The 72089-nt window shown below is 35.8% G+C and overlaps 2 protein-coding genes and 1 long non-coding RNA gene across 3 annotated transcripts; 1 reads left to right on the top strand and 2 right to left on the bottom strand.

The window, feature by feature from the left end:
- Window positions 1–34482: 34482 nt before the first annotated feature.
- Window positions 34483–35917, bottom strand: LOC132031533 (uncharacterized). Its single transcript, XM_059421529.1, has 3 exons — window positions 35635–35917; window positions 35444–35553; window positions 34483–35190 (listed from the first exon to the last, which is right to left on the bottom strand). The coding sequence occupies exons 1-3, from the start codon at window positions 35915–35917 to the stop codon at window positions 34483–34485; spliced, it is 1101 nt and encodes a 366-aa protein (XP_059277512.1).
- A 13666-nt stretch (window positions 35918–49583) lies between these two features.
- Window positions 49584–51716, top strand: LOC132069194 (EG45-like domain containing protein). Its single transcript, XM_059462624.1, has 3 exons — window positions 49584–49712; window positions 50497–50779; window positions 51018–51716. Exons 1-3 carry the CDS (start codon window positions 49595–49597, stop codon window positions 51022–51024), a joined length of 408 nt encoding a protein of 135 aa, XP_059318607.1. The 5' UTR covers window positions 49584–49594; the 3' UTR covers window positions 51025–51716.
- LOC132069195 (uncharacterized) lies at window positions 50786–55011 on the bottom strand. The gene is made up of 4 exons (XR_009417693.1): window positions 54032–55011; window positions 53868–53942; window positions 52797–52939; window positions 50786–51055 (listed from the first exon to the last, which is right to left on the bottom strand). It is a non-coding gene; the product is annotated as an uncharacterized LOC132069195 (long non-coding RNA).
- Between the last annotated feature and the right edge of the window lie 17078 nt (window positions 55012–72089).

The raw sequence follows: 72089 nt of genomic DNA, 5'->3' as shown, positions 1-72089 counted from the left end.
CCTTCCCCGAGCCCTATAAGTATGATTTTGACTCACGAGGAAGTTTGCACGATTCCCGAGATAATCGAGCGAGATTTATGATGACTTACGAGTAATAGAGCCTTAAAGTGAAAAATGGTTGATCGATAGTTAACTTTTGGGTAACCAGACTTTTTTTAGAAATCACCGATTATGAGAGGTCTGGATGGTTGAATATGACTGTTACGGTTCGCTTTTACCCGGGTTAAGGCATAAAATTTACTACGAGGTTGTTGGTGCTCTAATTGGATTTTAGCATTTTTAGAGTCGCCACCTAATTTATTTATGGAAAACGAAGAAAATCGGGTTTAAAGATTTTTTCAAATAAAAAAAAATCTTTTGGAGCAAAGTTCGAGGTAAGGGTTCTGGTGATCCCCTAGGGAAGTTTGTACGCACCCTAGTATTAAAGATCCATAGAATACGGTTGACTTACGAGCTTCAATGTGTGATTAATGTATTTATTTGCTTAAAAAGTGTTTAGTTTTCCACAAAAATGCATTTCATTCATATCATAATTTCAAGAAAAAAATTTGGCAAAAAGTCCCCTTAAAAAAGGGGTTTTGGTTTAGAAAATCAGCGTAAGTGTTCAACTCACTTTGTTGCCGGACTAGGACACACTCGGGATTTCTCACGAGTAGAGTCACTACAATTCTAGTCCTAGGTAATGAACACAGTTTTCTCAAAGCCCAAAAAAAAAAAACAGACACAAGCAGGCCCAAATAAATCTAAGACTGGAAAGAATAAATAAAAAGGAAACAAGCTGAATAATACTAGCCCATGGAAACAAATTTCAAAGAAAAGTACAAATTTGGCCCAAATCATGAATGCTCAATCTCTTAGCTTTTATTCAAAGAGTATACAAAGTATACTTCCTTGTATACACCACACCAGGGTGTATACAAGTCATGTATATTATGTATACACTTAGCATGAGATCAATCACAGTATAGAGGAAGACATAAATGAAGTCTATCCAGTAAAAAAAAAAAAGGGGTTAAGATAACTCAGATATTAAGTAAAAATCAGTGTTGTATATTAAGCCATTAGGACTCAACTATTTATCCAATTTCATGAGTGTAAACCAAATCCTAAAGATGGCAAATATGAATTAAACACTACTCAAATTAGACTTTAAAAGAAACCAACAGCAAAACCACACAGATCACAATGTAACATAAGATCAACCTACAAAATAACTTGGCTAAGTAGGTTTTGATTACATCACTTAGACATTATACTTTCTGATTCTCTTTAAACCAAACTAAAGTAGAGTTTATGGAAATGAAGTCTAAAATGAGGCATAGTTCAAACAAACTCAAGTTAGGCCAAGCTTTATGTAACCAAAATAATTTAGACTAAACCAACCACTTTACACAAAGAAAGAGTCCTTTAGGAAAAAAAAAAAAAAAAAAAAAAGCAAACACCTTGCCATTTTTTAGAACTTTCAAGCTGTTTTATCATGAACCCTACACGTGGATCTACTTGTTTTAACATTTTTTAGGGTCCCATAGAATATGAACTCCTATGAGGGAACCCCAGCAACCTAGAATAGAGGGGTTGGGCTAAGTTAGCTAGAAACTCCAAGCCCTATCCCCTTTTCTTTGTTCCTAGGTAAATCACACTCATAGTTATTCACATACTAAATCCCAGCCTCCCTTTAACTTAACCTTTCAGTACCTATGTTCATATACTAAACTTAAACTACACTTGGGTCCAGGTTTTATAATCAGCTCCTTTTTACCAAACATAATTGAGGCAAGCAAACATATAGGGTCACAGATGATGAAGCAAGCCTACAGAGTCACATATAGGGCCACACAACACATAATCACAGATTTTGCCAACAAGGAAACTCAAAACACCATTCATAAGACTCAACTAAACATCAATAGAGTTTCACAGGTGCTAACTTAAGTTAAAAATGCCTTGAGCTTTTAGAACGCAATCTGAGACTTGTAATATCAAAAACCAAACACACCAAGTAGTGCCAGCTTCATAGTTTGAAAAACAGAGTTATTAAAAGCAGCATATAGAAGGTCTGATTCCTCCCTTAAGTCTAATATTATTTCCAGCTTCAACAATTATAGTTTCAGGTCCAATAAGCACAAAGGTTTCATTTGTCTTCAATAACACATCTTTAGACCAACACTTGACTCTAGCACATGCCATATAGAAATCATTTTAAGGCATCAAACCCACATAGGTCACAAGGGACTCTATACTTAACTAAAACATGTTCAGACATATCTTAGGCAATTAAAACCAACTCTCAAATTAGTTAAACCCAGACAGAGAGTTGGGTACACTAATCCTGGTGTTAGACAAGAAACCTTAAATGTATGTAACCATATTGATCAAGTTCAACCCCATTTGGTCTAGATTTTCCATGGATAATCAATAGGACAAACAATCATAACCAAATTTTCAACTATATTAGCATGACTAGCAGACTCCTAGGTCATGACTGGATATAATACTCAGCATGTGTCATAGCAGTCAACCACCATAACCAAGTTTTAAAGAACCAACACAGATTGATATCATTCTTCCAAACAAACATGGAGACAAAATGAGCATGATAATGGTCCTTATTAGATCCTGCTCTAATGATATTCAAATTGTATTTAAATACCTTTGAACATGACTAGCCTAACAGGATAGATAACATAAAACCAAAAGGGCTTGAACACTTAACTTAACATGTTTAGTCTCTTCTTAAAAAAAAGAATGTCATTATCTCTTTCAATCAAGTGTAGAAATTTTATTACACAACAACTGAATTAACAGGTTCACATCATGTACTTAAGAAAGTAATAAGTAGGAGTTAAACTAGCTACACACTTAGCAAACAAGTTTTAAAAGCTAATGACCCCTAGATTATATTTACATAATAACTAATCTAATCAATCTACTTAACTTCAACAGCATATGAAATAGATTTAGTCAAAAACTTCTCTAAACCACACATGACTAACACATAATTTACCCATAAACGTAAAAAAGGCAAGAAAATAACAAGGGCAAGAGAATTACCTGTCTTATGTGCAGCCTTTGATCGAGATTTGGACTTGGAGAGCTTGTTTGCTCCTCAAAACCCCAAATGCACAAACCACAGAACCCACACACAAAAAAAAAGCTTTTAAATTTTAAAACTAACTCGAACTTTTAAAGTTTTGAAGCAAATTGCTCAGAAAACTTAAGTATTCGAGTGTAATAGACTATCTGTTCATTTTCAGTGTCCAAGTCTGTCCAATAAACGTAACTTAGGGTCCTTTATATAGAAAACTCCCAAAATCCCCAAAGCCTAATGTCACGACCCATTTAGCCTAGGCCGTGCGAGCACTTACCTTCCCATCTCGGTATGCGAACCCTCACCCCAACAATGAACCAATACACGAAAGAATGAATTTAAACAGCGGAATAAAACAAATACATAAGTCTCACGATATATATATATATATATATATATATATATATATATATATATATATATATATATATATATATATAAGTGCGAAAGGCAATAAACACCCTCAAGATCTAGTCTGAATAATACAAGAGCATCTAAGAAGAATAGTACAATCTGGAATACTAATACATAAATGTCTATGTCTCTAAAATAAAAGTAAGACATATGATAGGAAAGTCTTCAAGGTCAGCGGATGCCATGTTCAACCTGAAAACTCAAGAGAAAGCTGAAGCGTCGATCAGCCACGGGTCACGGAAGTGGATCCGACCTGGTACTCTATCCACGGGTCATGTTCACCCTGGAAAGTCTTGTGGTAAAAATTTATGCTTGTGTTCAAGGTCGCTCCTTTTTCTTACTAAGTCTTCGTGCTTAGTCATTCTCGTTAGTTCATCACCTCCATCGTCTACACTCCTATATGCTCTTTTCCCCGGTACATACTTTTATCCAATTTCTAATCCCATTTTAATTTTATTCAGGAATTTTTGTTCTCTCTGATCCCTACGTATCCTTCCTACACTTCACAAATATATCCGGCCTTTGTGTTGCTGGGGTTGACGCGCTTTCCCCTTGAGATAATTTCAAAACTTGTCATATTATAGCCTTCTTTGCTTTCTTACAGCAGTCAAATCAATTCTTGCGGTATTTTATCGCCCAGCTAGAGCAATACTAAAATCTCTTGTTTAATCCTTTCTTCCTTTGATTTGACTTATTGCGTTCGAGCTGGATATTTGTATCAAGGATACCTTGAATCTTTCCTTTAATGGTTTTTTTCTTTCGATCACTCATAACGTTTTCTAATACTTAGCTCGGCTAATAAATTTGGGGGTGAATTTGGAAGTTTGTTGGAGATTAAACAAGGCCCCTGTCATGCAGTGAATTCAAATCGCTTCATTCTTTCCTCTGTCTGTAGCCTTCATTCATCTCTTTCCAATAAGAGTCATTATTCTTACTTGTTCCACAAGGTTCCATTGTCACCAACTTATCCTAATCAAACGCGACATCCTCTGATCATTTCCTTCGGGGTTCTCCTCTTACCTTTGACCTGCTCTTAACTTTCACTTAACAAGTCTTTCCCATAATTTTGATTCACCTATCTGTCGTTTTGATTTATCAATCAAATGGACCACTTAATTCCTTAAATGCCCATATTCTCTGTCTATATCCTTAAACACTTTTCTTGCGATCTTATCTCCAACTACTTTCATAATTTCTCCTTCTGTTGGCTTGGCCCAACCTGTTTCGTCTCTTTATTTCTTTACTAATGGACAACTTCTCTTGTTCGGTTGTGATACTTTTCCTTACTGGCTTCTCTGGTGCTATCTTAGATTGTCTCTCTTAGTACTGGTCGACTTTATATATAGCATATCATGCCCTTTTAGCGTCTTGACCAGACCCCTTAATTCCTAACAGTCTCATCATAGTCCCATCTGCAGTATCACCCTGGTGATTGGTATTAACTTTTCCCTACTAACGTCTTATTATTCTCGGTGGTGAGTTATCCTCAAATTATTTACCCAATGTATATCGAGTAGCCGAGAGGTTTATATTCAAATTGGACTCAATCAACCAGACTTCTTTTCACAATCCGTCCATGACAACAATCGTAACACAATACCTTATACATTTGTATCTGACCCTTCCTCATTATTATTATTATCCCTCATAGCAAAGTTACATTCATAACACATTAACAATCGCAACGTAAGTTGGCTTACGACTCAAGATGTCTTTAAATCCATATTTTAAACTTTTCTCCAATTTCCTCTCCTCCAATCTCAACATAATTAACACAATCTCGCTTACTCACAACCTTCTATAGATATTCCCCTTTGCTAAAATCTTCATTTCCTCTTATTCTAAAATCTCTTTTTTTTTCTTCATTATCTTAGTTCTACCTTTGTCTTATAGGCATGTGTCCTTATATTCGTACCTCCATACACGTCCTTGCCAATATATTTTATGTGATAAAAGGCCCTTGTCGACATCTGGCTCTTTTAGTAACGAACATCGTTCTCTTACCTCGGTTACCCCTTTGTACTCTTAAATCATTAGCATATTTATAATCAAGGGTTATATTTCAACATATATGTATCCCTTCCACTTCTTACCTTGAGAAGAAGTTACAACTCCTATCTAACCATCCTGACGCCTCATTAATGAAACACTTTGAAAGGTTTAATCGACTCAAGTTTTGACCCGATGTGACCAGCAACATAAGGAGTAACAAATAGCAGTGTAGGACTCGGACCAGTCAATACATATACATCGTAAGGAAATACTGACAATTTACCTGCAACAATGTCGGGTGAAGACACAAGACCCTGTCGCCTAGCAAAGTGAGGAAGAAAACGGAGCGACCTTGAACACGAACATAAATTTTTACCACAAAAGAAAAAGGATAAGTGGTGCAATTCAGATAAGTTCAGTCTTAATGAGCAAGTCAAACTGCACGTAAGTAAGGTAAATACTAGCAAATGCAGGTAAGAACATTGAAATCGACCTCAGGGCGAACTCTACTTCAACATTCAAGGACGAATATTTTTAAAGGGGGGGAATGTTACACCCCGTGGTTCTGTACGTTGAGATTTATGAGTGTTGGCTGTTTCAAGTATGGATATTGGAGTTACCTCCAAGGATACATGAGATTTGATGCGCTTATCTTATGTTATGAGGGTTTAAGTTCATATAATAAGCGGCAGAAGGATTTGGAGGGCAAGTGAATCAAGAAAATTAAGTTTGTTGGATTTTGGAGAGAACATGAGGGGTAAATTTGGCCCTAATTTATAAAGTAATATATTTTAGTATATGAGGAGTTTCGACGCAAAACAAGAGCCTAAAGTGGAGTTCATGAAGTCTACTTTCTTACGCAACAAACAGCTCATCAATACGGTATCGGAGCGAGCAGATATGGACGTTACAAGTTAGGCTGGCAGGTCAAGAAAATGCTCTGTGCGAACACGGCAGGAGGTGGCGCGAACTCGCAGAAGGGATGACAGACAACCCCGTACGAACGCGCCACTACCCAGCGCGAACGCGCTGAGTACTTTTTAATTCGATGCAACTCGAGCCTAAAACGTTATATAAAGGGGTTTACCCCTTATTTCTTCAAAAACCACCCCTGAAATCATCCCAAATATTCTGGAAGTTTCTTCCAACTTCCACCCATCAAATTTTCACGCAAACCAACAATAATTACCAGATTCTGATCCGGACAGCGTATAGTTGCAATAATAAAATTGTATTGCGGCGAGTCTTGGCCTGAACTTAAGGTGAGAAGTGAAGATATTGCAGTTCTAGCAGAAGTAAGGCATGAATCTTCCCTTATTGATATTAAATTAGGTTTATATACAAAGATAAAGTTATTAAATAGTCGTATAGCAAGTGGGTTGGTTAAGAAACTTGAAAAACATCGTGTGGGATGTTTTATGGAGCTTATTGGTGTTGATAATGTTATTGTGATGTTGGTATTGTTGTTGTTGTTGTTGGTTGTTGGATTGCAATTTCTGGCTAGGCATATAAACAGGGGATATGCTGCCCGAATTTCGACAGATTCTAAATAGAATTGAATGGAGGATTTAAGATGGGCATATGATATTGAGCCTAACAATAGTATGAATGGTTTATATATAGATTTACGAGCTTGAAAATATAAACGTCGAATCGCTAAGGAGACCGAAAGGTATGTTAAGGCTAGTTCCTTTCTTTCAAAAGGCATGATTCCTATGTTACGATTCCATATATATCTTCCATAACATCTTTTTTCCCAAAAATCTAGAAGTTCATGATTCTCAAGGTTTTTATGATATTAAAGACAAGATGCTTTCTATGAGGACCATGATGGTAATGATGATTTCTTTCTTGTGAATCCATACATGTCTTCCATAATGCCCTTATTTCCAAAAGCTAAAGATTCATGATTCTTAAAGCTTCTTATGATACTAAAGAAGAGATGTTTTCTATGATGAACATGATGATGATGATTTTAATTCTAGAAATTCCAAAGCTTATGATTTTAATGCTATGATGAGATTGTTGAGCTTATTTCATGACTTCCTTGATTTTACTCATTGTTGTTGATCTCACCCTATAACCATTGTCCCTTCAAGGTGAGATATAGCGATGATGATTGTTTTATAATATAAATCGGATGTTACCGACCTTATGTCACTCCGATAGAGTCGTAGCTTTTATTTGGGCTCTCATGCATGCCACTTATATTATATATGTTTATATGTATCTATATGTATATATATGGGATATGGAAAAAAGGGCGAGACATTATATACGCATAGCCACCTGATCAACTGTATATTATGACATCGTCCCGGACGCGGGATATATGGGTATGGATCGGGCCGTTCGTCCCTCAGCACTATTATATGATATATGGATTAGGCCGCTCATTCCACGGAAATATAATATATTTATGGATCATGCCGTTCATTCCGCGGCAATATAATCTATTTGCAGATCGGGCTGCACGGTCCGCAGCATTACTATTTTATGCTTATATGTATGAGAAATATTTTTCTAAGAAAAGCCAAGCATTCATGATATTCGCCTCTCGAGGCAATCAGACGTACAGGTTATTTCTTTATCTCATTTTATGCTTCACGACTCTTGTTATTCTAGTATTCATGTCTTACATGCTCAGTACATTATTCGTACTGACGTCCCTTCTTGTGGACGCTGCGTTCATGCCCGTAGGTATAGACAGACGAGACGAGGACCCTCCACAGTAGGCTGCCTTTAGGTACTAGTTTCGCTTGGCGGCTCCACTTCTTCCTGGAGCATTGCTGAGTCTGGGTTTGTATATACATTTTGTATCAAAGGTATGTCGGGGGTCCTATCCCGACTTCTGTACTTCAGTCAAGTTCATAGAGGCTTTACAGACAGATTCCTATATACAACTTAGTTATGTTAAGTGGAGATGTTGACGTCATAAGCTTATGGTACTTATACGTATACATGATACCATATTCATAGTTGACCTTCTTGGCCCTATTTTGCCGTTTGAGACATGGAGAATGCAAGTAATAAGTTGGTTCGCCCGGTTTCCGTAAGATGTCGGGTGCCAGTCACGCCTCACCAAGGTTGGGGTGTGACAAAGTATATAACGCCTCGCCCTTTTTCCCATATCCCATATATATAAATATAGATACATATAAACATATATAATATAAGTAGCATGCATGAGAGCCCAAATAAAAGCTACGACTCTATCGGAGTGACGTAAGGTTGGTAACCTCCTATTTATATTATGGAACAATCATCATCGCTATATCTCACCTTGAAGGGACAATAATTATAAGGTGAGATCAACAACAATGAGTAAGATCAAGGAAGTCATGAAATAAGCTCAACAATCTCGTCATAGCATTAAAATCATAAGCTTTGGAATTTCTAGAATTTAAAATCATCATCATCGTGTTCTTCATAGAAAATCCCTCATCCTTAGTGTCATAAGAAAATTTATAAGAATCATGAATCTTTAGCATTTGGAAATAAGGGCATTATGAAAGACATGTATGGATTCACAAGAAAGAAGTCATCATTACCATCATGGTCCTCATAGAAAACTTCCTGTCTTTAATATCATAAAAACCTAGAGAATAATGAACTTCTAGCTTTTCGGGAACAAAGATGTTATAGAAGACATTTATGGAATCGTAACGTATAAGTCATGCCTTTAGAAATAAAGGGACTAGCCTTACATAACTTTCGGTCTCCTTAGCAATTCAACGTTTATCTTCACAAGCTCGTAAATCTACATATAAAACACTCATACTATTGTTAGGCTCAATATCATATGCCCATCTTAAATCCTCCATTCAATTCTATTTAGAATCTACCGAAATTCGGGCAGCATCTCCCCTGTTTATATGCCTAGATCGAAATTGCAATCTAACAACCAACAACAACAACAACAATACCAACATCACAACAGCATTATCAACGCCAATAGGCTCCATAAAACATCCCACACGATATTTTCCAAGTTTCTTAACTAACCCACTTGTTATACGACTATTTAATAACTTTATCTTCGTAAATAAACCTAATTCAATATCAATAAGGGAAGATTCATACCTTACTTCCGCTAGGACTGCAATATCTTCACTTCTCACCTTGAATTCAGGCCAAGACTTGCCACAATACGATTTTATTACCGCAACTATACGCTGTCTGGACCAGAATCCGGGAATTATACTTGGTTTGCGTGAAAATTTGATGGGTGGAAGTTGAAAGAAACTTCAGAATATTTGGGATGATTTCAGGGGTGGTTTTTGAAGAAATAAGGGGGTAAATAAGAATAATGGATCTTATTGGAAAGAGATGAATGAAGGCTACAGACAGAGGAAAGAATGAAGTGATTTGAATTTACTGTATGACAGGGAACCTTGGTTAATCTCCAACAAATTTCCAAATTCACCCCCAAATTTATTATTTGACCTAAAGATTAAAAAACGTTATGAGTGATTGAAAAAAGGAAACCATTAAAGAAAAGATTTAAGGTATCCTTGATACGAATAGCCAGCCCAAACGCAATAAGTCAACCAAAGGAAGAAAGGATTAAACAAGGGATTTTAGTATTGCTCTAACTAGGTGATAAAATACTGCAGGAATCGATTCGACTGTTTTAAGAAAGCAAATAAGGCTATAATATGACCAGTTTTGAAATTATTTCAAGGGGAAAGCGCGTCAACCCTAGCAACACAAAGGCCGGAGATATTTGTGAAGTGTAAGAAGGATACGTAGGGATCGGAGAGAACAAAAAAAATTCCTGAATAAAATGAAGATGGGATCAGAAATTGGATAAAAGCATGTACCGGGCATATAAGAGTGTAGACTAGGGAGGTGATGAACTAACGAGGATGACTAAGCACGAAGAGTTAGTAAGAAAAAGGAGCGACCTTGAACACGAGCATAAATTTTTACCACAAAAGAAAAAGGATAAGTGGCGCAATTCAGATAAATTCAGTCTTAATTAGCAAGTCAAACTACACGTAAGTGAGGTAAATACTAGAAAATACAGGTAAGAACATTGACATCTACCTCAGATTGAACTGTACTTCAACATTCGAGGACGAATATTTTTAAAGGGGGGAGAATGTCACACCCCGTGGTTCTTACGCTGAGATTTATAAGTGTTGGCTGTTTCAAGTATGGACATTGGAGTTACCTCCAAGGATACATGAGATTTGATGCACTTATCTTCTGTTATGAGGGTTTAAGTCCATATAATAAGCGGCGGAAGGATTTGGAGGGAAAGTGAATCAAGGAATTTAAGTTGTTAGATTTTGGAGAGAGTATGAGGGGTAATTTTGGCCCTACTTGAGGAAAAAGTATCTTTTATTATATGAGGAGTTTCGAGGCAAAACAAGAGCCTAAAGTGGAGTTCATGTAGTCTAGTTTCTAACGCAACAAACTGCTCATCGATACGGTATCGGAGCAAGGAGATATGGACGTTACAAGTTGGGCTGGCAGACCAGGGAAATGCGAACGCGCGAACGCGCCAGGAGGTGGCGCGAACGCGCAGAAGGGGTGACAGACAACCCAGCGCGAACGAGCCACTACCCAGCGCGAACGCGCTGAGTACTTTTTAAGTCAGTGCAACCCGAGCCTAAAACGTTATATAAAGGGGTTTGCCCCTTATTTTTTCAAAAACCACCCCTGAAATCATCCCAAATATTCTGGAAGTTTCTTCCAACTCCCACCCATCAAATTTTCACGCAAACCAAGTATAATTTTCGGATTCTGGTCAGGACAGCGTATAGTTGCATTAATAAAATCGTATTACGGCGAGTCTTGGCCTGAATTCAAGGTGAGAAGTGAAGATATTGCAACCCTAGCGGAAGTAAGGTATGAATCTTCCTTTATTGACATTAAATTAGGTTTATTTATGAAGATAAAGTTATTAAATAGTCGTATAACAAGCGGCTTAGTTAAGAAACTTGGAAAACATCGTGTGAGATATTTTATGGAGCCTATTGGCGGTGATAATGTTGCTGTGATGTTGGTATTGTTGTTGTTAAACCTTGGTGAGGCGTGATTGACACCCAAAGATCTTACGGAAACCAAGTGAACCAACTTATTACTCGCATTCTCCATGTCTCAAACGGAAAAATAAGGCAAAGAAGGCCAACTATGAATATGGTATCATGCACACGTATAAGTACCATAAGCTTACGACGTCAACATCTCTACTTAACAAAACATAACTAAGTTGTATACAGAAATCTATCTGCAAAGCCTCTATGAACATGAATGAAGTACAGAAGTCGAGACAGGGCCCCTGACACACCTTTGATACAAAATGTATATACAAACCCAGATTTAGTAGTGCTCCGAGAAGAAGTGGAGCCCGTCAAGCAAAACTAGTACCTACAGGTAGCCTACTGTGGAGGTTCCTCGTCTCGTCTATCTATACCTGCGGGCATGAACGCAGCATCCATAAGAAGGGACGTCAGTACGAACAGTGTATTGAGTACGTAAGGCATGAATAACAACATAATAAGAAGTATGGAACATAACATGAGATAAAGAGATAACTTGTACATCTGATTGCCTCATAAGGCGAATATCATGCATGCTTAGCTTTTTTTTTAAAAAAACTTTTCTCATATACATATATAACATAATAGTGCTGCGGAACGTGCAGCCCGATCCGTAAATAGATTATATTGCCGCGGAACGAACGGCCCGATCCATAAATATATTATATTGCCGCGGAATGAACGGCCCGATCTATATATCATATAATAGTGCCGAGGAATGAACGGCCCGGTCCATACCCATATATCCCGCATCCGGGCATCCCGCGTTCGGGACGATCTCATAATATACCAGCTGATCAAGTGGCTATGCGTATATAACGCCTCCTCCTTTTTCCCATATCCCATATATACATATAGATACATATAAACATATATAATATAAGTAGTATGCATGAGAGCCCAAATAAAGGTCGTCACTTTATCGGAGTGACGTAAGGTCGGTAACCTCCGATAATGTTATGGAACGATCATCATCGCTTTACCTCACCTTGAAGGAACAATGATTATAAGGTGAGATCAACAACAATGAAAAACGTCAAGGAACTCATGAAATAAACTCAACAATCTCATCATAGCATTTAAAATCATAAACTTTGAAACTTCTAGAAACGGAATCATCATCTTCATCATCACTTTCATCTTGAAAACATAATCATCTTTAGCGTCATAAGAAACTTTAAGAATTATGAATCTTTAGCTTTTGGGGAATAGGGACATTATAGAAGACATGTATGGATTCACAAGAAAGAAATCATCATTGTCAACATGGTCTTCACAGAAAACATCTTGTCTTTAATATCATAAAAACCTTGAGAATCATGAACTTCTAGCTTTTTGGGAATAAGGATGTCATGGAAGACATATATGAAATCGTAACGTAGGAGCCATGCCTTTAGAAATAAAGGGACTAGCCTTACATACCTTTCGGTCTCCTTAGCCACTCGATGTTTATCCTTCCAAGCTCGCAAACCTACATATAACCCATTTATACCATTGTTAGGCTCAATGTCATATGCCCCTCTTAAATCCTCCATTTAATTCTATTTAGAATCTGCCAAAATTCGAGTAGCATCTCCCATTTTTATAAGCTTAGCCCGAAATCACAATCCAAGAACCAACAACAACAACAACAACAACAACAATACCAACATCACAAAAACATTATCAACACCAATAGGCTCCACAAACATACCACACGATGTTTTCCAAGTTTCGCAACTAACCAACTTGTTATACGACTATTTAATAACTTTATCTCCATAAATAAACCTAATTCAATATCAATAAGGGAAGATTCATACCTTAATTCCGCTAAAACTGTAATATCTTCACTTCTCACCTTGAATTCAGGCCAAGACTCACCGCAATACGATTTTATTATCGCAACTATATGCTGTCCGGACCAAAATCCGGGAATTATACTTGGTTTGCGTGAAAATTTGATGATTGGAAATTTGGGGAAATTTCCAGAGATCTGGAGAGGTTTAGGGTGTTTGGATGAGGAAATGAGGGGGTAAGCCCCCTTTTATAAGGTTTCAGGGTCTGCCTGGACTGACTTAAAAAGTACTCAGCGCGTTCGCGCTGGGTAGTGGCGTGTTCGCGCTGGGTTGTCTGTCACCCCTTCTGCGTGTTCGCGCCACCTCCTGGCGCGTTTGCGCAGAGCATTTTCCTGGCCTTCCAGCCCAACTTGTAACGTCCATATCTCCTTGCTCCGATACCATATCAATGAGCTGTTTGTTGCGTTAGAAACTAGACTTCCTAAACTCCACTTTGGGCTCTTGTTTTGCCTCAAAACTCCTCATATACTAAAAGATATTCCTTCCTCAAGTAGGGCCAAAATTACCCCTCATGTTCTCTCCAAAATCTAACAAACTTAATTTTCTTGATTCACTTGCCCTCCAAATCCTTCCGTCACTTATTATATGAACTTAAGCCCTCATAACATAAGATAAGCGCATGAAATCTCATGTATGCTTGGAGGTAACTCCAATGTCCATACTTGAAACAGCCAACACTCATAAATCTCAACGTATAGAACCACGGGGTGTAACAAGGACAACTAGCATATGATGAATCTCAACACACAAAACTACGAGGTGTAAGATTTCTGGTGTACTGCATCTATGAGGTTTGGTCCGCAACTACGAGATCGTGTGAGGTCAGGAAGGTTCCGCACCTGTGATGTGTTTTTCGCAGGCGAGGGTCCGTATCTGCAGAAGTTCGACTGCACATGCGTGTTTTAGATATTTAAGTAGGTTTCACTTCTAGGGGTAATTTTCTGCAGATACGGGGGATTGTCCGCAGATGCGAGATCGCTAGACCAGAATGTTTTTTTTTTAATCCCATCTTTTCCAACTTTGAACCCCATTCTCTAAAATACATTTCTTAGACCTAGCAACTCGTTAAAAGGGGAAATTGGAGGGTTTCTCAAGGTAGCTCATTAGGGTAAGCTTCCCATCCTTGTTTTATGATTTCTTATTGGATTATTAAGGATTTTTCTTGATGGGAAACTTGTTTTGAAAGAGGGTTTTTGTGACTTATAAACCATAGGATAGAAAATGGTTTTTCTTAACTAATCATGGATAGATTTGAAAGGATTTCCTAGTTTTTAGCTGATTAAGATTGGATAAACTATTTCTAAACTCAAAATTTGATTTCAAGCGGATTTTCAGTGGATTAATTTATGGGTTCTTTCATTGGGGGTTTTGAATTGATGAAATTGGTGCTCATTTGGGATTAGATTTTCATGAAACTTAGGGTGGTGATTATTTAGACTTTGGGTAAACTAATTTTCCAATAAATTTCTGATTTTGCCCTTGTGGGCTCGGGGTTATTTTCTAAGTTCATCTTTGAGTCGTTTATGAAGTAAAGCAATATGGGTGTCCTTAGACTCGTATACTGATGTAGAATAATTATTTGATAGACTTTGATCGTTCTGAGACGATTCGGAAAGGAAAGGCTCAAGTGGATTAGTGCGTGGCACCTGATCGGCTTCGAGGTAGGTTACGGCTTACTTATGTTTAGACTCCGATTAGGGACACATATTTACATTGTAGTTATTGACGGGGAAAGAATGATAGGCTTTTGGATATTGTGTAGAGGTGAACTCCAATTAGGTTGGAATCGTCAGTTGTTATGTGGGCTTGCTGCCATGTATGTTGTTATCTTATGATTGTTGGTTGATCTTGTTAAGTTGCCTGATATCTCATAAGAAAAAAATGAACCATGTATTGGTGACTTGAGTTGTTTTCGACATTTATGATTCGCATCCCTTGGTTCCCTGATTGGTGATATTGTTAGATTGATTTGCTGGCTTAGCATATGTTTTCTTATTCTAAGAAATTAGGAGGTTGTTTATTTGATCCCATGCATGCCATACATCCCATATTTCATATGTGATGTGAGATACTTGTGAATTGACTGTATTCATCTCTGTCTCTTGATGTCTCACTTATCATCTGAGAAGGAAGGATAATATAAATGAATTGAGTCGTGATGTGTATTCCATGGCAAGTAACTATTGATCCCACGATATGTGGTGTTGTCATGGTTAATTTCATGCATGGCACGCAATCTATATTACATATGTGACTTGATATGATTATGAAATGGAAATGGTGATAAGAGAGAGAGTATAGCCTCTGAGGTCTTTGTCGAAGATCGTAAAAGAAAGATGAGAGATAGTGATTCGAGGTCTTTACCAGAGCGAGATGAGTACTAGTGATCCGAGGTCATTTACTAGAGCGAGAGAGTGCTCGTGTCTGAGGTCATTTGCCGGAACGAGGGTACATAGACTTCGTGGGTCCCCCATGGATCATGGCTTTGAGGCATTTCCCTTAGCATGTGTGTACGGTTTGGAGAGGAGGCCTGGGGGCATTACATAGCACTTGCATGGCATGGCATCCCATTTGTATTGCACTTCATATCATTGCAAAGCACATTATCTCTCCGAGTTCTTTGTTTGTGATTTACTTCAGTTGTTGCCTGTTTGTTAAGTGATTACTTAGAAACTTAGCGAGCTTGTGGATTAGAAACTTTCACCTAGGCTATGATCGTAGGATATAGAGATGTATTGTGATTATTACTACTGCGGACTTTTTATCTGAGAAAATGATTTGTGACTGTACTTGACTGCTTATCTGTTTTGCTTGTTGATTTCTTTCCATTTGTATGTGTTATCTAATCGTTTTCGGCCTATGATGTCTACGGGGGTACGTTGTGTACTCATACTACACTTGCTGCATTTTTTGTTGAGTGCATAGTTTGATTCGAGTTCCTATTCAAGACCTCGTGGCTGGCCCCAAGGTGATTTATCAGAGACGAAATAGTGAGCTACTTGTTGGACCTGCAACCCTGGATCTCTTCTTATGCTTCTGTCTATTTCCTACCTTCGAACAATATCTTATTTAGTATCATAAGACTTGTATTTAAGAAGGATTAGATTATGTATTTTCTTTTGGAAGCTATTGTACAAGTTAAGACCAGGTTTTGGGAATCTTAATGGTTAAAGTTATTCTTCTGCATGTGTTTACGTACTACAACTGTTAGCTAGTGTTTTCAAGGTACTTAAATTCCGCACTTTCTTTTAAATAAGTAAATGATTCGCCTACAAAGGGAATAGTGTAGGTGTCATCATCACCTGTGAATTGGGTTGTGACTTGTCACACTAATGATCCTCAATCCTAAACTAGTTAAGGATTAACTATTACTATTTAACAATTGCTAACTAATTATTCTTCTAACTACTATTAAAGTAATAATGAACTAATTCATTTAACGGAAAATTATATTAACTAACTAGTTAATAATTACTTCAACAATTAACACATCAAAATAGATAACTAATTAGCACATTAACAATTAGATAATTAACAACTAATAAGAGTTTAATGCGTATTTTCTAATTAAACAATTAATAAATAATTAAAAAATAACAAATTAACAAGAAATTTTTTTAAAAAAAAAAATCACTGACAGTTCGAACTGCCAGTGAAAAACGGAGAAAAAAAAATATAAACTTAGCAAAAATTGCGGGAAAATAATACTTTTTTTCAAAAATCGAGACTATGAAATCGAATCATGCATAGGATTATTATGTATTTAACAATAAAATTAGAAAGTTCATAGTAAAATACCTCGATTGAAGGTTGTTCAAATCGAGTTGTACGTCGTTTTTTTTTTTTTTTTTTCGAAATTCAAGCTTTGCATCTTGTTCCATGACTTGAATATACTGAGAATCTTGACTTTTGAGATGAAATTAATTTGAAGCGAAAATGAAATTTTTTTGAGGTGGGACCACCGGATTGTGCCTTTAATGGCGGTTTGATTTTTTTTTTTTTTTTTTTAATCCAAAGTGGGGGACCAGTGGAAGGGAACCCCGTCGACGATCAGTTTGGTTCCACCTTTAACGCAACAATTTGTTGCATTAAATGTATTACTGTTACTTTTTTTTGTTGGGTAGTTTGGTTACTTTCCTTTTTTGTTGGGTTATTTAGGTTGCGGATTCTTTACAGGAAGAAAAGGGAGAAAATGGTCAAATGAGCCCTAACGTTTGATCGAAATCTCAACTACACACCTTACCTTTGCGGGAGTCATATTACTTCCTGGACATTTTAAAAATGAAATTTCTACACCCTTAAAAAGCTGCCACATATGTGTTGGTTGTGTGAAGCACACGTGCTTGACACGTGTAAATATCAATTAACACTTTTTTATTCTTTCCCTTTTTCTGATTTATTAATCTATTTTTTTTTAATTTCTTTTTGTCTTTTCTTTCTCTTCCTCATCTTTCCTTCTTCATTACAAATCTCTATGTCCGCTCTATGCACCACCTCCGGCCACCACAATGTCATTTCAGCCCCAATGCACTTGATTTTTCATTACACAAAAAGAGGGCAAGATCAGGTTTTATAACTTTTGTATTACATTTTCCTCTCTCATTTCGCTTTTTCTAACCTTCTCCGTTGCCACTGCGGAAGAGCTACCACGCCGGAACTCCATCTCCCCACAGCCACTGCCCCCTTCTCTTCTTCTCCCACCTCCGTTCTCACTCTCTTCCCCTCCCCAAGAAAAAATATTTCAATTTAAATTAAGGTTTCAACCATCCAGATCTTGGTTAATGAAGCTCCGACGAGTGCAGTCCATGGCGATTCCCCCATCTCCGATGATCATTTTCCAGTTCGTAGCTCCGGCGAGATAGCTAGGATGATGAAGTTTGGAGATTGAAGCGGCGGCATGTCGGTGTAGAGATGAAATAGGAGAACTTGTCTGATTCTTTTTTGTTGCTTTCATTTTCCTTTCCCGTCGTTTTCACTTTACTTGTACATAGACTCTTTATTTTAATAAAATAATACCCACTAAGTCTAACTTAGTGGCATTCAATTTAAAAAAAAAAAAAATTAAGGGATTAAAGAGATAATTGATTAAACCTAATTAGTTGTATAGGTGAGAATTAAAAAATGACACTGTGTATGAATTAATCAGTTTTAAACTTATCTTTTGCCTCTCACTCTCTCAAAGAGAGTGAAACACGCTTTCTTTGCCACCTCGGCGTTTAGGTAGCAACATATTTCATTTTAAAACAATTCAGGATGGTAATAAGACCCCCGTGTAGAATATGTGTGTAGTTGGTAATCTGGGTATATGTTGGGGGAGGCTATTGGAAATTTTCTCAAGAAAAGGCAAAAGATAAAATCATAATCCTATTAAGAAAATGAACTAAAGATGATTGCAAAAAGAAATAATAAGTAAAGATTCTAATTAAAAGTATATAAATAATATAGTTACTGTGGACACATAATAAGTATTTTTATTATGTAAAAAATATATTTAGTAGTGAAGAGTGTCACGAAGAAAACAAAGAAAAAAGGAGGACAAAAAAAGAGTTGTTAAGAAGGAAAATTTCAAGCATAGCCTATGGGCCTATGACCGTTGAATTGGGAACATAACTTTTAGTACAAAACACCTTAAAAGAAAAAATTTGCTGTGAGCAAGAATCACGCTCATGACCTTAATTAAGGATATTGTGACATTTTTTTGCGCGGATTACCCTTCTTTTTGGGGTGTTCTTTAATTTTTGCCCCTCAATTTGCTGGTCTTTAATTTTTTTCCTTCGCTTAAAAAGGTGATCGAAAATATCCCGAGATTTTAGGTTCGAACTCCCGCTCAGTCAAAAAAAAAAAAAAAAAAAACCGCAAAGCAAGGCTTTGCAAAAAGTCTGCCTTATGCGGCAGATTTTAGTTAAGGTATAACTAAAAGTCTGCCAGAACGGCAGGCTTTACCTAATAGACTTTTCCTTGAGGCCTAACTAAAAGCTTGCCTTCTGTCATATATGGCAGAGTTTTAGTTATGCCTTAAGGCTAAGTCTGCCGCATAAGGCAGACTTTTTGCAAAGCCTTGCCTTACGATTTTTTTTTTTATGACTAAGCCGGAGTTCGAACCCACAACCTCGGGGTATTTTAGGCGAAGGGAAAAAATTAAAGACCAGCAATTTGAGGGGCAATAATTATAGAAAGACCCCCAATGAAGGGCAATTGTGCAAATTGCCCATATTATGAAGCGCCTTAGCTGCTGGGCTAGGCTGTTTGGTTATGTTTCAAAACAGAATATATATATATATATATATATATATATATATATATATAAATGTTTTGATCTTATATAGTTATATTTACAGTGTAATTTTCCCATAAAGGGGTTTGCTTGGCATCTCTTACACTCCTGTAGTTCCAACCCTGAATACAAGGACCAAAATCAAAATAAGCTAATAACATTGGTACTAAAACCATCATTTTCCCTAATAATAAAGTCACTTTATTCGGTATTATAAGGGTGAAGTTTAGTAACTTTTTTTTTTTTTTTGGTCAAAGTGTTAGTAACGTATTATAACGAGTAATGTTTGATTACTTTATATCAGTAAATTACCCCGCGCTTCGCGCGGTTGTAAAAGACTTTGAGTAATAAGTTACTAAATAAATTTTTTTTTTTTTTATTCTTGAACACTCAGATAATCAATTCTTTTACACCTACTAAAAATATGTTCAAATTTACAAAAATAAATAATTTAATTAATTTCAACTTTGAAGTTTCTAATAGAATTTATATTTCAAAATGAAGTCAAAAATTAAAATCATAACGTAATCCTATGAAAATATAAAGTACCATAACATCATCACACCAAAAAAAATTATTCAGATTAGAAAAGAAGTTCTAAAAGAAATTTAAAAATATTTATCATAAAAGAAAATTCAAAAATATTTATCATAACAGAAAATCAAAAATATTTTTCCTAAGAGAAAATTCAAAAAAATTCTTCCTCTAGTTTTCATCATTAATATAAACTTCATTAAATAATTAATTTACGTGAAATTACTTTTTCTAGTTACTATACCTTTTTAGCAAATGTATATTGTATATTTGTATGTAGGTAAAACATATTTTTGTACGTAATTGTATTGTAATGTTTAACATATTCTTTATGTATGTCATAAGTTAGAATATAGTAATTGACCTCAAGATTTCCTTAATCTAAAAATAAAAGAATAAAAGGCAGAATAAGGATAGTAACACGGAATTAATGAGTTTCCAAATTGAGGGAATGCACAGCACAAATCTTGGCCACAAAGGGACGTGAATCATGGAATCAAAATAGAGAGTTTATGTAAAACTTATCTTCTCTCCTTTTTTATTTTTTCTCTCTTTGCTCATTCCTTTTTCTCTTTTCATTTTTATCATTTCATTCTCTTCTTTCTCCTCAAAATTACTCATCATCCCCCTCTTTGCGAATTTCCACCTAATGTTATTTTTACTACATTTTCTGTTAATGTTCTCTTAATTATTAACGTTGACGATCCTGAAAGCATCGACAAATCCTTCGCGTGTGATTCTTTTCCTATCTTCTTGCTACTCCTTTGAAGGGCGGACCTACAAAAAAAGGTGAGACGGAAATTTCATATTTCATATATAAAGCCAGAAACGAAAGCTAAACATGGCTTGAAATCAAAGGCTACTGGCTTTCTATTTATTGGCTTGACGCTTGCAGCTGTTATATTTACGTTATCACATCAAAGTAATGAGATTTTATGGGAAGGAAACGTGGGTATTAAAAAAGAAAATTAAGTTAGTCATACGGTGGAGAAAGGATTTGAAAAAGAAGGAACTGACCGTGGGTGTGCAAGAAATAAATGCTACTCCTAATAAAGAATGCATAATTAGGTACATTTAATATTTTTTTACAGATTTTTCAGACAACTAATAAGGGGAAAAAGTCAAAAAAAATGAGGAAAAAGACAAATAACCTTTCATGGACTGGAATTCAAAAAAATTACATATTTGTGATGATGTACAGTAATTGCACCATTATGTTAGCCGTTACAATCTTCATTAGTGGAAGAAAGAATTAAACATATATTTTTATTAATAGGAGAAATTCAATAAAAAGAAAAGGTCAAAGTTTATCACTTTCGATTCTTTTTTGTGTGTAAGAAGGGTAAGAAAGAGAAGGAAGACAAATGATTTTAAGAAATGAAATGAATGCTAATAATGAAGAAAAAAATACGATTACTATTTGGGAGGTTATTAGGATAGAAAATGAGAGGAAAATTCAAAATTCTAAGAAAAAATTAAATGTTTCAGTTACAGTACAAAACAAATAACTGTTGTTTAGGGAAGCAATTGAAGAATTCACATAAATAAATGCCTTCCAAAAGCATTTTGAATTTATTTATTGCAGATTTTTTGGACATCAAAAAACACAAAAAAAATTCCAAAAAAAGGAGAAAAAAGATAAATGCCAATGGAGACGATAGAGAGGTGCCACATAGGATTGCCTATGCCTAGCTTTATTTTATATATAGATTAGTGCAATAAAAAATAATTTTATTACTTTCCTATTACAACAGCAAAAGTTTTAATAATCCGCGTACTTAGAGCCGGTTTGGATGGGCTTAAAAAAAGCAGCTCAGCTTATAAGCTGCTTTTTTTAAGCTAAGCCAAACGGGCCAACTTACTTTTTTGGGCTTATTTTAAGCATAAAATGGCTTATAAACTGGCCAACCAAACACTCTAAAAAGCTAAGGGTGGTCGCGAATGTTCTTCTTTTCAAAGGTGGTCTTTAAATTTTGCCCCTCATATTTGAAATGTTTAAATTTTGCCCTTCGCTTACACCCATAGGTTCCAGGTTCGAACCCACGCGCGGAAATTTTAAAAAAATTCGCAAGGCGCAAATTTCATGCGCGCCAACAAGATACAATTGTTAAGGAATTACACATTTTATGCGGACCAAGATACTCATGCCTTATGGCCGGACTTGCATAAGTATGCCGGGTCCCAGATAACTTTGATAATTCCTTCACAAAGTTACGCTACGGTGGGGCATACTTTTAACGGGCAACTTTTATGCCGACCCGCATAACTTTTTGTGAAGGAATTATCAAAGTTATGCCGAACCCGCATACTTATGCCAAGTTCCTTATAAGGCATAGCATGTCGGTCCAGATAACTTTGGTAATTCCTTCACAAAGTTATGCCTGGGGGCATACTTTTAACGGGCAAACTTTTATGCCGGATCCGACAAAACTTTTGAATGAATTATCAAAGATTACGGACCGATACTTATGCCAAGTCGCCCGTAGGCATAAAAGATGCGGGCCCGATAACTTTGGTAATTCCTTCACAAAGATGTATCGCTGTCAGGTATAGCGAAATTTAAACTTGCCTTGCGAATTTTTTTTAAAATTTTGACCGACGCGGGTTCAACCTGGAACCTATGGGTTTATGCGAAGGCAAAAATTAAAGATTTCAAATACGTAAGGGAAAATTTAAAGACCACCCCAAACGAAGGGCACTCCGCGCAAAAAAATGAAAAGCTAAAAACAGCTTATAAGCTGTTTTCAGCAACTTATAAGCCAAGCGAAACGGGCTCTTAGTATACTTTCTTTCGAGAGGTGCTAGTAGGCACAATTCATAATGTTCAATCATGAAGAGCGTGGTGCGCCTCAAATTTGGGCGCAATTTTGTTTGAGGAAGCACACATGTGAAGACTTAGATATATGCATGCAAGCTAATTGACTTTTTGTTTGTAGTCAATTGACTCATCAAAAAGTTCATACCAAATTGAGTTTACACACAGCAGAATTTCTTCCTCTCTCTGAGTTTTCCTCCTCCTCCTCCTTTTCTTTCTCTTTTTGTCGTACACACTTTCAGCTTGACTTTAATCTTGACATCTGAAATACTTCATCCCGTGATCATTAAAAGGATGTTTCCACTTGATTTTTGAAAATTAAATAACAATAATAATTATGCCTTAGTTTCAAACAAGTTGAGACCGGCTGAATGAATATCATATCCTCACGTAAAGTCAAAATGCTAAATAACTATTACTATATATTTTCAACTAATACGTATCCTTTATAGAGATATTTCTCTTCCATTGTATCCTATCTTTCGCAATTCTGGATGGATCCCAAATATTGTAGGTTTCTTCCGGACAATTTCCTTTTAAGTTATAAATTTTGAAGATTATGTTTTGAAAAATAACTTTAGACATTATCTTTTTGAGAACGTGTTTTCAGAGAAATCGTGTCAATTTTGTGAAAGATTGTTTGCTTTATCGAACATATGCTGTGTTTGTAAAAAAAAAAAAAAAAAAAAAAGCTTTAAGGCGGAAACCATCATCAAGCGCTGTCTCTGGGAATCAACTTCAGACAAATGTCTGAAGTTTGACATTGCTTTGTGCAAGAAATCTTCAGACATTTTGTTCGAATTTTAGCTTGGAAGTGTCAAATTTCAGACAAAATATTTGAAGTTTGGCTTGTTAAAATGTCTCAAGTTTGGCTTGAGGGTCGAAAACTTTAGACAAAAATTAAAAGTCTAAAGTTTGGATTGGTATAGTCCCAAACTTCAGAGATATTTTAGTGAACTTTGGCTTGGCAATTCAAACTTCAGACATTTTTGTTTGAGGTGGGTCAAACTTTTGCATTTCTCTATTTCCATTCATACATGGAGTAGCGGTTCTATTTTTTCCGATTCGTATTTGCACTTGCCTCATTTAAAGAGGAAAGTGTCCCGGGGAAGTACGGTTGTCAATCATATAGGGAAAAAGGAAAAAATATACTTCTACGTGGATGGTTCTCTATATAGACTTTATTTTAGAGTCGCCACCTAATTTTTTAGGAAATTAGGAAAACCAATTGAAAAGGGTTCATTCAACAAGGTTAAATTTTAAAAGAATCCTAATTAATCTAACCAAAGTATGAGTAAGGGCTCTGGTGATCCCCGGGGAAGGTGTTAGTCACCCTGGTAGTAAAGATCTGTAAAATACGATTGACCTACGGGTTCTAATAGTATGCCTTTGTAGATATGAATTGTTTATAGTGAAAAATTATTTCGGCGTATATTTCCACAACAAAGAATTTAGTCATTCATGCGAGATATATCACGTTTCAAGAAACGAAAGTGGTAAAATTTTGCCCAAAATTAGACGTTTCGGTGTCGGACTAGAACACTTAGGCTAATACCCGAAGGTTTTTAACCTAAGTAGGACTCTACGTAAGTCCACCCAAAATAGTTTTGAAAAAAATATTTTAAAAGTTTAGAAAATAGTTTTTTAGGAAAATAGTTTTAGGCATACTATTATAGTCCGTATATTAATCGTATTCTACGTATATAATCCATTTTATTCTAAGTTTTAGTCAAGTTTTATTTTTATTTTTTTAGTCTAGGTTCTAAATAGTCACGATTAGTCCCACAAGTTCTGAATATTAGTCCAAATCAGTCAACATGTCATAAGTCCACAGGTTTCATAAATGTTTAAATCAATCCTTAATTTTATAAAAATCAGCAGTTTTAGTCCTTCTGTCCAAATCAGCCTCAAGTTTGTGTTTAATGTCTCAAAATTAGTCTTAATTTTTGTAGCAAATTCATTTTTGGCGACTTTAAAATGCGTGATAATCTTATAAGGGCTCCAATTGACATAATAATGGCGCAAATAATAATTTAAAGTACATAATTAAAGGAGATAGAGGGTTTGGGCCAACCAAGCCCAAAAGGAAAGTATTTATACAATAGGGTTGACCTTTATGCTCCAGTTTGCTCCAAAAGAAAGGTTAACTCAATCTAGATACGTTAGTAGGCCCCGTTGGGGCCTACCGACGGGTTTGGGTGGATAAGGATACAAATAGGTATGCATGACATTAGTATACATTCACAGATTAAGCTAAGTACAAAAAATAAAGAGGTATAATAACTATTACAATGCAAAAAAAAAAAAAAAAAAATTACAACTATGTTGGGCCAGGCCCGCACATAATAGCTAGCAACATCAAGTAGTGAGGTGCCAAACTATTAGAAATGTGAGATAGGCCCCAAAACAATAGTGATAATAAGCTAAGTACAAAATGTGAGTGACAGGCCCAAGCAGCAGGCCCTAAGATTATTCTTTCTCTCAAATTTTCTAAGGGTCAAACTGTGATATGCATGATATACTATTAGTATACTACTCAATTTTCTTCTCAAATTTTCTAAGTGTCACAGTTGTGGTATACATGATATACCACTGGTATACTTTCTAAGATGAAGAGCAAAACCCTTTAAAGGACATACCCTCCATATACACTTGCTATATACTATATAGTCATTTCACATTAGCTCTAAAACACCACACACAAATCACATAAAGGCTTCAAGTTTTCCCCCAGAAATCCCCACCATCTCAAAGTTAAGTATTCAACTGCCAATTAAGGCTAAACAAGCAAGCAAAAGTTCTATAATATGCAATTTCAAAACCAATTATCAATATACTTAAAACAAGAATGCCATAGGAAGACTCAACTAATGCAAGAGGAAGAAAGTCAAGTAGTTTTTAAACAAGGTCAGTCATGTCAAGTGTTACAACTTCTGAAAACAGCCATAGTATAACCCAGAGGGGCGTAGCACACTTTTTAGGTAATAAAGCAAGTAATATTAACAGTGGAGGGGGTAGGGAAGCAAAGCAGTACAAGATTGAGAGATGGGAAGAAAGAAGGGGAAAGAAACAAAGTAAAGGTCATGATCATCATACTTAGAGTCCTGGTTCTTAAATTTTTTTTTTTTTTTTTTAAATCATCAATTAAGAAGGGATAGAGTGTTGAACTACCCAATCAAGAGCTCATTTTGGGTTAACAGGAAGCTAAACAAATGCTAGAAACCATTTTCAGAACCTACTTACTACTGATCAAAGGGTCACTGAAGCAGGTTTTAAGATTCAAAGTCATCTTGTGTCAATTTTAACTTAAGACAATCTAAGTAATAAGTAGATTCAGGGCATAGGTTTACACATGATTCCCAAGTTCCCAGATCCTAGTATAGATTCAATCACAAGTCATAAAGGGTCACAAAGATTATCCCATATATGCAGTCTCGTAAAAAGCATTGCTAGGGCTTCAAAATGATAGTTAGTACTCAATTTTATTCTCAGAGTTTAAGCGCATGAGTTTCACACAAATATAAGGTTAAACAGAGAATGCAATGGATAATCAACAAGTCCACAATTAGATGAAGGGAACATGAAGCTACCCTAGGTGCAAACATGACTCAAATGCAGTCAATTAAGTCATAAATGACAGAAAACTCATATAAGAATAGTTACAGATCCATGGAAGTCCAAATCATAACTAAAAGAGGTTGATACCACCTGTCCTAGGTCAAACAAGGGAGTGTCAAGCATATTTTAGCTCAAGCAAGCAAGCAAGAGTAGGAATCACATATAGGAGAACCTCAGAAATTCCCAAACAAACTACAAGATGGGCACAAGTATGCAAGTGTTGTATCTGCTTCCTTAAAGGCCACTTAGCTTCAATTTTTACATTATACTAAATTAATTTAAGATCCAACTTTCACATTATAGCCTTAGGCAGGAAGATTTAATCAAAAGTTTAGCTTTAAAACTCGGAAGCAGGTCAAAATGACAGATAGGATGTAAGTTTTGTAAGTACAACAGATCCTCAGGTTCTAAATCCTACAAGTTTGATTCCAAAAACCAACCTAAGATGGCTTAACAGTTAATCAGTTTAAACATGACACATGGAAAGGTCAAAACTTGTTTTAGTTACAAGTTGGTTCTCCATAATGCACAAACAATCTAAATGAAAATGTAAAGTGTAAATGCAGGTCACAACAACTGAGAATTCAAGCAGGGAAAGGCTCGGTATCTAGTCTGAAGGCTATAATCAAGGAAACAAGGTACATAATACCTAATCCTAAGTTGAATGATAATGTATCAAAGCACATATATGGTTCAGACAATGGGTAAGGAACAAGACATGCAAGTTTCAAGACTAAGCACCTAGAGAAGGAAGGAATGAAAGACATGACTTGTCATTAGGGGTGTCAATGATTTTGTAAAAACTGACTTAACCGACCGAACCAAATCGTACCGAACCGATTATTAGGATTTTTTAATAAAACCGACGGTTTTTATATAAATTTCTAACCGTACCGAAAAATTGGGTAGGTTTTTTATTTCATAAAAATAAACTGAAAAAATACTGAACCGTATCGAATACATTATGTGTAAAATGTATTTTATATATTAAGTTTAAAATTAATAAAACATTAAATTTTTCGTCTTGTGCCTGAGGTGATGAAAATGACTACAAGTCGACAGCAAGTAATTAACACTAAAGTCCCAACTCCGTAACCTGTTTGTTACCCCTATTGAAACTAATTAGTTCTAGCAACTCGAGCGGTAACCACTAAGTTATAAGGTATTCCAACGATCTTGAGGAACAAGCTACAAGGTAATAGATATCTTTCATCTCGTATGATTTAAATTCTTTTATTGGATATCAAATCTTATTAGACTTAGTTCTTGTGTCTCATCTTGATTGATTACTTCCAGCTCATGTGATATAATTTTTTATCTTTATTTAATATTATCTTACACTACTATAAAATAGTGGGATAGATCTCTATTCTTATTGTGATTCATGTGTTCTTGATTCTTTACTTTTTAAACAATAAAATGTCTAGAGAATTTTTGCCAAAGTCTTATGCAAGTATGCATGGTATCGTGTACAACTTCTACTTGTGACTTTTATATGACGTTTTTTATATGACATTTTCTTTATAAAATACCGAATAATTAACCGAACCGTACTAATACCAAAGAAAAACCGAGATGATGGGACGGTTTTGAAAAGTCTAATTTTGGTTATACAAAATAAAATAACCGAAAAATTGATATGGTATAAATCTTATAAAATAACAACCCGAACCGTACCATTGACACCCCTAAATGTCATTATGCTTAGTTTCAAAATTTCAGGCCATTTTTTAGCAATTTCAAAGTTCACATGGAATCATTTTCACCCTTTCAAATGCTTACATGGTTCAAACATGACAAATACATATAAGCGAGGCAGAACAGTTACTAAAACAAGCAAAAATCATTTTTTTTATGGTCTTAACAACCATTTAGTTTCAAAATAGGAGATTCAAGGGGGGTTTAGAAACCATTTCTTATAGATTTTGAAAGAAAAAACTAATTCCAAAAGAGTGAAAACAAGTTCCAGTACATATGACACAAAGCAAACAGAGATTTAAGTGTCTTCAAGTTCAAATAAGCAAAAAATAAAGAATAAGCATCATATTATATGGTTTCAACATCATTTTTTAAACCTAAGTAATCCTAGAGGGTCATTCAAGATTTTAATAAGGAAGATCCAAGACAGAATCTCAGAGATGTACACAAACAAGTCACTTTAAAAAGGAAATAAAGACTTAAGTTCATTTTAAGGTCAGTTCCTATTTAAAGATCACTCAACCATTTTTAGAGTCATTTCAAGACATCATTTAGACTAGGTTTCAACTATTAACAATGAACATGAGAACATAAACTTATTTTTTAAGATTTTACACAGTTTTAGGCATAAAATATTGACAACCATCCCTGAATCCAATCAAATAGTCCATAACTTATTCAAAACCATTTAACAAACTAAAAATGAACTAAAGTAGTCAAAATGGGACTGAAGATATTCAAAACCTCCCTAGAACCATAACCAAACAGTCCCAAAGTAGGGGGATAACACCCCATCATCTTAACATTAACCAATGAAACAAAGAAACAAGAACCAAAACTAACACCTACTTCATTTTAACCTTAGTACCTAATAACTAATACTTAAAAGTTCTTTACACCTCATCATAGTAGTATTGTAACACATCAGCCTTAATACAGCGGTAGCTAAGCAGCCTTTAAGCAAACATGGACAACATTAAAACATACAAATAAGCTAGACTCTATGAAACAACAACTAAACAACTTTTATACTAGCATAAATAGCATTAATACATGTATACAAACTACATTCTATAAGAACAGTAACTTAAAACCATCTTTAAACAATTTTTTTTTAAATTTGTTGAGGTTGTTGCATCCTTGAACTCTTGTAATGATATTTGCCTCCTGTGTACAAAATTTCCATCCATGCTGCCTGATGTTGCTGATGCTGTAGAATAATAAGAATTATCCAGGCTCCAGCTGCAGTTGCATTACTTCTGATCATCCTAGCTTCAAAGTTCTTGATCTGATATTTGGATAATGTTGTTTGTCTAGATTCAGCAGTCTTCTACCTTGAGAAGGAAGATCTTTGTATTGCTTATATTCTACTGATCCCAAAGTATGGCTTGGTTTGCAATATAATGCAAGCAGATCGTTTCCTCCTCTTGACATGTTGAAATTTAACCTCACACATTGTTAGCAGTTGTTTGATGTCTTCTACTCTAACAATAAGCTGCCATGGAATTTCCCAGGTTCCTTCTATGATATTCTTCATCACCATAGAGTCTGTCTCAACTAGTACCTCATGTATGTTATTTGCCACACAAGGATAGATAGCCTCTTTGATTGCCACAGCTTCAGCTTCCATATTAGTTGTCTCATGAATCTCCTTTCCTTCTGCATATATCAGATCACCAAGTGAGTTCCTCAAGCAGGAGCCATATGAGCTCCTTCCAGGATTGCCTTTACTTGCACCATCTGTATTGCATTTTATCGTACACTCAATGGGTGGATCCCAATAGATGAACTGATACCTCATTCTAGGCCTGATCTCTTCCAAGTACTGAATTATAGCAGGTAAGTTTGGTGGGAAGGACTGCAGTTTGGGATAAGCTGTTTGCAGTAATTGCCAAAGATATCTGTTGATCTGATAGATTAGACCACTGAATCCCATTGTACCCCCATGTTTAATGATATTTCTTCTCCTCCATAGACTCCAGATTTTGATTGCAGGGATTGCATGAATTATAGGCCTCAGGATGGGTCTGCAGCTCTTTGTCCACCACTTTGAGATCACATATGGAATATGATGTCCCACCAGTTGAATACCTGCAAAATTAGCAAACATTCTCCACAGTTTTAAGGTTGTATGAGAGGTTAGAAAAAGATGTGACATTGTTTCTTGTTTTGGTTCTGTGCAACACTAGCATTTTGATGCCAATTGTATTCCTCTTCGCAAATTACATCATCAATCGGCATTTTATATCTCCCGACTCTCCAAAGTGTGAATGAAAACTTAAATGGAAGATGTTTCTCCACATCCGATTATAGATATCCATTTTCACTTCTCTATGCCTCACATACTCCCAAGCACTTTTGACCGAGAACCTTCCATTTTTTTCTAGTAACCACCAGCTTTTGTCTAACTCATCTGTTACTTGAGGGGGGGGGGGATAGTATCTATCACATGCTTTACATACTCTTCAAATATATATTGAATTTGTTACGCCCCGTAAGAGTCCGTGCTACTTGACTTAAGACAAGAATGAACGATTTAAGAAAGTTCAAGGAAAGTTAATCGAGTTAGTAAGAATATCGTTATATATATATGGTTACCTTAAGTATCCCGAGGTGACATGGCAACCTAAAGGATTTGAAATCGTGTTATGAGTATGTATACGAGGTAATGTGAGTGCCCTTTTAAAGTATTTGAGATTAGTAGTAATGATATAGAAGATAGACAAAAGATATGAATGTACTTTTGCGATTAGAGTTTCGTCGAAGCTTTGTGAGTTCTCTAGTTATGTTTGAAGTTATTGTGATTCTCCGGACCCTTCGAGATACGTGTATGGATTGTTATAGATGTATATAAGTATGTATATGTATGTATAAGAGGTTACATGAGGGTTGGAAGAGGATTAGAAGTTAAACGAATCTAAACAAAATGAATCGGAACAACTTCAGTAAAAATCTCGAACCAGATTTTAGCCCATATTGTTGGAGGCATATCTCCTCCTATATAAAGAGTTTTAAGGTGTTTCAAAAGCCTAAAATGAAGTTCATCGAGCCTATTTTCCAACGCAATAAATCGCTCGTCAAAATGATATTGGGATAAGGAGTTATGGACGATGCAAGTTGGGCTGGCGGGGCAGCAAGTTGAGACCCGACCCAAGCATTTATATTTCGGCCCATGAGGCCCATTAACCTTAATATATATGGAAATTTCGTTTGAGGGCTGGTCATTTTCATCTAGGAGATTCCAAAAACATTAGAGAGAGAGGGAGAGAACTTCTAGGCTAAAAAAAGCCATTTTGATCAAAATCCGAGCCCCGAATCCCGAAGCTCAAGAGAAAAGGCGTTGTGCGTCGCGTTAGCCTTGAGCTAAAAATCAGCCAAAAAGAGGAGTGTTGATGTGGTTTCTGCATACTTAAGGTAAGATTAAGGTCCCTTTTTCATTGTTAATAAGTTTAATTAGGGTTTTAACAAATTAGAACGGAGAAAATAGCGTTATAAACGCGTTTGTTGTTTTGTTGAGATTTATGGATCGGGGGCTGTTTTAGTTGGATTAAATGGATGGAATCAGCTGATTTATGATATATAATAATGGTTGGTATTGTTGTTGATGATTCAATTGAATTGGATTTTCGGATTGTCACGGTTTATGAGGAATCTTTACCGAATTTCACTAAGTTCCGTTCGTATACAAATTAGATAGTAAGTGGTGTAAATGGTCTAATCATGATATTATCGTCATGATTGTAGACATACGGACTCGAGGAGTGGACGTTGGGTGATTAGATAGATTGTCAGGTATGTTAAGACTATCCTTTTCTTTCATTTTAGCATGATCCTTATCATATGAACGAACACAGTGAGCAAGCGAGTTCCAAAGACTCTATTCTTAGATAGTGTAGAGATATTTGTATCCTTGGCCTCCTATGTTTTGTGTCCATAACTCCCGTGAGACTTATCATACTAGCTTCTATGTCACCAGAAGGAGTTCGGGATATCCTTTTCAGTCTTACATGCATTTATATATATTATATTATATATGGATCGGCCGTACGTTCTCGGCATTATTATATTATATATGGATCGGGTCATACGTTCTCGGCATTATTATATTATATAAGGATCGGGTCGTACGTTCCTCGCATTATTATATTATATATATGGATCGGGGTTGTACATTCCACAAAGACTATCGCTTATATTATAATCTATGCCTATCATACGCCATAGCAGTCGATCGATCATATGAGTTACTGTTAGATATTCTCGGATGTTAGCCACGGTGCATTCAATTATGATACTGGTTTCATGATTCATCCGTACTTGATGTTCTTATGCCTTACATACTCGGTACATTGTTCGTATCGACGTCCCTTTTGCTTCGGGGGTGTTGTGTTCACGACACACGACTAGATTATTTTGCAGGTAAAAGTATTCGGCTAGGATGGTTGGCTATCACCGGGATCGTTGGCAAACTCCATTTTCTTCTGGGAGCGATTGCCGAGTCATTATGGTTATCATATGTGTATGGGTATGTCGGCCACGTCCCGACTCATATGATTTAGGTGTTTACTCTTAGAGACTTTGCAGACAGTGTCCTGTGGTTAGTATGTTGAGATGTAATGTGTTAAGTAAAGCGACCATGTAGGCCGATATGTCAGTTTGACTTACTCGGTTTTTGATTAGTTGAGTATCGCTCGCAAATTTCTATAGTTTGACTGAAGTACTTTATTATATTTCAAAAAAAATTATATGTTTCATTATGTGAATGCCGGAGGTTTAACTCAGCTCTAAGTAAGAGTTGGGTGCCCATCATGCCCTATCGAGTGGGGTGTGGCAATTAGAACATGTGCATTCCATCATACATGCGGCAAAATTCTGAACTTCTATTTCCTCCTCCAAACTATCCTCAGATAGGACATGATATAATGCACTAGATTTGTCCAGTTGTCAAACCAGAAGCTAGAATCCCCTTTTTTCACTTGCCACCATATCTAATGCTCCACCAAGCCTCTTACTATTATCAACTTTCTCCAAATAGAAGATGCCCCTTTAGCATGTGCAATCACAGGATGAAGCTTTTTGCAGTATTTGTTTATCATGAAAGAACTCCACAATGAAGGCGTTGATATGAGATTCCACCATAGTCTACAGAAAAGGGCATTTGACACTTCAAATAGTGATCTGAACCCCAGTCCACCTTCCTCTTTAGGCCATGACAGTGTTTCCCATTTAACCCAATGTACACCTTTCTTGTCACCAATGTTTGACCAGAAAAACCTTGAGAAAATACTATGCATTTGTCTGATCACACCCTTTGGAGGGTTCATTCCTGATAATAGGTATAAAGGCATGCTTTGTAATACATGAGATATCAGTGTTTCTCTTCCACCATATGACAGTAGTCTCCCTTGACATGCATTCACCTTTTTGGCAATCTTTTTCACAACTGTATCATAATGTGAAATTATGTTCCTACTATAGAAAATTGGGCAGCCAAGATATGTGAATGGAAAGAGGCCTTGCCTAATTCCTGTGATTTGTTTCAGCCTTGAAACCAAACCACTCTGTACCTTTTCATGAACATAGAAGGCACTCTTGTTCAAATTTATCAACTGGCCTGATACCTTCTCATATCTATTTAGCACTCTCATCATCAGTTTTACTGAATATTGGTCAGCAGAGACAAAAAGAATTGTCTCATCAGCATATGACAAATGATTAATTCTTGGACTCCATTTTGGCATACCATACTCCACAAACCTTGGGTTTTTATACAATGCATTTAGTCCCCTTGATAATGCCTCAGCAGCTAAGATGAAAAGGGTGGGGGATAGAGGATCACCTTGTTTAACTCCCCTTGATAAGTTGAAAAAACCATGTGCTTGCCCATTCAAGAGAACTGAATACCAGTTGTTTGATAGTAGCCTGAACACCATGTCAAATAGCACCTCACTAAAACCAAATTTCCTGAGAACTTTGGTGAGGAAGAGCCAAGAGACTCTATCATATGCCTTGATCATATCCAATTTAACCACTACATTTGGTGTTTTAGTTCTCTTGCTTATATCTCTGACAATCTCCTGCGTGAGTAGTACATTCTCCATGATACTCCTTCCCTTCACAAAAAGCCGATTGATTCTCAAAATCAAACACAGCCAGCTTTACTAATCTTTCATGCAAAAGTACCCTTGACATGATTTTGTTTGTAAAATTGCTTGAGACCGATTGGCCTCGTATCCGAGAAACTTTGCACTCCTCTTTCTTAGGATAAGAATCAGATTTGTATGAGTGATGAATCTTGCAATTCTTTGCCCCACAAAGAATGCCTTAACCATATCCACCACATCTAGTTTGACTATCTCCCAAGCTGATTGAAAGAACAATCCTGTGAATCCATCAGGACCACAGGCACTTTCTCCATTCAAGGCAAAAACAGCTTCTTTGACTTCTTCTTCATTTGGTAGCATCTCCATGGTATGATTCTGATCTTCTGTGACTAGGGTAGGGATATGCTTTAGTAAACCAAACTTAGAAGGAATTCTATCTTCTTCAAACTGCTTCTGATAACATCTGACTGCTTCTTGTGAGATCTCTTCTTGATTGGTTAGCCAATTTCCATCAGCATCTTGGATATTATCCACTCTAAGCTTCTTTCTCCTCCCTTTTACATAAGCATGGAAGAACTTTGAGTTTCTATCTCCATCTTGAAACCATGTTAGTCCTGACTTCTGTTTCCAAAACAGCTCTTCCAAATGTAAGAATCTACTAAGGTCTGCCTGCACCCTATGTAATCTCTCTCTATTCTGTACTGTTGGAGATGATTCAAACTGCTCCTCATGGACTTTGATTACCTCTTCCAGTGATGCAACTTGCTGAAAAATATTGCCATATGTGTTCTTACTCCAAATTCTCAATGCATTCTTCACCTTTTTGAGCTTGTGATGAAACTTGATAAATGAATTTCCTTCAAAATATATACACTAGTGTTGCTTGATAACCTCCTGGAAACTCTCATGTTGGACCCAAAAATTCAAGAACTTAAAAGGCTTTATGATCACCTCAGTAGTTGTGGAGAATTCAAGTTCCAAAGGAGAGTGATCCATCCTTTTTTATCAGATGAGTTACCTTCATGGTGGGCATTACATCTAGCAATTTATCATTACAAACCATCCTGTCCAAGCTTTTAAAAATGCATGCTTCTTCATCTCTTCCATTCCACCATGTATATGTGCCACCTACATATCCAAGATCCTATAAACCACAACTGCTAAGACAGTGATTGAAAACTGCTACTTCATTACATAAGACTAGTAGACCTCTTAATTTTTCCTCTTCTGTAGATATGACATTGAAGTCACCTCCCACCAGCCAAGGTAAATCAAAAAGATTAGAGACCTGGTTAATGGAATCCCAAAGCACTCTTCTTTCTCCAGCATCACAAGAGGCATACACCACTGTTAAGACTATATTACAGTTTAAACTTTGGTGAAACAGCTTCAAAGTAATCTGCTGTTCATTGTCTATCTCCACAGAACCCTGTACATCCTCTGAGAGGAATAACCAGATTTTGCCTGAGATATTGACAAAAGCTGTTTCCATACCTAACTTCCTTCTAAATCTTTCTATTTGTTCAAAGATCTTCAAAAGGTTCCATCAGACCAATAATACTGTATCTGTTTCTTCTATTCAGATTAGTTAATCTCTCAAAGGATTGTTGAGTATTAACTGATCTGATATTCCACAATAAGAGCTTATTCATCATGATTAAGATTGTTTGGAGGCTACCTGCCTCTTTGATACTAGTTTCCTTATTTTCTCCTTTTATTTTTGAGTTCCTCATTTGCCTTGCTCTATCAGAGAGAGATGTCTTCTTGACACCTAATCAATTTGAACATTGAGCAAATCTTCCTTAAGCTCCTGATCTTTTATTTCCTGAGGGGGATTACTTCTTGGAGTCTTTGGGACTGATCCACCAGGCTCCTTTGGATGATTACTAGGACTGATATCTAAGGATTGCTCCTCAGTTCCCTCTTCTTCTGTCTTGTCCTCTTTCCACTTATCATGTTCACCCTTTTCCACTACTACTTCTTGGCTTGTGCTAATACTTTGCCCATTTGTCTCTTGCCCCTCTACTGATTCTGCAGGCTTTCCATCTATCTCTACTACTTCTGTACTAATCTTGACTGTAGTATTATTGATGACCTGATCTCTCAGTTGTTCAGTATTGTCTCCTACCTCATTGATCTTTGAGCCATTACTTCCATCTTCATCAACTATTAGAACCTCCTTCTGATTTTGCTGCATACTTTCTGACAGTTCCACTTGATCTTCAGCTGGAACACTATTTTTTGCTTGCTTACCAAAAGATTTTTCTACCCAAGGTTTTGTTGATTCTTTTTCTGCTTCAGAGTTTTCTTTGTCTTGTTTCTCCTTATTCTCCAAGTTGATTTCCTTCTCGTTTTATTCATCAAGGACTGCAAAAGAGTTATTAATTTGCACATCCTTATCAACATCATCAGCCTGAGGATTATTGATCCTGTTATCCTTTACTATCCCCCAACCATTAATCACTCCTTCATGCTCCACCCTCTTGTTCATATTCTCTTGTTTCCTCTTCTGTGCCCTTTCATTCTTCCTCTTGCCATCAGTGGAGGAGCCACATATAGTCGGGGTTGTTCATCCGAACCCTCTCGGCGGAAAAAAATACTGTTTTTACAAGGTTAAATTTTTTTTTTATGTATATATAGTAGATGTTTAACCCCCTTAGGCTTCTTCGTATGTTTAATTTTTTATATTTTGAACCCCCTTGGCGGAAATCCTGGCTCCGCCATACGCTTGCCATGATTCTAGGTATCTTTTGTTGGTACTTCATTATTCATTGCTTTCTTCCCTTTATCCATCACAAGATTTGTGCATGTAGCATCCTTTGCAACCTGCCCATTTTGTTTCATATTTGCAGCAGTAACACTTGTCTCTGCATGTTCTTCATCCTTACTCTCCTTTGCTAGTTTTAAATCTGGATGAAGCACAAAGCATTCCTTCTCATTGTGTCTTTGTAGTCTGCATGATTTACAATACTTTGGCATGTAATCATATTTAATATCAATCTAGTTTGCAATGATCTCTCCAGTGCCCGACCTTTTCATGCCAACATTAATTCTTTTAGGGAAGTCTTTTAACAAATCAACCTCTACCTTCACCTTTGCACAACTAGGTCTAGACTTGTTCTTTGTTGCCATATCAACATGTAAAGGTTTCCCCTCGTTTTTAGCCATTGTAAAAAGAGACTCTTCACAAAAAAAGTTAGGAGCTAATGAAGGAAAAGATATCCATGCAAGGGCGAGCGAGGTTTCATATTTCGGATGGAACCAAGGTTCCCATTTTTGCACTCTCATCTGATAGAAACCATCCTTAGCCTTCAAGGAGTACGCAGGTTTGGACATCACATGAATATAGTCTTCCATGAATGATAATATGAGGAGAAGAGGTCTTTCATACAAATATCCAATGGGGCACTCAGATTTTATCTAGCATTGAAGAGGGATTATTTTTGCGTAGTTCTCCAAGTTCGTGCCATCCATATGAGAACTTACCTATCCCGCGTATTGAAGCTTCTTGTATTATCATTGCATTCACTTCCGCTTCATCCCACAACACCATGGGCTCGCCATGCACATACGTTAGAGGTTTCTCTTGAATAGGGTTTGGGTTAGGTTTTATAGTGGTTGTTTCAATCAAAGGGTTTAATATCTGGGCATATAGATGTTGTTTCGGTAGTGGTTCTTCTGGAAGCTGATGCTGGTCACCCCCAGATAGGGGTGGCCATGCACCGGCGGTGGCCGTAGCCATGCCAACGTCAAACAATAGGGTTTAGGGTTTACGGTGGGAGCTTTTTTCCAACCATCTTTAAACAATTATAATCAAGTTAATGCATAAATTAAGCTAGAAATAGGAATGAAATGAACTGAAATAGGGTATTACCTTTTTATGGGGCAACCAAAAGATCAAATGGAAGGAATTGGATTAACACTTCAAACCAACACTTAAACCCTTTGGAAATCAACCCTTTTCTTTGAATTTTTGAATAATATAAGTCTTTCTAGGATAGTCTCAATAGAGTATATATTTGTAATGTTCCTATGTAGTATATTGGTGGTATATTAGCAGGGTTTCATAGTATATAGGTGATACATATATTGAATATTTGTGATATATCTGGAAATATATAGGTAATGAAGGATTTGTATTTTTTTTTTAACACGTAGGATTTTTTCAGACCCCCAAAAAAAAAACCTCCTATCGAATGGCCACTTTCTTTCTATTTATAGGAGTAGAAATAGGTCTTAGGGACAAAAATGGAAAGGAAGCCAATCCACCACCGAATTCCCCCTAATTTGAAACCCTCATTGAAAAATATTCAAAATCCAGTAAAGGACCAACAGATTTACAGCCAATTTTTGTACTAATTCATACCTCAACCAATCAGAAATTCAAATATCACACAATATAACAAAATTTTGTCCTAAAATCCAAATAAAAAACCAACAAATCAGCAAAATACTAGGATAGCACACCTAGTCATCAATAGGACAAAAACCAGTACATTCCAACGGCTAAATAGGATAGAAACCCCTAAAATGGTACCCAATTCGAGGGAATTTCTAGGAAATCTCCCTAGGTTTCCTCATTTGAGTGTATATGGCGCACAAGTTGGCTAAAGGCTCGTGACCTCGCCCATGGCAACCATACACATGAGGAACCCTAAGTAACATCCTAAAAAAAAAACTCAATTCACGATTGGTACCTAAAATTTATACGAAATTGAACCTGGAAAGCGTAAGAACTCATGACTGGGCATGAAAGCCCTTTCAAATCCGGCCAAAAAAGGGTTGTGGAATGCCGTGGCATCGCCGCCATGGCAGAACCCTAGAAATCGCACAAATCGCCTAAAAGAGAGAGGTGCGGGTCGGGTGGAGAAATGAAAGAGTGGGGGGTGGAATGTTTATTTTAGTAAACTTCCACCCCTTTATTTTTATATAAATTCCCCCCCCCCCCCCACCCTCCCTCCTCCTCCTTAGTTTTAAAAATATTTGAATTAACCCCCCTTTTATTTAATAGACTATATACTATAAATGTACATATAGCTAAATATATTAATTATTTAGGCTAAATAAAAATTAAAACTAGTAAATTTAAAATATTAGCTTTAAAGCAAGCCTAATATTGATATAGTTCCAGAGAATATTAAAAAATGTGAAAAATGCGGTCAAAATGAGCCGTAATTCATACGTCGTCTTAATTAACAATTTTCCCGAGTTAAGCGGAGGGGGGTATGTATTTCCTTTTGAATTATATTTATAAAAGTAAATAACTCGTAATTTTCTTGCAATTGTCAATTTTTACAGGATAATAATTAAATGTCAATTTTTGCAATTTTCTAGGGATTTTGAAATTTTAATTTTTTGAGGGTACATCCTTGCTCCATCTTGGACTTGGGAATTTTGAAAAATTAAAATACCCGTTTTATGAGGTGAAAATTAGGTGTCAACACATGGTATCTCATTTCATTTCACTCATGCATAGTACCTCAATTTACAATTCAAATAATGGTAACACTGACATGGAGACTCCACTTAATTTGAACTCACTTTTCATATTCGAAAGTCAAGACCTGCTTCTTCAAATAATTATAATTTTATTTCTATAGATTCGGAAAACACTATTATATGACAACTAATAAGAAGAAGGAGGAGGAGGCGGCCACAAGTTTTTGTTTGATATTTACCAAAGTTGGGTATGTAAAAGTGAAATAGTTTTTTAGAAACCGAATATGACTTAAATGGCAGCTACAAATAAGACGTCCCATGAAATTTTTATGATCAATATGGTTGGAAGTGAAAATTCGGCTTCTTTAATCAATTCATTTAGTAATTTTTTAGATCACCTTTGTAATTTCCACCAAATCAATATGCCTACAACTTTTAGGAGTTGTTCTTCTAAACAGGAGCGGGGAGCCCAACATCCACATCAATGAGCGAAATGTGAATAGCAATAATCTATCTCAATGGATATTCTTCCATACGGTAGGTTTCACATGAGATTCCTACATGAAAGTCGTTTGATCAAAAAGTTTGAGGTGATGAGCTTATATTTTTATGTTCTCTTGTTGCCTTAGGTAAAAACTTACCACACTTATTAATAATTGTAGTTAAATAAAGTGACACATGTCATTTGTTTATTGATTAGGTATAAACACTCGGTGCGGATAAGTTTTACCATTGTAAAAACTTACCCACACGGGGTGTATACACCCAACGTAGTTAACTATAGAAGACAAACTAAAATTTATTAGGAGTCTTATTTTAAAAAAGAAAATTAAAAAAAAAAAAGTAAATACCAATTAACCTAAAAGGAAGTAAAATCATGCTATCAAACGTAGAAAGACTTAGGGTTACACCAACCTTTTCTTTCTTTAATTTCCTGAACGCCTTCTTCTTTCTTTAACTTCCTACACTTCTTCTTTATGGTAACCTTTCGCAAAAGATGATTGTATTTTGTTCTGTTAGTCTTCAGACGTGTGATATGGAGGGTATATAAAAGTAAAGTATTTTTTTATAAGGTTAAAATGGTGAGATATTAAAAAAAAAAAAAAAAGTTGACTGAAAAAGTTAGTTGACTTCCAATGACAAAGCACTTAAACATGATATATTACAAAAAAAAAAAAAAAAAATGAGCAGTATGAATATTCAAATTAAAGAAGTTAATCTACACGAGCAAAGATAGTTGTAGATGGTAGCAATTACGTTGCTGTTAATAGTGGTGATTTGCAAGATTGTTAAGTTATTTAAATTTTATTTTATATATTTATGATATGTGCAAAATATATGGTTGATAGCTATTGTTAAGTATTAATAATTGTAGTTAAATAAAGTGACATGTGTCATTTATTTATTGATTAGGTGTAAACACCCGATGCAGATAAGTTTTTACTATTGTCAAAACTACAAAGAAGTTGGACTTCAAACATTTAGTACCCGTTAGTTATATGGCGGAGGAAATGGTTGGACATAGTACGCCATTTATAATTTGAACGGAAGAAAAAATGATTTTGCAAAAATCTCTTATATGTTATTTTCAGGTCTTTTATATGTAAAAATAAAGATTTGTTAAAAGAGAACGTAAAAAAGAAAGTTATAAAATTTAGGATTCCTTTTTTCTCATTAAAATTCTTTACAAATATTTGGGTAAAATATACTCACAACTAGTCCCTCGGTTCCAAAATAAGTGTCACCTTAGCAAAAATCACGCCCATTAAGAAATCAATAAATACAAAGTGGAGTTTACTAAACTACTCCTATTTATTAGATTTTTTTTTTTGAGAATTAAGCAATATTAAAGATGACTACTTCTTTAATGCGAAGGGCATAATTGAAAACACTTGCCAATTCTTGTCTTGAATTCCTAAGTTGATACTTATTTTGGGACATATTTTATTTACTAAGGTGACACTTATTTTGGTATACAGAGAAAGTAGTGTTTATACAAAATCATACCAATTTACAATAATTAAGTGATATATATGTCTTCCTATATTTTTGTGTAAGAGAATATGTATTTACTCCATTCATTTTATTTTATGTGTACGTCTTGTTTGAATGAATATGAAGTTTAAAAAAATAAAGTAGATTATGAATTTTATGGTGTTAAACTAAAATGTGTATAATATAGCAAAAATATTTTTTAAATCTTATGGTCTTAAATACATCGTGTGAAATGTTAAAAGTTAAAAATACTAAATATTAAAAGTAACATGTTTTTGTGTAAATTAAAACTGAAGGAATATTTAACTACTCTACTTATTGCGCTGGTGCGTACTTGAGTAAATATTTCCCTCTGGTTTAAATCAGTTTTACCAATCCTTACTGTAGAGATCTTAGTAGCTCAATTGGTTGACTACTGAACTTGCACCTTATTGGTGAGATTCGAATTCCCACATTGTAATCCCCTCTCCCATTTCTTCCCCTACCCGCTATGTAATAAAATAAAAAATAACAAAAAAAAAATTCTACCAATCCCTGTTGACTACTCTACAAGAAGTCGAGCAGTCAACTGCCAATCAAGCAGTCAACTGCCAAACCTAGTACCCATTAATTATTTAATAGGACTAATTAATTTTAACCAATCATCAGGTAATTATTTATCTGAATACTTTAGAAACAATCTTGTTTTCTTTCCAATAGTTAAAAGCAATTAAATCCGGTCCAACCATGCAAGTTTATATATAATATAAAGCTAGGAATAGATAAGTTGATGTGGCACCCCTCTATGGCCACTATTGGTATTTATCTTCTTTCTTAGAATTTTGCATTTTATCCTCTTAGCTTAATTCTCTAAATAAAAAAAATTACAAAAGCTACTATTACTGAATTCTCTTTCAGTTTTGTTTAAGCTTTCAGTTACAGGTCTCATATTTAGCCCCGCCCCTATTTAATACTATATATTCTCACGTAAAGTTTCAGTTACAAGATGAATTTGTATTCTAATATTCCCTCCGTCTCAAAAAAATTGTCCTCTTTTGACTTGACACAAAGTTTAAGAAATAAAGGAAGACTTTTGAAATGTGTGGACCAAAACAAGCCTTAGATATTTGTGTGGCTGTAAATCATCTCATAAAGTTAAATTGTTTCTAAATATAGAAAGGGGACAATCTTTTTGGGATACACTAAAAAGGAAAGGAGGACAATCTTTTTGGGACGGAGAGAAAATATGAATTAACTGAAATGAATAGTTATAACCCACACTACAAAAGAAATCATTGTGATAAGTTTAGTCTCTTCGGCTTCTCCTTAATTATCCGGTAAATGCTCTTATATACCAATAATTGATCGTATGACTGCATTTGGGTGCAATGAGCAATCTTTGTGTTCTATCTCTTCTTACCTGTTGCTATGCGGACGTTGATTAATGGGGTTGTCTTTTCTTCCCCGTTATGCATGCGCAGGAATATGAACAAAACACGTGCATCCAAACACTCGCAAATGCCTATTATAGTACTGGCCCAGTAAGAAGTTCGTGAGGTGCCGCTGCAGCTTGGATTATCGTAGAATAAGAGGAGCCGTCTTAGGAAATGACTTAACAACAAAGACAGATGCCGCCGCTGCGAGGCGAGGGACTACCAGTAGCTTCGGTTGTTGAATCTCGTGCAAGTTAGGTTGTGGTTGTATTGGCTGCAAGCGGAACGTAGGCGCTTTAGGTGTGTGTTGACCATGCACTCTCGCTTCGTGTAATGTCGTATGTATGATAGAGGTAGTGTGGTGATGGACCTCAATGCTAATGGTGATCCCCAAGGTTCAACGAACCAAGTGTTAGTTCATGCTTTCACAAAAAATTCCTTTGGGTCCATCTGTTCATTATCCGAAATACTGCTGAGGTAATTTTCATTTTCTTGTCTAAACTTTAAAAAAAAAGAATTTGTGAATATTTTTTAATTTTGAGCTTAAAACCTTATCAATATATCGTTGCTTTCAATTTTTTTGTTTTGTTTTGTAGATGTCACCATATTTAATTAAGAAAGCTAGGAGGTCATCATCCTATTTGGTATTTAAACTTTTTTCTTCTTTGATATTATATTATCAGTAATTTTTGTTGGTAATTTTGATCCAAGAGGTGTCCCGTTTGGTTAAACAAGGAAAACGTTCTTTAGCATCAAGCTAGGAGGTCATCATCCTACTTGGCATTTAAACTTTTTTCTTCTTTGATATTATATTATCAGTAACTTTAGTTGATTTTTTCTTATATTATAGGTGCTCAAACCGAAAAGGAATCGATAGAATCCCTCCCTCCTTAACTAGATGTTTCGAATTCAAGCTTTGGATATGTAAATATTTTTGGTAGAGAACGCTTTTCCCTTTTAATGGATGTTATGCTGCGCGAATCTAAATAAGTTGAACCCTAATATAGATATTGAACGATAGGAAAACCCAAAAAAAAAAAAAAAAAAAAAAAAAAAAAAAAAAAAAAAATCTAATCAATCTTCTTGAATTTGTTTGAGTTCTGATAAAGCTTAGAATTGCTTAATTTAAAGGTGTTGAATTAAGTTTGACATCTTCTTCAGTGTGACTAAATTGCTATTTGCTTATCTTTAGATTAATTATTAAGCACTATGTTTTGCTTTTGTAAATAATAAAAACTGCTTTTATGTAAATATGTACGTACAGAGCTTATTTTATCAAAATACTTTATCGCTTTTCTTTATTGAAATCTTAGTATTTGAAATAATACCATATGTCAGAATTTTTTTTTCTTTTTTTTTTTTGCCTATTCCCATTTTTTTTTAAACAAAACAAAAAAAAATTATCTAAAATTTTCAGTAACTAATCTTTCATAATGCGTTATAACTTAAATTTCATAACGGTTTCACCTCAATATATAGGTTTGGTGAGAAGTTAGGAATTGAGGAGGTGACGTGACACCTTTCTTAAGCCACCGTTGATATTTATCTTTTTTGTCAAATTTTGACCTTTTTCTCTTATATTTCTTTCAAAATAATAGCTGAAAATTAAAATTACGCTATTAATAAATATATAATTATCCATATCCATTGCTCAATTAAAAGGAACAGACATTTAAGAATATAATACTTTCAATTACTTTCCTTCCCTATTAAATTTCATTATTTCATCAAATGTCACATCATACCCATGTTTCTTCCCCACTACTCATACTTCAATTTAATTTAATTTTGGTGTATTCCTCTCCTACTATACTTACTATTATAGCTTATAGGAGGAAGAACATATATTATGTCTATTATTTCCGTTATCAATTTCTCAAAAGGTAGACACAATTCTTTCACCACCTGGAGAAGAATCCAGGAAGAAAAAATGAAGACTCATATGGATTCATCTTAATCACGCAGAGATATATTGGAAAAATTCAACTGTTTTAACGTCTTTTACAAATTTAGAGGAAATGATATACTCCTGCTTTGTTCAATTCGTATATCTTTTTATTTTTTCCGACTAAATCATCCTCCATTTTTGTCTGTTTATATGTGTATCTGTTAATTAACTTGTATTGAGGACACTAATTAACCTGCAGTTGGAGTACTTGGAAGAAAAGAGAAAGATCTGGTAAAAGGTATTCTGAATTCACTAGCTACCTAATTTATCTCTGGACTGAATAAACAACTGATAAAGAAATTAATGATGTTGAATCCAAGAAAGAATAACAGGGTGATTTATTTTTGGGTATAAAGTTTCACTCTTCTTGATTGAATTTGTTTGATCTAATTTTATTTCGTTTTCCTCGTATTAGGGGAGAAAATGGAAATGATATTCTTTTATACAATAATTTCTTTTTTCTTTTAAGTTTAGTGGATTTCAGCTAATATGTTAGACTTCAACATTTGCAAAGAAAACTGACATCTGAAAGTATTCTATTTTTTCAGTGGGTTATAATTATTTATTTTGGGGTTCTATGTAGTTCTTTTATCTTTTTCATCTCTCTTTACATTCTGAGAAGAAAATGAAATAGAAATTGAGTTTCAGTAGCTTATGAAGTGGTTCTGTAGTGTTTTAAGAAGTATTCATGGATTGCTTATCATATTTTACTTTTAGTGTGACTCCATTTTATTCTTTACTGGGGTTTCATCTATATGGCTCTTATGGAGTAGGAGAATCGAGATGGAAGTTAATGAAAGAATATAAAAGGAGAGAAAAAAAAACAAATAAAAGAATATAATTCTCAAGTTGTTTAAAAAGAAGAAAAGTTTCTTGAGAATATTTTTTTTGGGAAATCTACATGGTATAGAAAACATTAGCCCTTATTTATATTTTGTAGCTATATTTTGTTCAAATTACATCTCATAGCTAAATATTGTATGTCAATTACACAAGATAACTAATACCTCTTAATATACTGTTCCTTCCCACTGTTAGTATCAAGTTTTAATGATGATAATTTTACTTGTGTAGGTATGGAAATTAAACTAAGTACGAGCAGCAAGGATATCAAGGAAATTGACTACATGTGTGAACCACGAAATGAAAAAGCCCACAAATCCAGTAAGAAGCCCAACAGGCGCACAGGCAAGATGGGCTTACACAAGGAATATTCTTCAACCCTTCAACAAGGCACAAATATATGGTGTATATTTCGGTGGCTAAAAGAGATACTTACAGCTAAGGAAGTAGTACAAATCAAGTTCAAGGAAGGAAAGAAGAGTATAGGATCTGCCGCATTAAAGGAGAAATATTCAATCAAGTGTAACAATCTTCTTGATTGAAGATGCAGTTCCATCATGCAAGGAAAGACCATCAAGACGCATTAAACTACTCTAACCTTATTCTTGGAAATAGGATCACCAATTCCTTTTTCCAAGGATAAAATCCCTTGGGTTGATATCTCTGCGTGAAGAGCCTAAACAACCATAAAAGGCGGCTTCACAAAACAAGAAAAACATACCTTAGTCTCGTTCTCTCAAGCTCTCTACTTTACTTTTCACAAACATTGTATTTCTGAGTGATCTATAGTGCAAACAAAAAAGAAAGAAGAGACATAGTATAGTGTGTGAGGCATTGTATCAAAAAGACTTCGAGTGTTTTGAGTGTAGACGTAGGAGCTTCATTCAAATCACCCTTGTACGAAACATTTTACAAAAGAGTTGCAGAGAACACGTACCTTGCACTCCAAAGGGACTGGATTAGGATTCATATTGAATCTGAACCAGTATAAAATATCTGGTGTCATTTACCTACTACATTTTACTTTAGCATTCACTGAGTTAACAGTCGACTACTAGTCTCACTTAGTCGATTAATAAAACGAAAAAGTTACAATTCACCCCTCTCTTGCACTTTCACCCACTGTATCATTCTTTTCCCTCAACCCCCCCTTTCTTCTTCCTCAACTCTAGCACTCCAATCGATAGCCAAAGTATTTCCTTCATCTCCTTTCTTCTCTAACCTTTGTGCTTGTATATCTCTCTCCTCTCTACCCCTCACCCACCCCACCCCCCATCTCTTCCTTTAGGGGTCGCGCCAATTCACACACAACTTCTTTCTGTAATTCTGGGTATTCGAATACCCCCCAATTTCGATCACTAAGGTAACCCCTTTTTCCCCTAATCAGATCAATGGCAACAGAGATGGCACAACCAGATGCAGAAGGAATCGATGGCATCTATATGACATGTAATTCATGGCCTCGTACCAAAGTCAATTTTTTTTTTTCAGATCTGAGTATATTTTCTCAGATCTAAGTGTATTTTATTTCTTGTATCTCAGATCCATATGTATTTATTTCTTGTATCTCAAATCTGAAAAATCTGAGTGTATTTTTTTTCTTTGTATCTCAGATCTGAGTTTATTTCAGTGTATTTGTTATTTATTAGTGTAAAATAGAGTTTTTCTTTTATGTATTTTTTGCTTGTATTTTCGAAAGAGATTTTTTTGTATACAAATGAATACATTGAATTTTGAATACAACTGAATATCCTATAGTATTTTGCATTTATGTTGTTTGAATACAATCGCATTTAAATACAATAAGTTGATTACAGTGTAAAAGTAGTTACGAATGAATACAACCGAATTGAATACACACGAATTGAATACAACGAGATACAGTTTAATTTGAATACATTCGAATTTAATACAGCGAGAACCTATCACTGAAAAAAATTCGCTGGACCCATCTAGTTGTTTGCTATGAGCTGTTAATAAGCAAAATATAGTTATGCCCGATTTTTAACCCTTAAAATGTAGTCATTTATGAAATTTTCTCTTTTGTTTTTCTTCTTTAAAGAAAATCTAATAGTGAAAATATCGTCCATCTAAGCTCCAATTTTACTAAGATATTTATATATAAAATTGATTTTTTTAATTTATATACATGAATTTTTTGTCTTCTATCTTCATTAAATCATATAAAAAGTTCAACATTCCATTTGAATTTTTTATAACCGTGCGAAGCGCGAGCTTATTCACTAGTAAGGGTATATGTTGGTAAGTAGCAAACGACAAACTTATAACTGTATTCTAGTTTTTTTTTCTTTTTCTTTTGTCATTAATGTTCCACCTAACAAATATTCCCTCTGTCCCATATTAGTTGTCCTGTTTCGCTTTTCGAGAGTCAAGTTTATCAATCTTCGAAACTAAATTGGATTAGATTAATTCAATATTTTAAAATTATAATTTGGATATTCTAAAACTACACGAAAAGTACTACAAGTTGCAATTCTTCTTATATTAATATGGTGAAAAACTATATCTCAAAATATAGGTTAAAGTTTATATATTTTGACTTTTTAAAAAAAAAAAAAAAAGTGGACAAGTGATATGAGACGGATGGAGTAATTATAATATGAGGTTTGTACCTATGAGAGACGACTTAAATATTGTCATTATTCAACGTATGAGCACATTCAAAGATTCCGTGAACCATCTAAAACAGTGGTGAAATTGAATATGAGAAAAGTTAGTGTTCTGACTACTGCTGCTATTCATGGTCCAAATTGAGTAGACCCTTACGGATTATGCACTCGGAGATTATTCCCTATGAAGTAATTTAATTTTGAAAGTCGAAAATTAAAGTAACATTATACTCCGTATATCTTAATTATAGTTTAGTAATAAAAAATGATATGCACATATAATATAGATGTTTTGTATTCATAGGTTTAGTATAAACAGCAGATGAAAGTGCTTATTTTTCGTTTCCTGAATCGATTCGATTAAAAAGTGCACAACAACTTCAACATTCATCAACTCATCAAATCCTATAAGAAATTCGAGGAGGATCCGAAATTAGTTTAGAGTTGATGAATGGAAATTGGTAGGACTCATTTTATAGGAGTAGTAGCATATGTTTTTATTTTTTTCCATACACACATACACAATTAATTTCTGTCCACATATACAAATAATGTGGACAGAAATTCATATACGCGATTGTATTTGTTCTTGGTAATGCAAAGGTGTCACAAAATCCTAATGATTTGCCTCATCCTTATCTCTAGAAGATTAAAAAGATTATCCAAACAATATAATCGAAGTCAAAATTTGCACACATGAACGAATTCTTGTTCACACTACTAACAGTAATTTTTATCATCCATCATACGCTGTCTCTTTTTGTAATGGTAGTTATGCTAGATGGCAATTTTTCTCTATTTTGTCTTGTTAGAGGGGGTGGGGTGGGTAGGTGTAGTTCATTCAACGACTATAAATAGGCATCGTTAAAACGTACATAGTGTCTTGAAAAATATTGTGAAACATGGGAGTCCATAATATCATGAGAATAAAAATAGGTCTCATGAGCTTATTCTTACTTGAAGTTAGTCTAGTCCTCGGAGATATAGGCACCGCAACATCTTATCATCCACCTTATACACGTAAGTTTTTTTTTTAACTTTTAAACAAATTATGCGGACTTCTTCCTTATTATGTACAAAGACGAAATCAGGATAATTTGTGCGAATTCAACTGAGTTCTTTAATTTGTCAACTGTTCAAATTATTTGTATCTATGCAAAATATTTAAAATATATATAAGATTAATTCACTAACTCTATACTTAACTTGAATTTGTCTCGAATTCATCCATATGCCTGTTTGATATTTTTTTCTTCTGCTGTTATAATCTTCTTTTTTGAAAAAAAGAAAAGAAAAATAAAGATGAGGTAGGTTTACTGGAGAAAGAAAAGGTAAAAGAGACAAGAGTATCGGTAGTACTGGAACACTATAATTAAACCTGTTTAAATACTGTTCAACTAATGTAACACTTATATAATACTTCCTCGGTCCTAATTCAATTGGCACAGTTTAACTAGGCACAACATTTAAGAAAAAGAAAAAAAAATGAAGACTTTAGAAATTTATTGTTTAAAATAAACCTTAAACATTTGTGTGCGTGACTATAAATCATTTCATTAAGGTAAAATGAGAATTTTTAATTATAAAATGTGACATTTTTTTTTTAACAGATTAAAAAAAAAAATGTGCCACATAAATTGAGACTGAGGAAGTAATTACTTTTATCAAACATGTCACGGTAATAATCCTACTTACTAGTAGATATTAATATAAAAAAAAAGAAAGAGTTCTCAGCTAGACTTTTTAATTCCGCGCGTTGATTCTTCTATAAAAAAAAATATCACGTACATTCTTTAATTTCCAGCAACAAGATGCAATGGGAATAGAGCAGATCAGTTTCCTGCAGGGAATTTGTTTGTGGCAGTAAGTGAAGGGCTTTGGGATAACGGGGCGGCGTGTGGGCGGCGTTACAGACTGAGATGCTTGAGTGGAAGTGGTCGTAGGCCGTGCAAGGGCGGCACCGTTGATGTTAGGGTGGTGGATTACTGCCACAAACGGCCATGCCAATCCACCATTGCTCTCTCAGCTGATGCTTTTTCCCAAATCTCTCGTTCTTCTAAGGCTAAAATTAACATCGAATACATCCAGTAAGTTCTCATTTTGGGAACTGATGATTATTCAGAAGGTCACTCAACCAATTGTTATTATTTATGAAAGTCACTTTTTTTGTTTAAGAAAATTGAAATCAAGAAGAAAAGTGATCGACTTCTGAGATAATAATTATTAGTTGAATGATCATCTGAGAAATAACCCTCATTTTTGTCTATTGTTCTTTTGTGTCTTTCTTGGTCATTTTCCTGAACATGGTTCATGGTTGTTTTGTAGGATTTAGTACGGAGAATTGCTGTGGCTCTTTTCCCAGCCTATCATTTTTGACAAGATTTTGCAGTTAGTTTACAAGAAACTGAAGCACAGAATAAGAGAGACTAGCTAAAAATTGGTGGCAAGAAAAGTTATAGAGGAAATAACCTCTCGCATAAATGTAAAGTAAAATTAGGTACAATACATCCAATGTGATCACTCTCTTTTTTGAATTCTGCACACAGCACGAGTTTGATGCATCAAACTATATATCACTTTTAAGTAGAGCTGGTGAAAAAAATCATATGTACTTGTTGGCCACTACTGAAGTCAGGAGTGTTTATTTTTCTTTTTGGTATGACCTATTCGGAATCTACTAGAACTCCTTTCATAGGGGTTCGAACTCAAGACCTTTTATTAAGGGTTAAGGATGGAGGGTAATAGCGTACATAAATATTTCAGAAACTGTCATTTGAAGGAGTAATAATAACAAGCACATAAAATTTTAATGAAATTTGAAAGAAATTGTATTGACAAGTAATCTATATGAAACATCTTACATGTTTATTTGTGTCAAGTGTCCTGAATATGTAACTGCTTAAGATATATCTTGCTACTTATGTGAAATCATTGATAGTACACAACATATTACCCCAATATTTTCATTTTGTTTATTATCTATACTAATTTCTACTCATGTGCCTTGTACATATATCACATAATTAATCAACGGAAAAAGCTCAAATATGCCATCCAACTATCGGAAATGGCTCATTTATGCCACTCGTCAATAGTTTGGCTCATTTATGCCATCAAACTATAGGAAATGGCTCATTTATGCCATCAAACTATAGGAAATGACTCATTTATGCCACTCATCAATAGTTTGACTTATTTATGCCATCGCCCATTACCAAAATGACTCATCCATTCCATTTTTCATTAACGCCAGTTTTATAATACCAGATATGACACGTGGCCTCCAATTAGAGGTCTACGTCGTTTAATTAAACATGCCCAATTTTAAATATCAAATTAATAAAAAATCCGATCCATACACCTTACCCACCCACAATCATAATCTAGTTGGAGGCCACGTGTCATATATGGTATTTTAAAACCCAAATAATAATGAATTTTGATAACAGGCGATGACATAAATGAGTCAAACTATTGATGAGTGGCATAAATGAGTCATTTCCTATAGTTCGATGGCATAAATGAGCCATTTCCTATAGTTCGATGACATAAACGAGTCAAACTATCGACGTGAATACATATAAATGAGCCTATTTCGATAATGGATTCGATATTTGAGCCTTTTCCGATTAATCAATACAAACTTTATTAAGATCATGCAAGTATCATTAAAACATGTGGTAGGTATAAACAAAATTAAGAGAAAGTATATATTGCACGTCCAATATCATGTAAGGTTATCTTAATTATTTTAGTACATCGATCTGTTGAACTCAAAATGAGTGAAATATTAATGGAAAGAGGTCCAACTTTAGGACCGAAAAATGTGTGCCAAGAATTACACTTTAGGATAATATTATGCTATAAAAATGATATTTCAATCAAGAACACCGGCCAATTTCATAGGTTTGTTAAAGAAAATTATCTAAACTGGTAGATGAGAGTAGGACTTCAAGACGCTTAATAGTCTCACTATCACATCCATAATTAAGAAGAGTAACTGTAAGACGCAGAATATAGTACTAGTCTGTACGGGAATATTTTGCACCTCAAGTACCACAAATTGCACTACTCTAGCTAGATCGCTCAACAATCATGACTTACCTCCACCTCCAGTAGCCCTAGCAGCTATGTTTCTAGGCTGAGCAGTCTACGTACCGGCCTGAGTTCTCGGCCTACCAGGTGCCCTAGCATAGTCTGCTCTGGTGGTGCCTCATCTGGCCCTTTGGGGGACAATATCGTTCTCACTGTTTATGATGAAAACATTCAAGGATTAAACCTTAATTCAACTCTATTGCACGAGACATGAATAAATAAAGAAGGAAAACTTTCCTAAAATGTCCCTATAGCCTCTTGTTTATAGATATGAAGTGCCACCATGACTGATGTGGTTGGCTCACCTTAGTTGAACTCTGATAAGGCTTCGAACTGGATCAAAGCCGACCAGTAACCTCACTAGTAGTAGGATACCAACAAAATATCAACAAGGGTGAGCCTAATGCCCAGCAAGATCGAAATGCCTCTCTGTCATACTCCATGGAGCAAATATTTACAATAATGCATGAAAGCAACGTTAATAGGGAGTGTATATAAATATATCCAATACCGTAGTGAAGCAGCAGGTAAGACATGTAGCTTGTAGGCACAAGTCGATCACATGATGTGTACGCTCATGGGCCCTCATGGATCAAAATCAGTAGACCGATCATTATGATCCATGGGCCTTTGTAGAATGCAAGTTATCACTAGACCAAACCATATATGAGCTCTTCACCGACAGTTGGGATCTATTAGCTGACCCAAATCCGTGGCCCTCATGGATACTACATATCTAGTAGACCGAACATTCTGATATCTATACAACTCAATCAACTAATCTTGTAAGACCAGTCAAGTAAAGCATATAAGAATGTCACATACTCCTAGCAAGTTATAATAGTTAACTCTCTAAAATGTCCTACATAGTTTAATAGAGAATAGTTCTTAGTCATGTCACAAGCAAGTTATGTTACGGTGATAAGAGAGTTCAGTTCACGGTGATAACTAAAAATAGTATATATGACCTAGCACACCCTAGCCCCACAACATACTAGGTGCTTGACGACCAAATAAGGCAAATTCCAAATCATGACATTGAAAAATCAAGTATATTCAAGAAATTAAAGTCTAACTTACCTTAAAACATGATACGAACTTTCCCAACTTGGCATGGTCCAAAACTCCAATCAAACGACATCGAACGATTTCAATCTGTGTAGATTATCGAACAACACATTAAATTAAGCTAAACATATCATTTCCATAATTTAAAAGAAATTCAAAATCATCCAAAAGTCAACCTTCGGTCAACATGGTCAAATCTCAAATTAATTTGATCAACGGGGTATTCATGAACTTGAGTCCAATCCAATAATCAAGTTTACGTTTTGACTCCAATTTCCAACCTTGTCTGCTTCGTGGCTTTCAGAGGGGCCACCATACGCTTAATGGCACCCAAACTCTTCCTTTCCTCAAATCATCTTTCTTTGATGCTGATCAATGGCTACAGCCTTCCTCTAATTAGAATATTCTTCTTTCATATTTACATCATCCCTCAAGCATCTTTCCTAATCTAACTTAATATACAATTATTACCTTGCATAAAATTAATTCACTTAAAATTGTTTCGTTACTCCTTTCTTATTGGCTCCAACGAGCTCGAAGGGGCTGTTTTTTTTTTTTTTTTTTTGGTGTGTGCATAATTTACATCAGATAATTGGCTTCAATGCGCTCTAGGAGGCCACTCTATTTCTCCCTTTTGCGCCGAATCAGTTGTATTTATGAATTAAGGAACCTTGAGATTTTCTTGTAACTCGAAAAGTGAAAAAGAAGAGCTAAATTATCCATTAGGAGTGATTGACGCTCGCTTGACTTGAGTTTGGGAATTTGGATTTCGAAATTGAAATTTATTTCGAGCGGGTGTTGTTGGAATAGATTAGGTATATCTTAAGGAGTTACCTCTAATTCGGGACGATTTGAGAGAGATTTAAGGTGTTTGAATCGAAAATTCGTAGTGGAAAATGAACATGGAAGAAGATGAGATTTGTACTCCCCTGTATATCTATCATGTATCACTTGTGTATCCATAGGTATCTACTATGTATTGCGTGCGTGTACCATGTATATCTATATGCGAGATACATGCTTCGTATAGATTTTTCTACTAGATTTTATCTAAGAAGTTTGACTTCAAACCAGTCCAATATTCCTCAAATGATGTATATTACCTAGTCTATGAGTTATCAACAAATTCCAACCATACTTATCGAAAAGATTTTTTTTTTTTTTTTCCCTCTTTTTTCCTCTTTTTTTTATTTTTTTATTTTTTTAATGTTGTATATCATTGGAAACTTTTTTTGGCGGAAAATGGTTAAATGGTAAAAATGGCTCAGTGACAATAAACTTGTTATTTTTGGGTTGTTCCAGTAGTTCTTCCTATTTTTTATCGGAACAGAATTATATTGTGCAAACTATTAGAATTTTAACAAATACTCAAATTTGAACTATATATAATTGTAAAAGGAATTGTAACCCACTCAATAGTGAGAACAAAAATATTGAATCAATTAAATTAAATTTTGAGTTCGCTATTGAGCACCATAAAAGTGGAATAAGGCCAAATGGCCGGTATTATAAACTTGCCTCCGGACTTGCAGGACGAGAAGTGAGTCTAATTAGGACAAAGCATATGTATCCTAAGCATCATTACCAATACCACTATATTCACGCATGTATATTTGCTTCAATTCACTTAGCAGCCATCATATATATAATGGGTGTTCATTAATCTTGAACCATATCGAGCAGCCGCAAAACTACAAAATTAAAGTTACCAACTCGTCATACACAAAAATTAAAGTAATCTTATCTACTTAAGATTAGTGATCAAAAGAATGATGAAGACGCCACACCTCTTGTTGTATTATGACCAAATAAATGCAAAACTTATTTGTCCCTAGATTGGGTCCATTAATAACTTAGTCCCTCTTTTAGTGCATGTCCAAGGGGGAAGAAAGATTTGTAAAAGAGTTGACCTCTCTCATGATGTTTAAAAGTGGAGAGTAGTTATGTGTCAGCTTCATCCCAATTAATAACAAAATTAAAGTAACAAAAAAGCATTATTGCCTTATATGCACGCGAGTACTAGCTATAGAAATTAAAAGATTTGGGACATTATTTATAATTAATGCTTTTGTATATCATCAATAAATTCACCTTTTTAGTGGATGCACGCTTGGGCACCTCCATCATTCCTTTGAGGATATAAAACTCTTAACGGTAGTTGTTTATGTAGACAAATATGGTTACATCAGTTTCAACTATAACTGAATACTTCTATTCCACGAGATCGATCGTGGCAACAAAAATAATACATAAAAACTTATCTTAATACAACATCTGCGTTAGCCCAAAAAAAAAAAAGTTTCTTTTTTTTTTTAATAGAACCAAACATTGCACCCAACTAGTGCCCAAGTAATCACTAAGACTTACGACTGCAATCTCTCGAACTTATTTAGTACCAAAGACAATTTAATTTCCGCCTTTATTTTATCCCAAAAAAAAAAAAAAAAAAAAGCAGAAAGAAGAGATAATATTAGCTGAACCACCCTCTTTGTTCTTTTTTTTTTTTTTTTTTTTTTTTTTTGTTAAACGGAAATTTTATTAATACTAGAACATTACATTAGTAGTAGTAGCCACAGGGTTAGTAGTAGTAGACACAGATTCGCTATCCTCCATAGCGATTACATGTAAGTTTCCTAGACTTGCCAAATTATTACACATAGACAACGAGACTATTTTAGTAGATAATTCTCCTCCCTGATCTGCTTGTACTACTGTTTGAGCAGGGGTCGGAGGAGACGACACTACAGTTTACTGATTACTCACTAGCAGCTTGGAACCCATTTTTGCCAAAACATGAGCACATTTATTCCCTTCTCGGAAGCTATGTCGTACCACTGCATTCTGCAACCTCCTCAATAGGCACCTGCATTCATTGATGAGAGATTGATAGTTAGAACATGAATGTTGTAAAAGTTGTAAAGCCTCAACAGAATCTGTTTCTATTTCTATGGGTAAAAGTTGATGTTGAGCAGCAAGTTTTAGTCCTTGCAGCAAAGCCTGAAGCTCTGGAATGAGATGGTTACATGCATTAATTTTATTCCAAAATCCAAAAATCCATTCACTGCTGGAGTTTCGAATAACAACGCCTATTCCACCAGAGTTATTTATGTTGGAGAAGGCTCCATCTGTATTTAGTTTAAAATGATGTGGAGGTGGAGGTAGCCATTTGACAGCGATGGCCTTGTGGGTGGGAGGTCTCGAGCATGGGGGCGAAGTGGTATATTTATATTCTAATGCTCGCATGAGGGCCAAATGGGGTGACTGCATGTTAGCGTTACTATTGAAGCTATTTTTATTACGATTTATCCAAAGGTGCCAGAGGGCAAAGGGGTAATACTCTTGCCAAGTTAATAGGTTGTTATGTATGGGTATATTAACGGTATTTAGGATCTAGAGCCAATGGTTTTGTTGTGTGGGAATTCTTTGTATATTGATCCCAAGGTCTAGACAAATTTTTTTTGGCAATGTAACATTCAAAGAATATATGGTGGATAGTCTCATGGTTAATGTGGCAAATAGGGCATAAAGGGTCAATTTGCATGCCGATATGGTGTAGGTAAACGCGACATGGGAGTCTGTCATGCGAACAAAGCCAAAGGAAAATTTTGATTTTGTGAAGCGTGTGCAATCTCCGTATCCAGGCAAACTCATAATGATTCGATGGGGTGCTGTTTAAGAGTTGATGGACGGAGTTGGTGCTAAATATGCCATTGGAGCTTGGTCCCCAATAAGGTGTATCTAATGTGTTATCAGTAATGGACACTAGAGAGGCTCGTGCTCGAATTTCTTGAGGGATTTGAAAAGAAAGTCGACTTCAGTCCCATGAATGCCCATTCCAAAGATTGTGAAGACGATAAGTTGCTTTGTCTCGATGTAAAGGTCCTTGGAGTAGGGATCGCAGGTTTTTACTAGCAGAAATCCAATTATACTCCCAGAGTTTAATACTTTTTCTATTACCAGGAGCCCAGATAATTCCTTGAGTACATATATTACCTCCTTTGAGAATGTTTTTCCATGTAAAGGATTGGGAGGAAGCAGAAGTGGTGGTACCATATTTGTGAATGAGGGTGCGTGCCCCCCAGTAGTTGGGTGTTGTTAAAAATCCTCCATGCAAGACCAGTAAGCAGGGAGAGATTTTTTTTTTTTTTTACGGGCTTTGACAAGGCCAAGACCACCTTGTTCTTTTGGGAGGGTCACTGTATCCCAATTAATATAGTGGAGTTTTTTTTCTTTTGTTCAGTAGTGCCCCATATGAAATTACGCTTTTATCAATTAAATGACATATTGTGGCAGGCAAATGGAAATATTGCATAATATGTGTTGGTAGAGCGTTGAGGGTAGATTGGCAAGGGTAAGGCGACCCGCAGGAGTGAGAAAATTAGTTTTCCAATTTTTCATTTTATCAATAATGAATTGAAAATCAGGTGGCCTAGAAGCATGGTTGAGAATGGGAAAACCAAGATAGGTGCCAAAACTAGTAGATTCTTTAATTTGAAGTCTCTGTAGGACTAGATTCCGAATTTCTTGGCTGCAGCCTCGGGAGTAGATAGCCTTTGATTTAGCAATATTAACCTTTTGTCCAGACTATTGGCAGAAAAATTTGAGACAGGTTTGAATAGTTTGGATGGTTTTGAAATTAGCCTTAGCCATTAGGGTGGGATCATCAGCGAAAAATAAGTGTGATAGGGCAGGACCTGTATTTGTTAGGGAGATAGGATCCCATTGCAGTGTATCAACTTGATAATTTATAAGCGTAGAAAACATTTCCATGCAGAGAAGGAAAATATAAGGGGACACGGGACCCTCTTTGTTCTATCAAGAGGCGGCAACATATTAATGCTTATTCGCATACGATTTAAAAAAAAAAAAAAAAAATCGCATAGGAACTATACATCAAACTAAATAATTTAATCATAACAATTATGAATTAAATCTAAAATACATATTTATTAACTATAATTAAGTGATAAATATTTATATGGAGACATGAGTCTTGCTATTTGTGGATTATAAAATTTATTAAATATAAATCTACAAGAAATTCGAATTATATTAAATTCAAGATATACTAGTGCAAATAAATATTGTGGGCTAATATAATTGGGTTAATTAGTTATGTTCAATAAATATGAAGTTAATTAAATTCAAATTTTATTGGGCTAGTCCATTTAATTGTGTTACAAAAGATTAATCCACTTTATCAAGCCTAAGATATCATTTTATCATAGAGATCCAAATATTGCAATGTGTCAAATGACGTGGCATACCAAGTCAAATGAAAGAGCCAATCAGATCATGCCACGTGTCAGAATGATGCAAAGATGCCTAATCAAATCAAAGGTCAATGAAGGTGCGCCACGAGTACAAGTGACATGTTATAGCCAATCAAATATGACAATGTCAGTTCATTCTGATTGGTCGGAAAGGATTTGTCCTTATCACAACTCTTTCATCCTACAACTATAAAAACATAATTTGGAAAAGGAACCAGAATTCTAACAAGAAGCTGGAGAGAGCGCGTCAATCAAACACTGCATATTTCTGTACAAGCTACAAGCATTCAAGTATTTATGTACAAGTTCTAAATTAATATCAAGACCACCATATTCAAGATGAAGCTTCAGACCCTCGAATTCAAGTACAAGTTAAAATCAAATCCATTAATTAAGTTTAAGATCAAGCTCAAAAACACTTGAATATATTATCAAAAAGAAGAATCACAGAAATCATAGAGATTTTAAGTTGTAACACGATTGTTGCAATAATTTTATATCTTGATTATTCTTTTCTCGAAGCGAATTTTATTGTCTACACTATTAACTAAGCTAAATACATCATAGAATACCTAAGATCAATACAACCATTCTTAACTCTGCAACAAGGGCGGCTCAACAAATATGGTGGCTTAAAGCAAAACTTCAAAGAGTGGCTTAAGGTTTTTGTTAAAAAAAACACTTTATACATATTATATCATAAATTCTATTTTTCTAGTTCTTTTAATACGAAAGTTATTTAAAAAACTTTAATTAATTTCTTTAAATAATTTTTTTTCAATTTTCTAGCATATCTAATTCTTTTAATTTCTCTTGAAATATATTTTCTAATTTAGGATTCGTTATTTGTTTGTTGAAAATTTTTCAAGGGCTACTTTTTGAGATTGTATTAAAGTTTCAAGCCTACTTTTTTTTTTCTTTTTGAGTTTTAATAATCCCCGAGCCATTATGTTTCATAATTTATGCACAGTGGTTCCATCTTTCCTTTTTTTTTTTTTTAATTATGAAAATGTTATAGTTTTTTCCTTAAAGCAATAAATCCTTTTTCTAGAAAAATAAATATATATGAGTTTGGTTATATAAGTCTTAGTGTAAATAATTTTACATCATTAGTTTGGTAATTTTTACCTATAGATATCTATTAGATGAATAGTGTAAAAAGTAGTTATATTGACTATGTATAAAATTTAAATTTAGCATATAATTATGTTAGTAAAATCTGGGGATCCCATTATAATGGGTCCTAAAGGAACAACTTAAGCTGCTTCAATTACTTATATTTATCTCTTATATTTCATATCCAATTAAACAGCATATAAAATCAAACCAGGGAATATAACTACGAAAAAAGAACAAGACTAGAAAATAGAACAAAACTGAGAAGCTCTTTCATTGAAGTGTCAATTGGATGTCTTTCCTCTACAGGAGCATCCTATAGCAATATATATATATATATATATATATATATATATATATATATATATATATATATATTATATCATAATTGTTAAAAATTACTAGTCCAGATGCACGGATCCACGCATGACACATGAATTCTTTTTACTAATGGTGGTATATCTTTTTCTAAAACAATTAGTTTGATATTATAGATTTTAAAATTGCCTCTTTTTTTTTTTTTTTTTTCATTTTCCTAGTGCAAGAAGATAGTATTTTGACAGAGCTGCAACAACTATATACATTAAGTTTACATATTACTGATAAGTAAAACATATTATTGTCAAATACAATAAACTTAGACAGTGCAAATACAATAAAGAAGATTCTGAAATACAATAAACAGTGGAAAAACAATAAAGAAGATTCTGAAATACAAATACAATAAACTTAAAAAGTCAAAGAGGTTGATTCACATATCAACCTTGCACTTGGACTTATTTATTGATGCCGAATAATGATGACAAACCAAATGTGAAACTGCAGCAAACAAAAAATAAGATTCGGAGATATGCTTAGGGAGTCGGAGGTTAGCAATGTTTTTAGTTGAAATATTGGATATCTTCGAACCTTATTTTTTGTTTGCCGCAGTTTCACATTTCATCTTCATCTAATCATTATGTCTTCACACGTGCCGCCTCATTATGTCTTCATCTACTGCACACATGTAAACACACGCTAACGTTTTAAATTTTTTGTATTTGTATTATATTGTTGGTCGTTATGTGCGTTTTGACCATTTTACCCCTGCTGATCCGTTTCCGAGATTAGGAGCGAGTCTAATGAAAACTTAAGGAGTTAGAATCCTTAAGTGAAGGAATTTGACCAATAGCTGACTTTCAGGTAAACGTATCTTTTTCGTTTTCTATCAATTCTGTGAGGTCTAGAGGGTCGATTATGACTTGGTGGGGTGAATGGTTTAGTTCCCAAGGCGTTTGATTGTATTTTGAGTACTTATTTGGAAACTTGTTTTATTCTGTTGGGGGTTGATTTAGTAAACTAGACCTCCGTTGGGAATGCCAAGGCCATCAGTTAGTCCGTAGCGTGTTTTACATACGTGTGCATAGCTAGTTTGTGTATGTGGGGCCTCGGATTGAGGTCGGGATTTCGGGAAAGGTTGATGAAAAACCAGAAGTTTCTGGTTCTGGTGTGACCGCCGTAGCGGGCTTAGTGCCACTACACGGGGACCCCAAGGAGGGGTGACGACCGCCACAACAGAGATCTAGGATTTGGGAGTGTCTGCCTTAGCGGGTGGTGGACCGCCATAGCGGGACCGCTACGACGCGGTCTTGATTGCCACGGTGCGGTCTTGACCACTATGGCGAGTGGTGTTGTTTAATGAGGTCCGTCATAGTGGATGGCCTGACCGCTGGGGCAGAAATACCAACTGCTGCAGCGATCGTCGGGGAACAGTAAACCCATTTTTATATTGTTAAGTACAAGTCTTTAGTCACAAATTCCCATAAACAGTTCCCATAGAAATAGAGGCGATTTTATTCATTACTTTGGTGGAAGCATCTTTCAGGGTAAGTCCTAACCATTACTTTGTTCCTTTCAATTCCTCCTTAAAGTCCTCATGCTAGTTCTAGGTTCTCTAATGGTGTAAGAAAATCCTAGAACCCTAGCATCAGTAAACCCTTGATTAAATTGTGGATTATTGATTTTATTATTGTTCACACAATCTAGTAGTGTGGGTTGTACCTTCTATGATGAAATTGCCTTATAATTTTGAGATTATATGTTGAGATAAATTGGGGGTTTTGGCCAAATTCTGATTTGAAGAGTTTAAAATGATTAGAAACCTATAAATTGGAGGACTATGATTGTTTGGACTGAGGTTAGGGTAAATTCACCCTTAAATCCTAGTTTCGCCCTTTGGATGGTTAGGGGTATTTTGGGTATCATTTCCCAAACGTTGTATCTTATTTTATTAGATGGTATGTTGCTTACTTAGCATTATATGGCTAGACTTTGAGCGTTCCAAGGTGTTATGGAAGGGAAAAGCTCCAGCAGAGTAGTTGGTATTCATTCCCGTTCGGCATTCGAGGTAGGTTATGGTTTACTTGAGTTAGACTTTGAATAGTAAATTGTATATGTAGTAGAATTGACGAGAGAAAGCATGATTAGGCTTTCAGGCATGAAGTCTGGTTAGATACAACTTAGGTTGGTATGACTTCTGATTATGTGGGCTTGTCGCCATTACTTTATGTATTGAACATGAGGTGTATTTGTTGTGAATTGGAAGGAAGGGGTTAATACATATTCTTCTTGATATTTGAGATAGCTTGTAAGTTTATGCTAATGTTGAGTTGACTTATCTAAACTTGATATGACTTGTGGCATGAGGACTTGTATCGATATTATGGATTGATCATTCATATTGGGTTCTGGACTTGAACCACGTTGAGATTTATTTTGTGATCGGATATATATATATATATATATATATATATATATATATATATATATATACATAAGGCACATTTGGAGGGGGTGAGGATGTGGCTAATTATGGGCTCGTGATCCGAGGTCTAGAAATCATGGACACCATGGGTCCCCTGCAGGTTATGACTATTGTGCAAACAATTCCCTTAGCATGTGTGTACGGTTGAGATACTATCATTGATTGCATTGCATTAGACTTAACTCATTCTTGTGGTGCATTGTGGACTGGTTGATGATTGACTCTTGATGTTGGCGTGCTGTTGTGCCTATGTGCCTATTTTGTTGGTTTTACAAATGTATGCATGATACTAATCTTAGTCGGCATATGTTATCTACCGGTACTTAGTGTTTGTACTGATACTACCTTACTGCACCCTTTTTGAGTGCAGATTGTGTGCCGAAGACTTCTTCCAGACCTCACATTTAGCCTGAGGCCATTTCCCATTTAGATTAGAGGGTGAACCCTATCCATGCCATGCCTCCTGAAGATCTTTCTTATTTGATGTCTATTTCAGTTCTAGACACTTATGCTATTTTAGACAGTTATTTATTCTTAGATAGCTTCAGGTTTTAGAGTCCTTGTACGATGACTTTCGGATCTTTGGGGTTGTAATAGCTTATAGTTCTGTACTTTTATCTTATTATCGCATGACTAGACAGTTTATGGTTTAACTTCATCGTTATTGATTTATAATTGGGTTATCGATTAAATAATTGGCTAAGAGGATGGTTCGCCCACCGGGGGGGTTATGTGGGTGCCATCATGATAGGTTGTGTCGTGAAAAAGTTGGTATCAGAGCTTTAGGTTCATCGATCTCGTTGTACAAGGAAATGCCTAGTAGAGTCTTACGGATCGGTACAGAAACGTATGCACTTATCTTCGAGAGGCTATGGGACACTAGGAAAATTCAAATTCTTTCTTTCTTTCTTTCGTACTACTTGATTCCAATTGGTATCTAGATGATTCATATTGGTATTTAACTTTTCATTCTATTCTCTCACAGATGATGAGGACTCGTGCGAGGGCAGGCGTGAATGAGGTACCCGAGCTGGCCGCTAGGGCCGCAGCTCGTGATGAATGAGGTCGAGGAGAAGACCAGGCCGTGGCACGAGATCCCCCGCACCTCGCCGCTAGGGGTTTGAGTGTTGAACTGTTGAATGACTTGGGCGAGGCAGCGTGTGTTACCCGGCGTGATCTCGGAGTCGACGAACCCTTAAACGTTCGCGTTAAGAAACATGAAACTTTTCAAAATAGAGATCCTTTGTCTTTATACGGATTATGGAAAAAACTGTGATCAATCACATTAATTTTTTTTTGCCAATCGGTGGAAAAGCACACACTCTTTTAACATCTATAACCGTGGTCTTCGAGAGGTCGAGGATATACAAATACCATGACATAGCACCGAACCGAAATGGAGCGGGGTCTTCTCTTCGGCTCTGAGTATGTAAAGCGATAACAAATAATAACCATAGCTTAATTTTAGAAGGAAGAAACGCGCTCATTACACCGATCCCCCGCACCTCGGGGGTCTTAGAACTCTTAAGTATAATGCGGCAACAGTTCTTCAAGCATGCCGATCTAAGACGAGTACACCAGTTCTAGAATGCACATTTAAATATAGTATCTCACCCGCATGTAATAATAATAATGATAGTAATGTTATGGTTTGATAGTAATAATATTAATGATAATAATCCCGTTGAATGACTTCTATCCCGGCCCCCCGGCATGCGGTCCCGAAATGAAAAGATGGCCCCTGTTAACATACGTCTATCCCTCCCCTTCGGACATGCCGTGTCACACCCGATGCCTTACTAGGGTGTGATGGGCACCGACCTCACCCAGTCGAGCGAAATAATAATAATAATAATAATAATAATAGTAACTTAAACGTTCGCACCCCCGTCTTATATAATAAGATATCGTCATTTCGAAAATTTTTAAGAAACATGAAACTTTTTCAAAATAGAGATCAGTTTAGTCGGCCCGACTTTATTACAAGTATTTCGATGAAGAACCGAAGCGATTATCATAGTATTAGGAACAATCACATATATTTTTTTTTTGCCAACATTTACGACAACATTTTTTCCAAAAATACACAGATCTTTTAACATCTATAACCGATTTCGCGTTCCCCCGGGCTCGACAGCACACCTGACATCCAAGGAAGGACACATACCTTTTCCGCCTCTTCTGTTGTAAATTCGAATCCCGTTTTCTCCAAAATCTACAAAATCTCTAGGATATACAAATACCATGACATAGGCATCTTGACTCGGCAACACACTAATCCGGGAATTCAACGAAACCAAGCATCGCCAATCCCGTTCGGAATTTCTAACAACTTCCAAATCTAAGCTCCAAAGTCTTCTCTTCCTTCAAACTCATAAATTATATCAACAATCCGCATGCTAACGATCATTATTCTCATGCCCACAAGAATCTATTTTAAAATCATATTGCTCTCCAAAACAGCCCGCAACATTTCCGACTTCCATTTGAGTCAGAACCTTCAGGGTCATTACATAATCTACAACAATCAACAACCAAAATACTATATAAAAAGAGTTCATTAACAAATAATAACCCCAGCTTAATTTATGAATTCCGATTTCTACATGAAGAAACCACAATCAAGCACTCAATGAATTTAGTTCTACACGTTTATACCCACTCATATATTCGAGTTCCAAACATAAACATACAAACCATGCATAGTCTTAGAATGGAATCAAACTTTTACTTGTCCCAAATGCGAAATAATGCGACTTATCTTCAGAACACACGTTGTAGAGGACCCTTGAATTAGTAGGAATACAACAAGAAAATAATTTTGGAACAAAATTTGAGGACAAAATTTGAGGACCATGGCCGATCTAAGTTTCTTTTCTCCTTTCTCGACTTGAAGTTTCTTGAATGATACACACGGTTGTTAGAATTTCTTGAATGATCAAGCCCCTTTAAATATAGTATCTCATTTACTACCATGGCCGGCCACCCTTGTGGTTTGGACCTTTTTTTTTTTTCCAAGCCCAATTATTTGTGTTTTCGTAATTCATGAAACCATTTTCCAATTTCCAATTTTGCCCTAATAATAATAATAATGATAGTAATGGTCAATATGATCTCTTAACAACAATTTCCCGATAGTATAATATTAATGATAATAATCCCCCCCCCCCCCCTTTAGAACATTCGTCCTCGAATGTTCAGCGATCTCTGGGGTACTCCCTCGGTCCCGACATACGTCTATCCAACATAACCCTTTCGGGCATGCCGGTCCCGAAATGAAAGATGGCCTAACTCAATCACGGAGGCATGCCGGTCCAACATACGTTATTATCAATTGATCCTGGTTCCCCTTCGGACATGCTGGCCCCCGATAGTCTCCAACCATCTTGTAATATTCCTAGCCCGGACGACATTTGCGGAAATGCCGCTCGTGACATACGGCTACCGAGCACGCCCCTTCGGGCATTTGGTGCCACTCGTGACATAATACTAGTCCTAACCCCTTCGGGCGTATTAATAATAATAATAATAATAATAATAATAATAATAATAATAATAATAATAATAATAATAGGTTACACTAATAATAGCGTTATCGAATGAAACGAAGGTCAAAATCTCGCACCCCGCGCTTCAGTAAATGGTTTGAAGTGTCTTATATAATAAGATATCGCACTCCCTTCGGAGTGTCATTTCGTGTTGAAACATTTTAAATAGATAAGATCTCACACCATAAATTTTTTTGCCAAATGAGTGGAAAATACACACTTGAAAAAGGTCAAACTCACGTTTACTCTCTACTATCACAAATACCATGACAAGCCCGCAACACTCCGAAACAAGTTTCGAATCCCGCGGGAACAACTTTCGAAAGTCTTAGTGCGAGGAAGTTACGAAGTATTTAAAGCGATAACCATTTTTTTAGAAGAGAAGAAGCGATTATCATATTAGGAACATTATTACTCCACAAGATATATTATAGAACTCTACGAGTAGTCATTTATGAAAGTTTCAAGGCAATTAATAATTACATTTAATGCAAGTTATAGATGTTTGAGGATTTTTCCAATCAAGATATAAAGATCCTAATTCAATCACCGTGACATACGACTACCCCCCGCCCCTTGAATGAATAATACTAGTGCTCAAATAATAATAATAATAATAATAATAATAATAATAATAATAATAATAATAATAATAATAATAGTAACACTAATAATAGCGTTGTACGGGAATGAAACTCTGGATTTCTATGAAAAGTTTAAATAATAAGATCCCCCCGGGAGTGGTTTTTGAAAGGTCAAACTCACGTTTACTTACTATCCGAACCTTTCGAGTCGACACTTAGTGCGAGGACATGCCAAGAGAAGGAAAGGAATAGTTATTTACATACCATTTATGAAAGTTTCAAGGCAATTCAATTACATTTACTCAAATTGTTTGAGGATTTTTCCAATCAAGATATAAAGATTCTCAAAAATCTCACAAATGGTCATGTTTACCAATTGTGAGTATAGCTTTTCCGCCTCAAGAGTTCAACTTAAATTCATGTTTGTCTAATTGTGAATTTCGGAGCATTTTCCCCGGATACATATAGCATCCCCGAGAATCTAACTCGGCAAATTGTAATCAACACTAATCCGGGAATTCAACCCGGCCAAACCAACAATCATAACAACAATATCAATACTCAACTCACAACATGTTCAAGACATTCTAACCCAAATCTTCCAAATGCCATAAGAACTCCAACAATACATTTATTTCCTTCAAACTCATAAATTATATCAACAATCCGCATGCTAACGATCATTATTCTCATGCCCACAAGAATCTATTTTAAAATCATATTGCTCTCCAAAACAGCCCGCAACATTTCCGACTTCCATTTGAGTCATCAAACCTTCATTTTCATCACATAATCTACAACAATCAACAACCAAAATACTATATAAAATGAGTTCATTATATTTCCTAAAATCAGCCCCTACACGGCCCAAGTTCCACTCTACATAATTTCATGAATTCCGTTCATTTCTACATGCCAAACATATGCAACCATCCATAACAACATCAACCAAACACTAAATGAATTTAGTTCTACACGTTTATACCACACTACATATATTCGGCCACAACATAATACACCAAAATCTCATGAGTTCCATTCATCTCCACACTCTACAACACACAAACCATGCATAGTATATGAAAGAGGAGATGGAATCCTTACCTTTTTCCTCCAACTTCTTTACTTGTCCCAAATGCGAAAACGACGAAACGAACGACTTATCTTCCGAAACAATTATACCACGTTGTAGAGGACCCTTGAATTAGTAGGAATACAACAAGAAAATAATTTTTGGAAACAAAATTTGAGGGGACAAAAATTTGAGGACCATGGCCGAATGGCCGTAGGTTGTTATTCTCCTACTTTCTTTCTTTCTCCTTTCTCAATTTTCTTGAAGTTTCTTGAATGATCACTTAGCCCCTTTCTCTTCTTTTTTATTACCACTCATAACTTACATGGGCTTGGCCCATTTTCTTTCCATTTTACTCACCATGGCCGGCCACCCTTGTGGTTTGGGCCTTTTTTTTTTTTTCCAAGCCCAATTATTTGTGGCTAGTTTTCGTAATTCATGAAACCATTTTCCCAATTTCCAATTTTGCCCTTAGCCTTCCTCCACATTTTTCACATCAATACTTCCCATGACCAACTTACATGTTAAATAAAAATCAAATATGGCCTTATCTCTTAAAAGCCACAATTATTTCAAATTTCCCGATTGTATAAAAATACGGGATATAACAGCCAGGGTGTGAGAGTTGGTGAGCCAGCTCCGGTAAGGGCTCGTGCTCCAGGGGTACAACATGCTGCAGCTGTGGCTCCATGTATGGATGAGGCTCTAGTACCTGAGGTATTTCCTAGACTAGTGGCAGGGCCGGTGATGACCGGTGAGAAGCAAGATTTGTTTTGGAGGTTTACTAAGATGAAACCTCCAGTTTTCTATGGCACTGAGACTGAGGATGCTTATGAGTTCATTATTGACTGTCACGAAAGGCTCCATAAGTTGGGGGCGGTTGAGAAGTATGGTGTTGAGTTTGTGACCTTCCAGCTCTTGGGTGATGCCAAGTTATGGTGGAGGGCTTATGTGGAGTGTAGATCAGCTGGGTTGTCTTCGGTGACTTGGACCCAGTTCTATTCAGTCCTCTTGGAGAAATATGTCCCGCGTACTCTAAGGGATAGGAAGCGTGATGAGTTCGGTGGCATTGAGCAGGGGAGTTCTTCAGTTGCTGCTTATGAGGCTCCGTTCCATTCCTTTTCCCGTTATGCTCTCCATCTGTTGCCTACTGAGGAGGAGAGAGTTAGGAGGTTTGTGAAAGGGTTGAACACTGCTCTTCAGTTGTCTGCTCTGCAGCTTGTAGCCTCAGGATCTTCTTTCCAGGAGGTGGTGGACCATGTTAAGACCGTTGAGGGGGTGAGACATGATAGTTACGGTAAGTATGTAGAGAAGAAGGCTCGCAAGGGGGTAACTTCAGTGGTTCATTTTCCGCGGAAAGAGTTCCCAGGTTTATTCGGGACGTCCTATTCGGTCAGTTATGCAGGCATCGGTTGGAGGCCCGTGAGCAAGGCATTTCAAGAGAAATTGTCCCAAACTTAGACAGAGTGGCCGGAGTGCTCAGTACCAGGCTCTCAGGGCTCCAGTTTCATCAGCTAGAGGAGGAGGATCTTATGGTAGGGACCGTGCTCAGAATGGGTGTGGGGGCCACATAACTGGTAGAGGTGGCACCCAGCCTAGCAAAGGAGGATCTCATTCAGGCAGAGGTGGACATCAGTTCGGTAAGGGCGGAGCTCAGTCGGGTGATCATGGAGGTTCGCAGGCTAGTGACGGACGGGTTTATTGCTATGCCTTATTTGGAAGATCAGAGGCTGAGGGTTCCGATGCAGTCATTACAGGTAACATCTCAGTCTGTCATCGGACAACGTCTATGTTGTTTGATCCAGGTTCTACATTCTCTTGTGTGTCCACGTTTTCCTCTATGGGTCTTGATATGATTTGTGACTTGCTTGATGCCCCAATTCATGTATCTACTCCAGTTGGAGACTCAGTGGTTGTAGATAGAGTATATCGGTCTTGTACTGTCACATTTATGGGTTATGGTACTTGGGTTGATTTAGTGATTCTTCATATGGTAGACTTTGATGCTATTTTGGGTATGATTGGCTAGCTCCTTACCATGCGATTATGGATTGTCATGCTAAGACAGTCACTTTAGCTATGCCGGGTATGTCTAGACTTGAGTGGAATGGTACCCCTAGTCCCTCCCAAAGAAGATTATTTCTTTCTTTCATGCCAGGAAGCCAGTTGATAGAGGTTGTTTGGCTTATATGGCATATATTCGTGATACTAGTGCTGACGTTCCATCGCTTGAGTCAGTTCTTGTGGTGTGTGAGTTTGCGGAGGTATTTTTCGCGAACTTGTCAGGTATGCCACTCGACCGTGATATTGATTTCTGTATTTACTTAGAGCCAGGGACTCGCCCTATTTCTATCCCGCCATATCGAATGGCACCAATAGAGTTGAGAGAGTTGAAGGAGCAGCTTCAGGACCTTCTGAGTAAGGGGTTTATTAGGCCGAGCGTCTCCCCTTGAGGCGCTCCTGTGCTTTTTGTGAAGAAAAAGGATGGGACTATGCGGATGTGCATTGATTACCGCCAGTTGAACAAAGTCACCATTCGGAATAAGTACCCCATTCCTCGTATTGATGATTTGTTTGACCAGCTTCAGGGGGCTTCCGTGTTTTCTAAGATCGATTTGAGATCGGGTTATCACCAGTTGAAGATTCGGGACAAAGATATTCCTAAGACAGCCTTCAGGACTCGATATGGGTATTATGAGATTCTTGTTATGTCTTTTCGGCTTACTAATGCTCAGCTGCTTTTATGGATTTGATGAATGACATTTTAAGCCGTACTTGGATTCTTTTGTGATAGTGTTTATTGATGACATTTTGGTTTACTCAAGGAGTAGTAAGGATCACGAGAAACAGTTGAGGATTGTTCCAGAGTTGTTGAGAGATAGGGAGTTGTATGCCAAGTTCTCCAATTGTGAGTTATGGCTTGAGTCTGTATCTTTCTTGGGTCATGTGGTATCGAAGGAGGGGATTATGGTTGATCCTAAGAAGATTGAGGCAGTGAGAGATTGGGCTAGGCCTACTTCAGTGACAGAGATTCGCAGCTTCGTGGGTTTGGCCAGCTACTACCGTCGGTTCGTGAAGGGTTTGCTTCTATTTCTTCGCACTTGACCCGTTTGACTCAGAAAGAAGTGCCTTTTCAGTGGTCCGACGAGTGTGAGGAGAGCTTTCAAAAGCTTAAGACTTTATTGACTATAACTCCGATTCTAGCATTGCCCGTGGAGGGCAAGGACTTTATGGTTTATTGTGATACTTCACGTTCTGGTTTGGATGCTGTGTTGATGCAGGAAAAGAAGGTTATTGCTTATGCTTCCAGACAACTGAAGATTTATGAGAAGAACTATCCTACTCACGACTTGGGGTTAGCCACAGTGGTTTTTGCTTTGAAGATTTCGAGGCACTATCTTTATAGTGTCCATTTTGAGGTATTCACCGATCATCACAGTCTTCAACTTGTGTTTACTTTGCAGGATCTTAATTCTAGGCAGCGGAGATGGATGGAGTTGCTTAAGGATTACGACATTACCATTTTATATCATCTTAGCAAGACAAACATGGTAGCATGCCTCGAGCAGGACGTTAGCTAGTATGGCTAGTTTGGCCCACATGATCGCTTAGGAGCGTCCGTTAGCCATGGAGGTTCAGACTCTAGCTAACAGTTTTGTGAGGCTGGATATGTCTGATTCTGGTAGGGTGTTGGCTTGTGTTGAGGTGAGACCATCACTTCTGGACCAGATTAAAGTAAAGCAGTTTGAGGATACAAGATTGTGCAAGATTCTTGATAAGATTCTTGATAAGATTTTGAGTGGTGAGGCCAAGGAGGCCATGATTGATAGTGAGGGGG

This window comes from Lycium ferocissimum, chromosome 9 (genome assembly GCF_029784015.1).
Source record: "Lycium ferocissimum isolate CSIRO_LF1 chromosome 9, AGI_CSIRO_Lferr_CH_V1, whole genome shotgun sequence".
In the NCBI taxonomy this organism is placed as follows: Eukaryota; Viridiplantae; Streptophyta; class Magnoliopsida; order Solanales; family Solanaceae; genus Lycium; species Lycium ferocissimum.
This window is presented reverse-complemented; position numbering and strand designations above follow the sequence as displayed.

Excerpts from the sequence above, each read along its gene's own strand:
- LOC132031533 (XM_059421529.1), bottom strand. The coding sequence starts at position 35,917 with ATGGAAACAGCTTTTGTCAATATCTCAGGCAAAATCTGGTTATTCCTC. Across the intron at positions 35,554-35,634 it reads AGAAGAGGAAAAATTAAGAG|GTGGCACATATACATGGTGG; the intron begins GTCTACTAGTCT and ends TTGGATATGTAG. Across the intron at positions 35,191-35,443 it reads ATGTAATGCCCACCATGAAG|CAAGTTGCATCACTGGAAGA; the intron begins GTAACTCATCTG and ends AATATTTTTCAG.
- LOC132069194 (XM_059462624.1), top strand. The coding sequence starts at position 49,595 with ATGGGAGTCCATAATATCATGAGAATAAAAATAGGTCTCATGAGCTTA. Across the intron at positions 49,713-50,496 it reads TTATCATCCACCTTATACAC|CAACAAGATGCAATGGGAAT; the intron begins GTAAGTTTTTTT and ends TTTAATTTCCAG.